Source organism: Vulpes lagopus, chromosome 11, assembly GCF_018345385.1.
Source record: "Vulpes lagopus strain Blue_001 chromosome 11, ASM1834538v1, whole genome shotgun sequence".
NCBI classification, from domain to species: domain Eukaryota; kingdom Metazoa; phylum Chordata; class Mammalia; order Carnivora; family Canidae; genus Vulpes; species Vulpes lagopus.
This window is the reverse complement of record NC_054834.1, coordinates 44141083-44213171: the sequence shown is the minus strand read 5'-3', so window position 1 is coordinate 44213171 and position 72089 is coordinate 44141083. Positions and strand designations below refer to the sequence as shown.

General features: G+C 35.8%; 1 long non-coding RNA gene and 1 pseudogene across 1 annotated transcript; both read right to left on the bottom strand.

Moving 5' to 3' along the window:
- Positions 1–11827: 11827 nt before the first annotated feature.
- Positions 11828–59731, bottom strand: LOC121501652. The gene is made up of 3 exons (XR_005990656.1): positions 59649–59731; positions 28966–29101; positions 11828–11941 (listed from the first exon to the last, which is right to left on the bottom strand). It is a non-coding gene; the product is annotated as an uncharacterized LOC121501652 (long non-coding RNA).
- Positions 59732–66947: 7216 nt separating this feature from the next.
- Positions 66948–70092, bottom strand: LOC121471996 (annotated as a pseudogene).
- Positions 70093–72089: the final 1997 nt, after the last annotated feature.

Sequence of the window (72089 nt, the reverse complement as noted above, 5' to 3'; positions counted from 1 at the left end):
CCATCACTGTTCTATCATATACATAACAGCTATCTTGTTAGTGGACATTATTTAAGTCTTATGTTTGATATTATAGTGCTACAAGAACACCTCTGCTCCTAAGATCTTGTTCAAAATTCTAGTCTTTGGTCTAAGATTGGTTCCTAGGAATAGAAATCATTGGATAAAGAACATGATTGATTTTATAACCCATGATATGTACCGCCAGATCATATTCTAGAATATTAGATTGATTTATGCTTCTTCTATGTTACATGAAATCACTTTTTATTTTACCTTTGCCAGAATGGTTTTTGTTATTTTTTTTTAATCTTTGAAAATATATGGTAGGTTAGGAGCTTTATTTCCAACTTGAGGGGCAATGGTGTGCTGTTTTATACATCTATATTAAGTGATGAGGATCTGAAAATAAAAATGCTTTATTAATATTTCGTGTAATACATTCTCAGGGGTGGGTACCATTATAGTCCTTTATTTCCTTATTCCTTAGTTAGGAAGAAATAAATCATGGGAATCTGCTCACTCTTTTCTTTTAAAATATTTATTTTTCCTAATTTTATGAATGGTCTTATTTGATATTGTATAACCTGTTATTGCTAGAAACGGGGAAATAATTAAGTTATGACATTGAAATTGTTGACAAAATGTCAGGAGTAGCCACATTTAGATGAAAAGTTTTCAGTATTGCTTGGATGGTGCTAAGTATCAAAAGCCAAGAATATCTGCAGCTTCTTCTGTTAAAAACACAGGAATCAACCTTTATTTTTCTCTTTCTCTCACCATTCTATCCTCATTAAATCCATCACCAACCCCGTCAACATGGCCATCACAACATACTCCAGGTCTGTCCACTTCTCTCCATTTCCTTCACCATCACTCCCACTCAAGTCACAGTCATCTCTTGCCAAGCCTGCTTATAACTGGGCTCACTGCTTTCTACTCAGTCTCTATCTATCTTTAAGCCCCTAATTTTTTTCACAGCTGCTGTGAAGGTAGTAAATTGTTAACCATTTTTAGCCTTATAGTCCCTACCTGTAAAGGAGTATAGATACTTCCTTGCCTCACTCTTTAGACTTTGCTATGTGCTTGCTTTGGCTATTCGAATGTGAGTAAAGGTGATGTGTATGTGTCACCTCTGAGAGGGAGCTTTAAAAGACATCATGTGGGGGTACCATTGCTATTTTTTTCCTTGGCAGCCAGAAAAATGATATCTGGGACAGAGCTTATTCCTTCAGTCTGGATCTCAGAGTAAAGAAGATGTCTTGTGCAGAACCTCAGTGGACACGTAGCAGCTACGTAACCTAAACAGATGTGACAGTAGAGCTGCAGCATCACCTGTTTCAAAATAGAAAATAAGTGATTCTCTTCTAACCCTGCAAAAGTTTATTACATTTAGAATCAACTGAAACTTCTTACATTGGCCTTTAAGACTGTATTGCATGGACCCTGTCTACTCTCTGATTTCATCTTACACATATCTGTCCTTGGGTTCCTGTATTCAAGCACAGTGACATTCATCACCATCCCAGAGCCAGTCTTATCCCTGGATTGTGGCCTTTACGGTTTTCTTCTCACCATTGCGTCCTTTCTATATGCTTCTCTCCCTCTTCATCCCGTCTTGATTTCCTCACCTCATTCTTTACTGTCCGAATGTATTTGCTAGTTGATTTTTTTTCTCCTTCCTCTAGAATTTAACTCCCTATAAATGTGTCTTGTTTTCCTCCTGCTTAGAAGAGGGCTTGCCCTGCAGTGGGCACCAAATAATCATTTGAAATGAGTAAGTGAATCTAATGTCCACAGACAGGTCAAATTTGATGCTAGTAAAAATACTCTTATTCCCCATCTCTCAGCTTCTTTTCCATGGTATTTTTTAATAGAGGTCTTTCAGCATGTCCTAAATTAGAAAATATTACCTAGTCTTTAAAAAAACTAAAGGGCTTCTGCAACACCATGACCACAACTTTATTTTAACACATTATTTATTCTTAAAGTTTCTCACTGGCGTATGTGCTCATGAACTTCCCAGTGTCAGGAATCCATACTGCTCAAGGTCAAGTCTTGGCTTTGCTATTTATCAGCTCTGTGTCCAATTTTCTCAATCTTTTGAGACTCAGTCCTCCCATCTGTGACACTTCATTTGAGTAGTGACAGCATGTCCCTTAAAAGTTACTATGAGGATTAAAATAGTTATAATTTTAAGCACTGTGTTTTCAAAAAATCTATCGTGTTTCCATTCACATGTCAGTGATCCACATTGTACCATAAGGGGGATTGAACTAGAGAGGTAGGAATTTGAATTTTATAGAATGTTTCAGAGGTAGAGCTGATATGATATGCTAATGAATAGAATATGGAATATGGGAGGGGAAAATGTCTGAATGTATTAAAGTATCACAGTATTATACTCTTTTATCCCAGGTATTTGGATGGGGATGACTTTTACTGAAAAGGGGATTTTGGGGGTTAGGGGCTAGCATGCTTGGAGGATGAGGAAAAAATATGATTCTCTTTTGAAAGCATCAACTGAGATATCTATCTGACTTCCATGTGGCCATGTGGAGCTAGTGAAGGCTTTTGTATACTATGTTGTGCATAGAGTCCTGGACTCAACAGAGAATTTAGAGCATTCAAATCCATGAAAAAAAAAAAAAGATGACATGATCCTGGAAAAGAGAATAAATTTAAAAGAGCTCTGAGTGAAGTGCTGTCAGCATTTAAAGGCCAAGTGGAGAAGGTATAAGACACTAAAGAATTGCCAGTGATGTTTGGAGAGTGGGTGTTAAACAATTATCTATGATTTTGCCATCACCTTCAAGGAGTTAACAGTCTAAAATGGAGCTCACCTCCAAATCATAAATATTTGAAGAATATATATCATCTATGCAAACAGCACTAACTTGTGAACTGAATTCTTTCCTTTTCCTCTCTCATTAGTATTCAACAATATAAGTTTTCCAAGTAGAGAAAGTTCTTAAAACTTATTTGCATGTATTTTAATTGGTGAAGCATTTTCAGATGTTTTGAAAGTTCTGCATCTTGGGTTAGTAGACAACACTGGTTTTCAGTGAGTTCAATCAAAGCAGTAATAATTATTTTCCATACCATAACAAAAAAAAAATCCCTATTTCTAGAAAAAATGCCATGGAAGCTGCAAGCTCCTGGCTTATTTTCCAGGCCATCACTTTCCATTTTTATAACCTTTAGCGCTCTCATTCTTAGCTAAAATTGTGTCATGTCTATCAAGTGTAATTTCCATATCTTTAACTTCCCACTTCTGTAATCAGTCTCCTGTGAATTTTTCAATTTCAATTAAGGTCATTGTGGTCCGGATCACATCCAATTTACTACAAATGTCTTCTGCATCCTTTCCATGTAAGTCTGACATGTTGAATGTGCCAGTTCCTTGCCCTTTTAGGAAAAAAGATTTTAAGTGTTGAAATGCCTTTAATTTTTCTTTTTGATTTACAAAAATCTCATGACAAATTCAAAATTATGAATGATTTGCTTTATTTTACTTATTTTTACTCATTTTACTTCTTCATAATAATGTCATAGACTCATAATAGAAAATTTTTGTATGTCTGTAGAGAAAACTAAATTTTACTTATTTAAAAACAACTATATTCCCTTAGATGTTGTGTACATGAGTCAATACGTATAATTAGGGATTATGATTAGTAGTCCTCATTCAACTCTGAACTACCCTTGCAAGCCTGGTGTAGTCTCAGAATTAATAGAAGCATTTTGTTAGTTTCCTAAAGAGCCAACTAAGGTATAAGATATTTAATATTTTTGGAATGCTTTTTTTGAAATTATGATCATAAAGGCAATTAAACCTGCCTAAATTAAGCAATCCTGTCTCTTTGCAAGGTTATTATGTCAAACAGGAAATCTCTTAAGTAAATTTGTTAAGGATTAGATGCCTGGAGGGAATATTTTAAACTGTCAAATTAGCTTTCTCCCAGGAGCTAGAGGAAAAGTCAAATGAGTGTCTTTTTATTTATAAATCAAAATCTCTAAGCAGGATTTCATTTTTTTTTCATTTTTTTGGTATATTTTTTTATTGGAGTTCGATTTGCCACCATATAGCATAACACCCAGTGTTCATCCTGTAAGTGCCCCCCTCAGTGCCCGTCACCCAGTCCCCCAACCCCTGGCCCACCTCCCCTTCCACTACCCCTTATTTGTTTCCCAGAGTTAGGAGTCTCTCATGTTCTGTCACCCTCACTGATATTTTCACTTCTTTCCCCTTTATTCCCTTTCACTACTTTTTATATTCCCTAAATGAATGAGACCACATAATGTTTGTCCTTCTACAATTGACTTGCTTCACTCAGCATAATACTCTCCAGTTCCAACCACGTTGAAGCAAATGGTGGGTATTTGTCGTTTCTAATGGCTGAATAATATTCCATTGTATACATAGACCACAGCTTCTTTATCCATTCATCTTTCAATGGACACTGAGGCTCCTTCCACAGTTTGGCTATTGTGGACATTGCTGCTATAAACATTGGGGTGCAGGTGTCCCCGTGTTTCACTATATCTGTATCTTTGGGGTTAATCCCCAGCAGTGCAATTGCTGGGTCCAAGGGCAGATCTATTTTTAACTCTTTGAGGAACCTCCACACAGATTTCCAGAGTGGTTGCACCAGTTCACATTCCCACCAACAGTGCAAGAGGGTTCCCTTTCTCCACATTCTCTCCAACATTTGTTGTTTCCTGTCTTATTGATTCTCCCCATTCTCACTGGTGTGTGGTTGTATCTCATTGTGGTTTTGATTTGTATTTCCCTGATGGCAAGTGATGGGGAGCATTTTCTCATGTGCTTGTTGGCCATGTCTATGTCTTCCTCTGTGAGATTTCTGTTCGTGTCTTTTTCCCACTTCATGATTGGATTGTTTGTTTCTTTGCTGTTGAGTTTAATAAGTTCTTTATAGATTTTGGATACTAGCCCTTTATCTGATACGTCATTTGCAAATATCTTCTCCCATTCTGTAGGTTGTCTTTTAGTTTTGCTGACTGTTTCTTTTGCTGTGCAGAAGCTTTTTATTTTGAATAAGTCCCAATAGTTCATTTTTGCTTTAGTTTCCCTTGCCTTTATACATGTATCTTGCAAGAACTTTCTGTGGCCAAGTTCAAAAAGGGTGTTGCCTGTGTTCTTCTCATCAAAATCTCAGGATTTGAATGGATTCTTGACTCGCATTTAGATCTTTCATCCATTTTGAGTTTATCTTTGTGGCTGGTGTAAGAGAATGGCCTAGTTTCATTCTTCTGCATGTGGCTGTCCAATTTTCCCAGCACTATTTATTGAAGAGACTGTGCTTTTTCCAGTGGATAGTCTTTCCTGCTTTTCGAATGTTAGTTGATCATACAGTTGAGGGCCCATTTCTGGGTTCTCTATTGTGTTCCATTGATCCATGCGTCGGTTTTTGTGCCAGTACCACACTGTCTTGATGACCACAGCTTTGTAGTAGAGCCTGAAATCTGGCATTGTGATGCCACCGGCTCTGGTTTTCTTTTTCAATATTCCCCTAGCTATTTGGGGTCTTTTCTGATTCCACACAAATCTTAAGAATTATTTGTTCCAACTCTCTGATGAAAGTCCATGGTATTTTGATAGGGATTGCTTTGAATGTGTAAATTGCCCTGGGTAGCATTGATATTTTCACAATATGAATTCTTCCAATCCATGAGCATGGAATACTTTTCCGTCTTTTCCTGTCCTCCTCAAGTTCTTTCAGAAGTGTTCTGTAGTTTTTAGGGTACAGATCCTATACCTCTTTGGTTAAGTTTATTCCTAGGTATCTTATGCTTTTCGATGCAATTGTAAATGGGATTGATTCTTTAATCTCTCTTTCTTCTGTTTCATTGTTAGTATATAGAAATGCCACTGATTTCTGGGCATTGATTTTGTATCCTGCCACACTGTCAAATTGCTATATGAGTTCTAGCAATCTTGGGGTGGAGTCTTTTGGGTTCTCTATGTACAGTATCATGTCATCTGCAAAGAGGGAGAGTTTGACATGTCTTTGCCAATTTGAATGCCTTTTATTTCTTTTTGTTGCCTGATTGTTGAGGCTAGGACTACTAGTACTATGTTGAATAGCAGTGGTGAGAGTGGACATCCCTGTCGTGTTCCTGATCTTAGGGGAAAGGTTCCCAGTGTTTCCCCATTGAGAATGATATCTGCTATGACCATTTGTAGATGGCTTTTAAGATTCTGAGGAATGTTCCTTTTATCCCTACACTCTGAAGAGTTTTGATCAGGAATGGAAGCTGTATTTTGTCAAATGCTTTCTCTGCATCTATTGAGAGGATAATATGGTTCTTGTTTTTTATCTTTTTGTTATGATCTATCATGTTGATTGCTTTATGAGTGTTGAATCAGCCCTTCATCCTGAGGATAAATCCCACTTGATCATGGTGAATACTCTTCTTAATATACTGTTGGATCCTACTGGATAGTATCTTATTGAGAATTTTTGCATCTGTTTTCATCAGGGATATTGGTCTATAACTATCCTCTTTGGTGAGGTCTTTGGTTTTGGAATTAAGTTGATGGTGGCCTCATAGAACGAGTTTGGAAGTATACCATCTCTTTCTATATTTTGGAACAGCTTTAGTAGAATAGGTATTGTTTCTTCTTTAAACATTTGATAGAATTCCCCTGCAAAGCCATCTGGCCCTGGACTTTTGTGTCTTAGGAGGTTCTGATGACTGCTCAATTTCCTCCCTGGTCATTGGCCTACTCAGGTTTTCTATTTCTTCCTGTTCAGTTTTGGCAGTTTGTGGTTTTCCAGAAATGCGTCCATTTATTCTAGATTGCCTAACTTATTGGCATATAGCTGCTCATAATAAGTTTTTAAAACCATTTGTATTTCCTTGGTATTGGTGGTGATCTCTCCTTTTCATTCATGATTTTATTAATTAGAGTCTTTTCTCTTTGTTTTTAATAAGGCTGGCTAATGGTTTATCTATCTTATTAATTCTTTCAAAGAACCAACTCCTGGTTTTGATGATCTGTTCCACAGTTCTTCTGGTCTCTATTTCATTGAGTTCTGCTCAAATCTTTATTAAGTCTCTTTTTTTTTAAATTTTTATTTATTCATGATAGTCACAGAGAGAGAGAGAGAGGCAGAGACACAGGCAGAGGGAGAAGAGGGCTCCATGCACCGGGAGCCCGATGTGGGATTCGATCCCGGGTCTCCAGGATCGCGCCCTGGGCCAAAGGCAGGCGCCAAACCGCTGCACCACCCAGGGATCCCCTATTAAGTCTCTTCTTCTGCTGGGTAGAGGTTTTATTTGCTGTTCTCTCTCCAGTTCCTTTAGGTACACGATTAGCTTGTGTATTTGAGTTCTTTCCAGTTTTTTGAGGGATGCTTATATTGCGATGTATTTCCCCTTTAAGATTGCTTTTGCTGTATCCCAAAGATTTTGAACTATTATATCTTCATTCTCATTAGTTTCCATGAATCTTTTTACTTCTTCTCTAATTTCCTGGTTGACCCTTTCATCTTTTAGCAGGAAGGTCTTTAACCTCCATGTGTTTGAATTTCTTCCAAATCTCTTCTTGTGATTTAGTTCTAGTTTCAAAGCATTATGGTCTGAAAATATGCAGGGCACCATCCCAATCTTTTGGTATTGGTTAAGACCTGATTTGTGACCCAGTATGTGGTCTATTCTGGAGAAATTTCCTTGTGCACTTAGAAGAATGTGTATTCATTTGTGTTTGGATATAAAGTTCTGTAAATATCTGTGAAATCCATCTGGTCCAGTGTATCCTTTAAAGCTCTTGTTTCTTTGGAGATGTTGTGCTTAGAATATCCATCATTTCCAGAAAACACCATGTTAAAGTCTCCCAGCATTAGTGTATTATTATCTAAGTATGTCTTTACTTTGGTTATTAATTGATTGATATACTTGGCAGCTCCCACACTAGGGGCATAAATATTCATGATTGTTAGGTCCTCTTGTTGGATAGATCCTTTAAGTATGATAGAGTGTCCTTCTTCATCTCTTACAACAGTCTTTGGAATAAACTTTAATTTATCTGATATGAGGATTGCTACCCCAGTTTTCTTTGAGGACCATTTGAAAGGTAAATGGTTCTCCAACCTTTTATTTTCAGGTTGTAGGTGTCCTTAGTTCTCAAATGAGTTTCTTGTAGACAGCAAATAGATGGGTCTTGCTTTTTTATCCAGTCTGAAGCCTTTTGTCTTTTGATGGGATCATTAAGCCCACTCATGTTCAGAGTTACTATTGAAAGATATGAATTTAGTGTTATCATAATACCTATTCAGTTCCTTTTTTTTGTGAATTGTTTCTTTGGACTTCCTCTTTCTTTTACAGAGTCCCCCTTAATATTTCTTGCAGAGCTGGTTTGGTGGTCACATAGTCTTTCAGTTTCTGCCTATCTTGGAAGCTTTTTATCTTTCTATCCTGAATGAGAGCCTTGCTGGATAAAGTATTCTTGGTTGCATGTTCTTCTCATTTAGGACCCTGAATATATCCTGCCAGCCCTTTCTTGCCTGCCAAGTCTCTGTGGAGAGGTCTGCTGTTAATCTAATATTTCTCCCCATATAAGTTAGGGATCTCTTGTCTCTTGCTGTTTTAAGGATATTCTCTTTGTCTTTGGAATTTGCAAGTTTCACTATTAAATGTCAGGCTGTTGAACAGTTTTGTTGATTTTAGTGGGGGTCCTCTCCATCCTGGATCTGAATGCCTTTTCCCTCCACAAGTTAAGGAAGTTCTCAGCTATGATTTGTTCAAATACACTTTCTTGTCCTCTGTCCCTTTTGGGGCCCTCTAGAATCCCAATTAAATGTAGATTTTTCCTTCTGAGGCTGTCATTTATTTCCCTTAACCTTTTCTTATGGTCTTTTAATTATTTTTCTCTTTTTTCCTCAGCTTCCTTCCTTGCTATAACTTGTCTTCCATGTCCCTCACTCTTTCTTCTACCTCATTAACCCTCATCGCTAGGACCTCCAGTTTGGATTGCATCTCATTTAATTGATTTTTAATTTCGGCCTGATTAGACCTAAATTCTGCAGTCATGAAGTCTCTAGAGTCCTTTGTGTTTTTTTCCAGAACCACTAGTGGCATTATATGTGCTTCTGAATTGACTTTCTGACATCGAATTGTAATCCAAATTCTGTAACTCTGTGGCAGAGAGTATTGTTTCTGAGTTTTTCTTTTTTGGTGAGTTCATTCTAGTCATTTTGCTCGGTGCGGATTGGATAAAAACAAGTTATATTCTCCTGTGTCCTCCTGGCTGCCACCCATCCCAAGGGCAGCTCCAGATCCTGGCCTGTGACCCCCGTCGTCCTGGGGTCCAGGGCCTGTGCCACTGGAATCCTGCTCTTGGGGGTCGAGCAGCCCCCTCTGTGCAGAGTCGCCACCTGAGCTGCCGCCTGAGCTGCTCCCAGGGCTGCTCCTTTTTAAATATCTTATGTCCTAACTTAAATGCTATTCAATCTTTAGAAACTTTTAATAAAGTAAATTCCCAGGTCTTATCTATAAAGCCAAAATACCTGGAAACAATGTTATGGCAAAGGAGTCCAGTTCCTTTTTACAGACATCTGAATGTCCTAAAACTTCACGCACTATGAGGCAAACTCAAAACCAGGTAAAAATGTAATTAAAAGTTTAGTTAGTTGTTTAGGTATATCATCAATGTGACCTGTATCATCACATTGCTATAACATTTAATCAATTAATAACAAATACTATTTTGTAATACTGAAAGCCAATTGTATAAATATTTTATTAAATGCAGTATTTTATTAATAGTGATATTAATTACTAATTAATAATATTGATGCTAATATTAAGTCAGTTACAACATTTCCTTTTCAAATTATGCTTAATTTATTTTAAGATTATAATGAGGTATGAGGTAGTACTTCATGATATTAAATTTTTAACCTTTATAATTGGTGGTAGCAAACATTCACTTAGTTCAACATTGTTCAACATTGTTCCAGAACCCCTACAAATAATAACTCTTTTAACCCTTATAAGCCTTATTGATGTTATTATTTTACAAATAAGGAAGGTACATAAAATAAATATTCTGCTCAACATCATGTAATTAGTATATGACCGAACAAAGATTCTAACTCAAGCAGTCTGACTCCAGAACTACACTCTTAATTATACTACCATATTTTTATACATGCTATTATTTTCTTGGTGTTTTATAGTGTTCAACTTTGGATCAAGCAGATTAATGTATATAAAAATATCTGCTACCTAGCAGGCATTAAGTCAAAAATACTTTTTTTTTTTTTCCTTTCCGTCCTGGGCTACATGTACGTCCACCTTCTCAGTAGGATTCAAATGTCCGTTTTCATCTTCAACGCTCTCTCTTATTACAAGCCACGTATGGTAGCTTTTCCATAAGTGGCTTCAGTCCAACACTTATCTCTAAGTAAGTATAACAGTAAAGTGCATTCATTTCTTGCTGGTAACTTGGCTCTGAATAAGTTTCCCTTCGTACAAAGAAGAATCACAGCAAAGATTTATAAGAAACCATCTTCATCGCCAATTAGTCAAACATAGGCATAATTTTTGCTTCCACTTTATAAATAGCAGATGTAAATTTAAGGAAAACCAGATCCCTTACCATTTTTTAAAAAATTAAAAATACTAAATTGATGCCAGATAGAAAACTTGATAACAACCCCAGGATTAAAACTGGGAGTCTCATTTTCAACAGAACAAGGTATCTGGTTCTTTGTGATATTTTAAAATTTACAGGACAGAGATGGAGAATGAATGACAAAATGGATAGTAGGATACTGGGGGTTATACACTGAGGTTATATAGTCCTCAGGATGTAGAACTGTACCAGGGATTGGAACTTTGGTAGGATGGCAAAGAATAACAGAATATGGTATCTCATGGGACATTTTCCCTGGTATGTGATAAGCAAATCACCAATAATGCTGAAAAATTTTCACTTTTAGTAACTGCTGATAATTTATTTACACAAAGGCAAATGTCCTTATTAAACATAAAATTTGAGATAGACTATAAAGATTTAGAAAGCATCTTTTCCAATACTTAAAACACTAATGATTTGCTAATTTATTAGCCCCCATTCTCTGTAATAGCCACCAGCTTTTCCAGGGCAATCAATTAGCTTTTCCATATTTATTTTTAATAAACTGACCATCCATGCTTGGAGATCCTTTCCAATAGACTGACCATCCATGCTTGGGGAACCTTTACAATATCAAATGATCTCTCTGGATCCTTCAGCATCTTAATCCCTTGATAGCCACCACTTTTTATTTTTAAACCTTCCTTTCAGCAATTCCACAGCACTAAAGTTAATGGCTTGCTAAACTCTTGAATACCATTAAAAGCAGGAGTCTGCACATTTGTCTTTTAACTTTGTGTCTGTTCTACTTTCCATTCTTTTTTAAACATTTGTTCTTCTATAAAGGCTCAGTAGGGAACTGTTCCCCACAGACTCAATCAAGTGTTCACTTTCACTGAGCTTTCTAGCAGCAGATTTAATAGATTTATTTGGACAAAATTAGGCCCTTGGAACACGTGATGAGCTCTCAATTTATCTGACAAAACAAAAATAAAACAAAAAGATAAAATAGATCCCTATATTACCAACCTTACAAATATGAAATCTGTCAGATATTTCTTAATAAGTTAGTTTTAAAGAAACAAATGTTACAACTATAAACAAACAGGAAACTGCAATATATCCCCCTTCATTTGAAAAATAAAATTGCCCTCTATTGTTTTTGTATCTCTGCCTTTTTTTTTGAAACTTAAATCATAAGAAGACAAATGTTCCGGGGGTGCCTGGTTGGCTCAGCCAGTTAAGCATCCAACTCTTGATCTTAGCTCAGGTCTTGATCTCATCTCAGGGTCATAGGTTTAAGCTCAGTGTTGTGCTCCACACTTGGCACAGAGCCTACTTTAAAAAAAAAAAGAAAAAAAGAAAGAAAAAAGAAAACAAATGTTCTGTATTAAAATATTTTAAAGTAATGAGCTCACTTAAACTTTTAATGATAGCTTATATCTAAAAGTCATTCAAAGTCAAGAAAAAGGTATATTTCCTACACCAGGTAAATATCCAGCTCATATAACTCAAAGCATTTTTCATAAAATATCAGCCTACTGATAACCAACCAACAATGGATTATTATATAGAAATCTCCCAAAATTTCAATTACCGATATTTTGTAAGCCATACCATATCCAATATATGTACAAGACTATATATGTAATTTCTCATATTATAAGAAGAAATATTGGAACATACAAGCAAACATATTGGAATCAAATATAAGAAATGAGTATACAACCATACAATATTAATTAGAAGACTAGAGAAAATAGTACACTGTAGTTTATGTAACTATAAATAGGATGTGGTTAGTGTCAATGAACCTTATGGTAATATAGTATTGTAGGGCCTTATAAAAGGTTTCAGCTGGACCCAATACTGAGTTAATAGGAATTTTTAAAACCAAGCATCATGTTATTTTCCTTGATATTTTCTCCTGAATGTTAGATGCATAATAATGAAATAATTCAAGCAGACAATGTGCAGTACTAAGAATGAACTGTAGGAAACTATTCATCTTATCAGTCTTGATATAAAATCACTTGGCTGAGGAAAAAAGCTAAATCAAGGTTGTTCTATTTGCACTATAAATGATTTGATTACTTTAAAAAAATGAGGAGGAGGTGGATGTGGATCAAGGGCAAAAGAGAACATATAATAAATCTCAAATGTCATTCATCAAAAGATTTTATTCCAGAGTTATTGCTTTATTAAACTTTGTCTTTCTCCATACTTCTAAATAGAAAACAAATATGAGATAATATCTGACCCTGAGATTCCATCATAAATCTCACTAAAAATGTCATCTAAGACTTTGGAACCTGAAGTAATTTCACTTATTACTTCCCATTTGGATTTCTTGCTTAAAATTTACTTTAACAGTATGGTGTCTTAGCAATATATTTCACCATCTAATAATTAAAATATGCTAATAATGGTATACGTAATTGTTCAAATCACAGAAATTAGCAATGAAAATTAAAACTACTACTGGTATTTATAAACAAAAGGTTGTAAGTGCATTATCACCACACTGTGCATGAGAATATGTTAATGACACAGTTGTAAATGATGAGATCTACAACTGTCAATTAGTCTGACCTAGCAAGGTGCTTCTAATTTGTCATAACTAAAAATGCTTAATAATAGAGATGGAATTTAGGTCTATAATGGTAATGAAATTCTTTGTTCATAGTCCCCAAATGCAGACATTTCCAAACAACCAAGTTGGCATCATATAAGAAATACCATGTACTTCTAAGTGTGTTGAATCCACTTAGTTGTATCACACTTTACACCAAGATGCATGATCCCCAACATACAATCTATGTGAATCAAATAAAGGTTGCAAGTCAGATCAGACATATGTTTTCAAAAGTATGTTTAAGTGCTACAATTAGTTGCAGGAGAAGCATTTGATTTAAAACAAACCAAAATGTATTATTTTCTTGACTATTAGGAACAACTAATACCCTGTCTAGAGTTCATGAAAAGCTACTAAAGTAAAGAAGGGTAAGGCCAAGCAGAGGATAACTTGGGTTCTCTTTTATCATCTATATGACATTTTTAAAAAGATTTTATTTATTTATTCATGAAAGACACTGAGAAAGGCAGACACAGACAGAGGGAGAAACAGGCTCCATGAAGGGAGCCTGATGTGGGACTCTATCTAAGGACCCTGGGATCATGACCTGAGGCAAAGGCAGACACTCAACCACTGAGTCATCCAGGTATCCCTGGATATTTTGAATAAGACTTGTTTAAGAGAGAAAAAACGTTTCTACCACTTTAATTAAATTTGAAATTTTCTGCGTTATGCCTTGACTTGGTACCATTGTCTTTGCAAAGACTTGAGGGAAGACAGAATAAAGCAAAGACTAGCCAACAGGAACAAGAATTTAACCTAAAGTACAGGGTTATATAAAAAGTTCAGGAGTATATAATGACTCCATTTCCTGAATAAATGGAAAATTTCAGTTATCATTTTCTCACTCTGTAATCTCAGACTTACTTCTACCATAATACACCTGTCTCATTAGAATATGAGATACAAACAGTTAAGACTCTACCTACCTACTAGGAAGTCATTTTGCTCCTACCAATGAGAAGACATTGGTACTCTAAATCTGTTAAATTCATCCTTAGCAATATCTGTTAAAATTGAATCAAGCAGAGCCCATTGGTGACATGAATCAACACTGGTATCTGTTAATATTTTATAGCTATCATCTTATAAAACCTTAACTAATTCTCCAACATTAAAATAACATTTTTTTTCAATTTAACAAATCTTTTCCCTTCCAAAATAAAATGACTGCATATCTAATTTCTATCATGAGCTATGTAGGAAGGAAGTGCCACTGTACTCTGTGTTCTACTGAATCACAGTATTGTATTCTAAGAACTGTCAACATTATTTTAATCTTCCTCACTGAAAAGCACTTGAAAATGTTCATACTCTTATACAACAGTTGGGCATCGATTCTAAAATATGCCATTAGCTTATGGTAAATATGACTCTTAAGCGATAAAGTTCTATTTTTCACCTGGAGTATTGCTTTTGAAACTAAAAACTGATACCATATGCCATATGCATTGGATTTCTGTAGCAAATGCTTTGTGGGAATGAAAATCATTTTCACCCTGAATGATTCTGAACTTCATACAGAACTGAATTAGCAAGTTTTAAAGAAAGCAAATTAAACACCTAACCAATAAGTTTACTACAGATCACAGAGATTTCTCAGGATTATAGGTATTAGTGCTGCCAGAATGGAGATATTCCAATTTGGGCAATGGTGTTCACCCCACCTAAATTCACCATGTGGTTTCATTTAACTATGCAGCCTTCTTTTGCTGTCCTAACTATTTTGTTGTGATTTTATACACTATAAGCAATTGCTAAACTTACTGATAGGAGAAGTAATCAGTGTATTGAATATTATTGAATCATTGCAAAGAAAAGAGGCTTTCAGCACACATTTAAAATAATTAAAGATATATCTCAAAGGAAGTTTTAGCTAAACTTATTTCAGATGTCAAAATTCCATATGAAAAGCATATGGAGCAACATATATTTTTTAAAATTTTCATCATTCATACCATGTATTCTCTCAAATATTACACAGATTCTGAATATTAAGGAGAAAATAAATTTAAATATATATATATATCAGTAAAATGTTCAAGAAAGCAAAATTACAAATAAAAGTATAATTTAACACCAGTAGATAAGACAAAGCTTATAAAATGATGACTTCTGTATAATTTTTGTATTTCTAAATTAAGAAACTAAATTAATTTTAATCATTTAAATTTAATTTAATCAGCCAACCTAATACAATACCTTGGAAAGTAAAAATGCATTAGCAGATTGAATTTAAAAAAATAATAAGGTCATTAAAGAATATTCTATCTCTTCACAATGTCTAACCCTTTCTCCTCAGTACACACATATACATTAACATCAACCAAAAATGACCAAAATTGGATATATTTAATACTATATAAGGTCAGACTTGGAAAAATAAAATATACCACATCCATTACTAACTACATTTTCCAATATTTTAGAAAATTATTAGAAGTTGTAATAAATTTTAATACCAAAATTTGATAAAACTGATGTAGATATAAAAACAAAACTCCCAACTAAATCTTTATAAGCACAAAACAATATCTTGAGTGTACCAATGAATTAAAAAAAAAAAACACGAAAAACATAAATAAATAAATACCTAGCCAATCAAAGAATAGAAAGAACATAACTTTGATTTCTCTCTCATTTCCCCATTTTTTTCTCTTTGTTTTAATCTTGGTCTTTCCTGTTAAAACTCTTCTCAGTCTAGGGATCCATGTATGTCTTCCCATATTTAAGGAAGTAGTGAAAATTGTACAGGAGAAGACCTAAGTTTCAGAGAAGGGAAGTTTTAATTTGTTGGAAGTGTAGGGAGCACTGGAGTTCCATTCCTCAACTAAAACAATGATTGATCAGACAAAAACTGAGAGAATTAACTTTTGCAGAACAATGTGAATCTAATAAGAATCTTAAAACAATCAGGCGAGTGCTTAATGATAAAAAGAATTTTGGTAAGAGCATGTTGTGGCCTTTTGGTTATCTGCCTACCATCCCCCATTATCTAGCTTAGAGATGGCCATAGGAATGACAGCTCCTTTCCTTTGTGAAGCTTCTTGGTTATCTTTGAATGTCAGAATAAGAATACAGACCTTATTCTCAAATAGTTATGATTATGCATTGGGCCCTATCTTGTCTTTCCCTAATGAATCTGCTCAGGGGCTTGCACTTATTTCACCTTCTTTGAAACTCTCTCAGGGCTGGAGTGATCTCTTTGTGGCATTTGCTGAAATCACTGAAAGGCATATAATACCTATTGCCACCTGGTGCAAGGTATATAGACAGGGCAAGCAGCAGACAGATCAGAAAGCCAAGGACAGAAGAATCGGTGGAAGGAGATACACTAGGAAATAAGGCTTTAAATAATTCTTACACCAGGAATGCCCGAAGGCCAAGCACACACTCAGAAAAGATCTGAAAAGACCACAGGTTTCCACCATTGGCTACACTTTAGTCTCTAGTTAAAAGCAAGAACTGAAGGCTAAGGCAGAATTGTAAATGGTCTGCCTAAGCATTGAAAGAGAGAGAAAAAAATGTGAAAAAAATAAAATTGGGGGAGGGACATAAATCTACATATCCAAGAAGCTCAAGGAACTCCAAGTGATATAAAGTAAAAAATATCCACACTAAGTCCTATAATCAAAATACTGAAAGACAAGGAAAGAGTTTTAAAAGCAGCAAGAAAAAATGACTCATTTTGTCCAAAGGATCCTCAATAAGATTAGTGGCCATTTTCTAATCAGAAACTGTAGAGGTCAAAAGGCAATGGACTACCATATTTAAAATGCTGAGAAAAAACTGTTGATAAGAATTCTGTATCCAGCAAAACTAACCTTCAAGAATGCAGAAATAAAGGCATTCACAAAAAGTAAAGCAGAGGAAAGTGTTGTCAGTAAACCTTTCCTATAAGAAGTATTAAAGGGATCCTTTAAACAAATAAAAGAACACTAGAGAGTGAACCGAAGCCATATGAAGAGATAAAGAACACCAGTAAAAGAAACTGTATAAGTAAATATAAAAATCCAGTATTAATGTACATTTGGTTTGCAATCACTTTGCTTCCTATATTTATTTAAAAATAAATGGATAAATAATAATTACAAACTATGTTAATGGGCACATAATGTATAAAGATGTAATTATAGCATTAAACACAGGAAAGGGATCCCTGGGTGGCTCAGCGGTTTGGCGCCACCCCAGGACTTGATCCTGGAGACCCGGGATCCAGTCCTGCATTGGGCTCCCTGCATGGAGCCTGCTTCTCCTTCTGCCTGTGTCTCTGCCTCACTCTCTCTCTCTGTGTGTGTGTGTCTCTCATGAATAAATAAATTAAATCTAAAAAAAAAAAAAAAAAAAACACAGGACAGAGGGAGAGCTGGAGCTGCATAAGAGCAGAGATACTGTGTACTGTCAAATTTAAGTAGGTACTAATTCAAACTAACTTCTTATAAGTATAGACTGTATTCCCATGTTAACCATTAAGAAAAAGACTTCAAAATACAGAAAAAGAAATGAGAAGAAAATAAAAATGGTGCCCTACAAAAAAAAAGTAATTAAACACAAAAGAAGGCAGTAATGGAGGAAAAAAGGACAGTAATTATATAAGATATGCAAGGGAAAAGTAGAAAAATGGCAGAAGTCCTTCCTTATCAGTAATTATTTTATATGTAAGTATCAATAAGTATATACATGTCATTGCTTTGTGGTTTAAACCCCCAATCAAAGGGCAGAGATTTGGCAGAATAGAATTTAAAAACAAACACATTAACCAACTATATGTTCTCTGCAAAAAACTTGCTTTAGATCCAAAGACACAAATAAATGTAATAAAAAATAAAAAATAAATTAAAAATGGACAGAAAGAAATTCAACAAAAAAGAGAGAAATTGAAAAACTCTGTAAACCAACTATACCCAACAGGCAAATACAGAATACTCCCACCCAACCTCAGCAAAACATGCATTCTTCTCAATACATATGGAACATTCTCCAAAATAGATCAAATGTCAAGGTATAGAACAAGTCTCAATAAAATTTAAAAGATTAAAATTATAGGCATTTTGCAATTTTATATGTAAGATACATTTTATAAAGATTTTATGATTACTAATTCTATTTACAAAAATTGAACTGATTTTATTTATTTATTTTTTTTTGAACTGATTTTAAATAAAATATTTAATAATTCCTCGATATTCATTGTTAGGTGGCAGTTTTAATAAGCAATGGAACTTATGAGGCATGTCTTTAGCAGCCATAATCTTTAAGGTTTATAAAGAGAACTTAATTGGGGTAAATCCAAATGGTCTCAACCACACATTGCTCTTCCAAAACTGCATCTTTGAAAATGGCTCCAGCTGTGGGAATGGTGGGCAGACCATACATTCTAAGAACAGGAGAGGATGAAGAGCCTTCAATCGCCCAGGTCCAGCTTACAGGTCAATCAGCAGTCATATCCTCTTCATGACCTCATCCAAAACCCAAAGAGAATTTATGTGACTTACCGAATATGTTAAGGTTTTTTATATTTTCCCTTATGTTTTATTTCTGCATTTGATAATTTTTAGTTGTTTTCTCTACATTAAATTCCTAGGTCTATAAGGAACAATTAATATCACCATGTTCCTCCACAAGTGTGCCATCAGTGAATAAGATACAATCACTATTCCCAAGCAACTCACCATCTTTAGAAGATGGACATATGGCTAATAGCATCACAATGTGTAGTAATCAATGTGGCAATGGAGAAACTTTTATAAGAAGGAGAATGAGAAATTTAACAAGAAATCACAGAAGGCTATTTTAAAATATTTGCTTTGAGAGCATGACAGGTGTTTTTTAACAGTCAAGATCAATAATGAGGTTTCAAAGAAGGTGTTTTCTGTGCAAAGACTGAGGCAGTTGTTTGAGGATCTACAAATACATATGATACAAATATACATTTACATATATATATAATACATATTTACATATAGTTGAAGCATAAAATGTAGAGGGGGTGAAGAAAGGATTCATTCAAAGAAATAGGTAGAATTGAATATGTATGGTGCAGAGTCAGAAACAGGCAAAAGGCTATAAAACCTCATAAGGAAAAGGGAAAAAATTCAATAAGGGAACTTAGAAGGACTGATCGGGAAGATGGGATAAAATTGGTATTTCTTAAATACAGTTCACAACAGGCATCTTAAAACAAATATACCCAAAGCAGAATTCAGGATAATCCACAACCCACCTATCACCTATTTCTCCCAAGTCTGCCCCATCTCAGAAAACAGAAATGCCATTTAGTTGCTATGATCAAAACCCCAAGTCATCACTGAAGATTCTCTTTTGGCCCCTACATCCAGTCCATTACAAATCTTATCAAATCTACTATCAATCATACCACCAATCTGTCCACTTCTCATCATCTCCATTCTATTCCTCTATTCAAACCACTTTCAATTATCACCTGATCTACTGCAAACAGCTTCCTATGTGATCCCCTTTCTTCCATTTTTGCATTCCCTTTTTGAAAAAGATTTATTTATTTGAGAGAGAGAGCAAAGTGGAGAGGGGCAGAGGGAGAAGCGGACTCCCTGCTGAGCATGAAGTTCCAACCCAGGGCTCCATCTCAGGACTCTGAGATCATGCCCAAGTAGACACTTAGCTGACTAAACCACCCAGGTGCCCCTCATGTTTGCCTTTCTTATATACATCTGCACAGTAAAAGAAGTGATCTTTTAAAAATAAAATCAATTATGTCATTCCTCTACTGAAAAATTCTAATTGTTTCATATTTCACATAGAATAAAATCCATCTTCTTATAAAAATAGGTAAGGACTTTGGGGTGCCTGGATGGCTCAGTCAGTTAAGCACTTGCCTTCAGCTCAGGTAATAATCTCAGGGTCCTGGGATTGAGCCCCACATGGGCTCCCTGCTCAGTAGGGAGCCTGCTTCTTCCTCCTAGTGCAGCTCCTCCTGCAGCTCTCTTTCTGTCATATAAATAAGTAAAATCTTAATAAAAATTTGTAAGGACTTTTATTACATGGTCCTATTAATTTCTTAAAGAAAATTAAGCAGGAAAGAAGACACATGATACAGGATGTATTGTGGTTATAACAGAAATAGAAGTAGGGGGTGATAGTGAAAGCATACTAAATCAGCACCATGCCAGAAGATAATATTTAACCTCACTAAATAATAAAGAAGTAATAGAATCATATTATTTAATAAAGAAATAATGGAATTATATTATTTAAGAATACAAAGGAATTTACTAAGAGAAACAAAAATATTTGAAAGTTTCAGCAAAAGACCACTGTCATTTATTATAAATTATTTATTTAATAAATGTAAGGTGATTAATAATATTTAATTACAAGTGGTAGGTAATTACTTGGGTATGAAAAATATATCACAGTATAAAGCAGATGCCTCCCACTGCATTTTGCAATACTGGCTTATACTTATTATTACAAACTAATAAGGGAAATAAAATCTCAATTTTATTTATAAAAGGATGATAAATTAAAAATGCATGATTAACAACAATAACAAAACACACAGCATTTAAAATAATAATGCAGGGACAAATTAGAACTTCTTTCACAAATGAAAAGATGATTCAATCATTAAAATTTCTATCAACAAAATTCCTCTTATTAAAATATTTAAGAATTAACTTTATGAAGAACCATTAGAAAGAACCTGATTTAGCAGCCATATCTACGCAATCTTTAGCATGTAAGAATAGAAAGTTCCAAGCCTTATTAGTATTGAGGAAGAAACCAAAAGTCAAAGTGTATTGTTTGTTTTTTTTTAAGATTTTATTTATTTATTTGAATGAGAGAGAGAGAGAGAGAGAGAGTATGAGAAGGGGGAGGGTCATAGGGAGAAGCAGACTCCATGCTGAGCAGGGTGCCTGATACAGGGGTCCATCCTGGGACTCTGGGTCATGACCTGAGCCAAAGGCAGGCAGCTTAACTGACTGAGCCACCCAGGCACCCCATCAAAGTGTACTTTTAATATACAATTATTAAGGGAAGTTTCATTAAAATCAGGAAACAGGAGGCACTATCACCATTTCTTCTGATACTGAACAGTGATGTGGAGTTTCTAATTAAATGCAATGAGAGAAGGCAATGAAGTTAAATTACAAAATCCTGGGCAAAAAGAGAGGGTGACATCTTTTTTTTTTTTTTTTTTTTTTAGAAAAAATGAGATTATATCATAAGAAACTTAAAGGGATTCAACTAAAAATATCAGAATAATTAGAATCCAACTATAAATAATTTTCTTTTGATATCATTAACCAAAAACATGGAAGTAGCAGGAATTAGCAAAATTGTAAAATGTCACAGAATTAAAAAAAAAAAAGAACACTCTGTGGGATCACTACCCAATTATGTTAAATGGCAAAAGGCAAAATAGGATCAAAATACTGGAGAAATGGGTCATCTTCCATTATATGAAGACCTAATGTTATTAAAATAACAGTTCTTCCCAAATTAATATATAAATTAAATTGTAATGGCTGCTTTAGTGTTTTCATATTCTTGGAAGTGGATGACAGGAACTTGACAAATTGACTTCTCAACCCCAAGACTCCATTTCTATGGATGGAGATCAGTTAAACAATGAGCTTATGAACCATTTCTGGTTAATCAGACATGAGAGAAAGTGTGTTTGGGCAAGACTTCTGGGAAAGTATCCATCATTCCTAAGACATAGGGGAGAATAGCCTCAGCCCCATCTTCCTAGGGATACTGCTATGTCCAGAAATGAAACCTGGAATTAGAATGAGTGTTACCACCTCGAAAACCTTCTGAGAAGGAAGTTAACAAATAGGATAACACAAAGACATGGGTACACTGCTGATGAGAGAGAATAAATTTCCTTGGAGTGGGGAAATGGAGTATTTGAGTGATGGGCACTAAGGGGAGCACTTGATATAATGAGCACTGGGTATTATATGGAACAGATGAATCTCTAAATTCTACCCTTAAAACTAATACTATACTATATATGAACTAACTTGAATTTAAATAAGATCTTGGGAAAAAAAGAATAAATTTCCTTATCATTTAAGCCAGTTTGAGTCAAGATTATTTGCTACTTGAAGCATCTCAAAAGACATAAGTGAATTGCAGATTTAAAAAGCAATACAAATAAATCTAAACAAGTAGACCTGAAACATGCTAAGAGGCTATCAGTCAAGAAGCTCTGTACTAGATAAAATAGATCATTATAAAGCCAGGAAATGTTGAGATATAATTTTGAAAGTAGCTAGCAACAATACAGTCTAATATGTCAATTCATATTCACCCATCATAAGAAGCATATTTCTATTTAAGCTGTATACTTTCATTGTTTTCTACTATTACATATTTCCTCTTTTTTTTTAATTTTTATTTATTTATGACAGTCACACAGAGAGAGAGAGAGAGGCAGAGACACAGGCAGAGGGAGAAGCAGGCTCCATGCACCGGGAGCCCGACGTGGGACTAGATCCCGGGTCTCCAGGATCGCGCCCTGGGCCAAAGGCAGGAGCCAAACCACTGCGCCCCCCAGGGTTCCCCATATTTCCTATTTTATAGATAAAGTCATTCAAGTGCATAATATTTGTGTACCAGGAGATACCAAAAGCCTACAGAAAATTTGTTCAACTAAAACATAGAAAATAAGTACAGTATCTCCAAATTGGGCTTGCTTTTCCTTTTTATCTCTTGATTTTAAAAACCCTGAAAATGCTTTAAAGGGATATATGTTAGGGATGGGTAAGGGGATGAATTGGTATAGTGTAAATCAGGGAATGTGTGAATATATGGATACTTTTAAGAAAGTTCATACATGGGATCTGAATTAAGAATTTGCATGGTTTCTCCCCAACATGTTCATCAGCATATCATGTAAAGGTAATTTCTGAAGAAACAATGAGTTAAAATAGTTTTTGTTTTCACAAGATTGATATAAAATTACTGTGACTTATGCTGTTTCTACTGTGATGGTAGAAGGATATTCCTTAAAGCAGCTACAGAAAACACTCGGTAGAAAAATTGTATTTCCAGAACAATTAAGACACTGTTGCCTTTAATCACTTGCATTGATGAATCTTTGTGAATGTGTGGCTCTGTTTCAGTGGAAATGCAAGCCTAGTTATAAATTCTCTGCCTGAGGATGATAGATTCTAGAAAATTAATTATTAGTTGATTCTATTTTTAAATGAAAATTCTATTTTTAAAATGAAAATTGATTAGGTATCCTTAGGAAAAGACACTATATATTTAGGCAAAATTAATTAGACTTATAATAAAAATTTCCCTCCAAGCTTAAATAGCATTATAAATTGTTAAGTATTCAAAAATATTAAGAATAAAGGCACATACAAAATAAAAGTATACAAGTAGCAAAATAACAGTGATCAAAGAACTCGAAGAGAGCTTCTGTATCATTATCTTTTATCTCTGTTTTTATAATAAATGATAAACAGTCATTTAAGATTTTAATTCCAAAAGAAATATCATCCCTTGAAATGACACAGTGCATATTTCATATAAGTATATTTGCCAAGTTTTAAATGACCTGGAAGTTTTACTGCTTTGTTTGTAAAATGATTGGAATAAAATTAGATTTAAACTGTGAGCTTAATTCCATTGTTTTTACTCAAGTATAGATTCTCATGACTACATTATTAGATTCAGTATGTTAAATGAGTATTAAAAGAATAACTGTAAAACAAACTAAAAATATGAAACTCTAAAGCAGAAGCTATTGTAACCTGGGGACAGAAATACACACAGCATAAATGTAGAAAATCTTTTCACTGCTCTGCTCCAGTGAAGCTTAAAATGCCAAGAAACAAGAACTAAGTTTTCTAAATATAAAGTTCCATTGATATTCTGAACTGCTATAGTCAGTTAATTAAATATAATTTTGTTTTAAGAAGTATGCTAATAAAAAATGGGTAAAACTTTATAAATATTCCACTCTTCTTATTGCCATAGAATTAATAGCCTATCCTGGAAAAGTTTTTAAATTAATGAACAATTCTTTGTAGTAGAATTTTCATTAATAAGCTAGTTTGGATAGGTTATCTCCCTTAGATCCAGTGAAAAGTGAAGTGTTTGGTTTGGGGTTAAATACCCTGTTTAGTCACAAAAGTCCATGATTCTGAAAGCTTTAACAAGTTAAACATTTGGCATCTCATACATACATCCATGGACCCATTTTGCAGTGCCCTGGGAATTACTAAAGTTACCAGTGAATGAAATGACTATGCTATCCTGAGGAATTAACTATTATTTTAAATGAAAAGTTAATCAAATATTTTATTTACTTCAGATTATGAAGAATAAAACAGCAAAGTTAAATATGATCTCAAGGTAGCTATTATTTGTTTGTAATCTGGAGTATCTTATAATGATAAACCTATAACAGCTCTTGTCATTTCACTAATCCAATCTCTTTAACTGTTGCCTTGGTGCTACCAAACAAACACTATAGATCACATCACTCCTTTACTACTTTAATTAATGATGCTTGGAAGTATGAGTGTTGGTTAAATTTTTTCAAAATGTCAAACCAAACAAACACATATGGTCATCTTTACCTGTATACAAGCAACATCTAGTAGTAAGTAGTAAAAGCAAATGTAGACGTATGTCAGAGATTCAATGAATTAATGTACTAAAACACATGTGCAACAGGATGTTTTCAGATCATGTCAGGGCAATCTACACAGGAAGTGATGCAACTTAACAGGAAAGTCACTATAAATATGTTGTTGATCTCAGTAAGACTTGATATCATCACATATCTAGTCCCCTCATTAGGAAAAAAAAAAAAATTCTCAAAGACCTTGCCTTAATATGAAGAAGGTCACTAGCAGCATTTTTGTAACAATAAACTTTTTAGCTAAAATTATGTATTATCTGTCAGCCTTGAGCTAAGCACTCTATATGTATTGCCTCATTTAATGCTCAAAGCAGTTTTCTGAACCTGTTCTGTTACCATCTTCATTTTACATATGAAGAAAATGAAATTGAGAGAAATTAAATAATTGCTCAAGGTCATACAGCTATGAGAATACAGAATAGAAATGTAAAATTGAAATGGAATGTCATTAAAAAATAATATGTCAAAAATATGATGCTATTAAATTTCAATAAAGCCTAAAGAGATCTCTTGAATCCAATCAAGCTTTGCAATTTTAAAGAGTAACCAGGAAACATTAAGAAACCTACCTCAATGGAAGGAAATATATATAAATATATTAATATATTAAATTCACCTGTTTACAGAGCAGTTATTAAGAAAATAAAAGAGTCATCATATACAGGTGAGGTAGGATCTTCCTGAAATCATTTGGTGTCCTGTGCCCTCATATAAAATTATAAAATCTATCCTCTGTACACAATCATATGCCAAGCCAGATCTTTAACCCCATCCTCCATTTAAGATAATAAAAGTAATCCTACTAGTTTAGTTAGCAACATTTCAACCTGGAAAGATAAAGACAAATATAAAAATTAAAAAGCATATCAAATTCATAATGCAGATATTTCCATGTGTTTATGCTCAGTGTGGACAAAATTAAAACAAAACTGGAATATTAGGGCATCTGAAAGATTAGTTTTGACTCTAATTTGAAGTACAGAAATGACTTTATACTTGTTATTTGATGTTGAAAGAGGTAAGACAGTATGTCTAATTTTGTAAATATCTTTAGAATACTTAGAATTTAGTGTCCTAAGTTTAATTTATTAAATTTAAAAGACTTGCCTAAATGTTTAGGTAAGGTTTCCTTGTAAGGACCTGTCTGGCATTTGAAATATTTAAAAAAGAATTTTGAAATCATTAAATGTGTAATGCAACTTTAAGTGTCAGAGGCAATTTAATTATTCAAGATTATGAATAAGACTACTTACTAAATCAGCTCCATTTTAATCAAACATTAATCAAGGATCAAAAAAAAGTGATTGTTCTACTATTTCTATAAAGATTACTAGATTTATAAACAATAAAAGTAATGATCAGGCAATCACTAAAAAACAAAGAGTAAAGTGGTATAGCTTAAAGCCATATATAAGTAAAATAAAACTCTATAAATATCCAAATAAATCAAAATAAGAAGGAAGAGGGACAGAGAAACACAAGAAAAGGGTACAAATAGAGAAAATAGTGAAATTATAGATTACAATCCAAACATATCAATAATTATCAATGGCATAAGTGCTCTAATCTAAAAGCAAAGATTGTGGAAATAGATACAGGGCCCAATTATATTCTGTTTATAGTAACTCAAACATAAAGAAACCAATAAGCTAAAAATACATAACATACAAGCAGTAAACATAAGAAGTGTGGAGTGCTTACACAAAACACAGATTAAATGTAAAGACATAAATATGTTAAAACTAAAATGATAGAAAAAGATATACTCTGCTAAAAAATAGTAAAATAAATACTGTAGTTGCCCAATGATAGCAGACATTGTAGATTTCAGGAACAAAATAATTAACAGGGGTTGAAAGGGGACATTTCATAATGACAAATTATGTCATTAAAAGGATATAATAATCCTATTTTTTTCCTACTAATAACAATTCAAAACACATGAAGCAAACAGTGATGGAAGTTCAAGGAAAATCACACAAATCCACCATTACAGTTGGATATTTCAATAACTGATACAAGTAGAATATAAGAAAGATATGGAAGTTGTGTACCACATTATGAACCAAATGGATTTAAATGACAAAAATAGACCATAACACCAAACAACAGCAATATATATATATTACTTTCAAGTGTCAGGGAACATTTGACAAAGTAGTCCATATTTGGAGGTGCTAAAAAAAAGTCTCAAAAATTTACACAGATTTGGGACGCCTGGGTGGCTCAGCGGTTGAACATCTGCCTTCAGCTCAGGGTGTGATGCCGTGCTCCCACGATCGAGTTCCACACTGGACTTTCGGCATGGAGGCTGCTTCTCCCTCTGCCTCTCTCTCTCTCTCTCTCTCTCTCTCTCTGTGTGTGTGTGTGTGTGTGTGTGTCTCATGAATAAATAAATAAAATATTTCTTAAAAATTTACACAGATTCAAGCCAGAGAAAGTTTATTTTCTCAACATAATGCAATTAAATTAAAAGTAAATAGTAGAATGCTATCTGGAAGATCTCCAGATATTGGAAACTAAATTACACACTACTAAATAACGCTGCATCAGAGAGAAATTGCAAGGAAAATTGTAAAGTATTTTGACTGAATGAAAATGAAAATACAACATAGCAAAATTTGTTAGTTGCATGTAAAGTAGCATTTACAGAAGATTTTATAAACTAAAATTCTCATATTAAAAAAAAACACAAATCTCAAATCAATAATCGTAGCTTTCACCTTAAGAAGCTTGAAAGAAACTTATTTCCAAAGTCAGCAAAGGAAATGAAATGAGACTAAAGTAGAAAAGAAGGAGACAGACAAAAACACACAACAGAAAAAGAGAAAAATCAATAAACCAAAATCTGGTTCTTTGAGAAGATCAACAAAATTGATGATCATCTAGTCACACTGATCAGGAAGAAAAGAAAGAAACAAATTACTAATATCAAGAGTAACAGAACTGACATCACTATAGATTGCAATTCCACAGAAATTATAAGGACTACAAGGAAAAACATGAACATGTTTTTCCGAAACATTCAACAACTTAAATAAAATGGACAAACTCCTGGAAAAGCACAAACTACCAAGGATAATTTAAGAAAAAGAATAGATAACATGAATATCTCTACTTATGTATGTGTGTGTTGTTAAATCTCACAAATAAAACCCAAGACCCGTTTAGATTTGCTAGTGAATTCCAAAAAACTTTTAAAGAAGAAATAATACCAATTTTATAAAGACTCTTATAGAAATCTGAAGAGGGGTAAATATTTGCTAAATCATTCTTTGAGGATATCATAACCCCAACACCAAATCCAGAGGATGGCATTGTAAAAAAAACAATAGTGCAAAGCTACAGCTCAATGTTTAATAGGATATGGCAAACAAATATCCAACAATAAAAGAAAATGATAATGTCATGGCCAACCAGTGTTTACATCAAGAATGAAGGTTTGTTTTAACATTAAAAAAATAAATTGAGGGACACCTGGGTGGATCAGTGTTAAGCGTCTGCCTTTGGTTCAGGTCGTGATCCCAGGGTCCTGGGATGGAGTCTCTATAAGGCTCCCCCTTATCTTGACTCCACTCACCATTTCTGTTCACCATCATACTGGAGGTACTGTCTCTCATGAAAAATAAATTTAAAAATATTAAAAAAAAAGGTTTTATCTATTTATTGGAGAGAGAGAGAGTGTAGGGAGTAGGAGGAGCAGAGGGAGAGGGACAAGCCGACTCCCTGCCGAGTATGGAGTCTAACATGGGACTTGATCCCATGATCCTGATCATGACCTGAGCAGAAACCAGGGGAGCCTGCTTCTCCCTCTGCCTATGTCTATGTCTGTCTCTGTGTCTCTCATGAATAAATAAATAAATAAACAAAACCTTTAAAAAATAATCAATTGATAGATTCAGAAAAAAGTGTCTAACAGTCAATAATCCATGTTCAATAAAACTCTCAGCAAATTAAGAAAAGAAGGGAATGACTTCAATACAGATAAATGATGTCTGCCATAAATCTACAACTTATATTACACTTAATGATGAGAGATGGTTTTCGCCCTGTGATTGGGAACTTGACTCCACTCACCATTTCTGTTCACCATCATACTGGAGGCACTAGCCAGTGCAAAAAGGCAAGTAAAAGAAATAAGAGGCATCCACACAGGAAAGAAGTAAAATAATTTGCAGATGACTTGATCATACAGGCAAAAGTTCAGTGAAACCTGCAAAGATGTGAATAAAATTAGTGTTTGTTTAGCAAGGTTACATAATTCAAGATGAACATGCAAAAGTTAATTTTATGTGTATATACCAAAAGGAAACAAGTGAAACTGAGATTTAAAAAGTACCATTTGCTGTATCATAGGGTAACCCTATATTTAACTTTATGAGGAAATTCAATACTGTTTTTCCAGAGTGGCAGTATTTTTTCCATTCTCATCAACAGTACAAGAGGGCCTTTCTCCACATCTTCACCAACACCTGGTTGTTTCTTATGTTGTTCATTTTAGTCATTCTGATAGGTGTGAGGTAGTATCTAATTGTAGTTTTCATTTGTGCTTCTATGATGATCAGTGATGTTGAGCATCTTTCCGAGTATCAGCCATTTAAATGTCTTCATTAGAAAAAGGTTTATTCATGTCTTCTGTCCATTTTTTAATTGAATCTATTTTTTGGGGGGGTGAGTTTATAAGTTCTTTACATATTCTGGATATGAATCCTTTATCATATATGTCATTTGCAAATATCTTCTTCCATCCCATAGGCTCCTTTTTAGTTTTGTTGGTTGCTTTCTTCACTATTCAAAAGCAATAACACTATGATGTATTTATCCAAAGAATATAAAAATATTAATTCAAAGGTATACTTGTACACAATATTTATAGAAGCATCATCTACAATAGATGGCTACCTACAATAGCCAAATTATGGAAACAGCCCAAGTGGTCATCAACTGATGAATGGATAAGGAAGATGTGGTATATATATACAATAGAATAATAATCATAAAAAGAGTGAGGTCTTCCTATTTGTATGGCATGAATGGAGCTAGACAATATTATGCTATGTGAAATAAGTTATTTAGGGATCCCGGGTGGCTTAGTGGTTTAACACCTGCCTTTGGTCCGGGGCGTGATCCTGGAGTTCCGGAATCGAGTCGCACATCGGGTTCCCTTCATGGAGCCTGCTTCTCCTTCTACCTGTGTCTCTGCCTCTCTCTCTCTGTGTCTCTCATTAATAAATAAATAAATAAAATCTTTAAAAAAAGGAAAGAAGTTATTCAGAAAAAGACAAATACCATATGATTTCACTCATATGTGAAATTTAAGAAACAAATAAGCAAAAGGTAAAAAAAGAGAGGGGGAAGCAAATAAAGAAACAGACTCTTAACTATATAGAATAAAATGATGGTTACCAGAGGGGAGATGGGGAAGGGTGGGGGGATGATTTAAATAAGTGAAGGGGATTAAGAAGTGTACTTGTTCTTTTTTTTTTTTTTAAGTTATTATCTATTTAGGGACACCTGGGTAGCTCAGTGGCAGAATGTCTGCCTTTGGCTCAAGGTGTGAACCCCACAGTCCCAGGATCGAGTCCCACATTGCGCTTCCTGCATGAAGCCTGCTTTTCCCTCTGCCTGTGTCTTTGCCTCTCTCAATCTCTGTGTCTCTCATGAATAAATAAATTAAAAAATCCTTAAAAAAAAGATTTTATCTTTTTTATTTGAGAGAGAGTAGGGAGTGGAAGGAGAGGGCCAAGCAGACTCCCTGCTGAGTAGGGAGCCTAACATGGGGCTTGATCCCATGATCTGAGATCATGACCTGAGCAGAAACCAAGAGTTGGATGCTTAACCAACTTAGCCATCCAGGTGCTCTTGCTCCTCTTTCTTTCTCTTTCTTTCTTTCTTTCTTTCTTTCTTTCTTTCTTTCTTTCTTCCTTTCTTCCTTTCTTTCTTTTTCTTCTTCTTTCTTCTTCTTCTTCTTCTTCTTCTTTTTCTTCTTCTTCTTCTTCTTCTTCTTCTTCTTCTTCTTCTTCTTCTTCTTCTACTTCTTCTTCCTCAGAGTTATTTATTTAAGAGAAAGAGAAAAAGAGGGGCTAGGGGTAGAGGAAGAGAATCTTCAAACAGATGCCCCACTGAATGTGGAGCCCCATGTGGATCTCAATCTCATGACCAATGAGATCATGACCTAAGCTAAAACCGAGTCAGAGAATCAACTGAGCCATCCAGACACCCCAAGGGGTGAACTTGTAATGAGCATCACATGATATATGGAAGTCTATCACTATATTGTACACCTCAAACTGATATTACACTGTAAGTTAACTAACTGGAATTTATTGTAAAACTTAAAGGACACTGGATGGCTCAGTGGTTGAGCATTTGCCTTTGGCTCAGGGTATGATCCCAGGTTCCTGAGAGCAAGTCCCACATCGGGCTCTCTGCAGGGAGCCTGCTTCTCCCTCTGCCTATGTCTCTACCTCTCTCTGTCTTTCATGAATAAATAAAATCTTTTAAAAATTAATTAATTAATTAATTAAAACTTTAAAAATAAAATAAACATAGGGGTACACATAAAAATAGTATCAATTGCATAGCATCAAAAATATGGAATCCATGGGAATAAATCTCAAAAAAGATGTATGAAACCCACACATTGACAACTAAAAAATATTACTGAGAGAAACTAAAGAATGCTTAAGACAGAGATATACTTTTGTTGTGGGTCAGAAGACTCAATACTGATTTGGTGTCAATTTTTCCTTTATTGATCCTTTACTCAATGTAATCTCAACCCAAATCCCAGCAGATTGTTTTTTGTAGAAATGGAAAACTGGAACTAAAATTGATAGAAAATAAATAAATAAATGCAACATACCCAGAATAGCTGAAGAATAGCCAAAAATAAATTATTTTTAAAAAGCAAACACAAATTTGTGCTTGCATACAAATAGACAAATAGATCAACAAACTCACATACAAATAAACACCTGATTTTTGACAAAATTTAAAAAGAAATCAAAGAATTGTTTCTTTTTTTCAAAAAAAGCTGCTAGAACTGGATTTCCATTGTCAAAAGGAAAAAAAAAAAGAATTTTAATCCATACTTCATACCAAATACAAAAATTAGTTGAAAATGAATTTCATACCTAAATATAAAATTAAAACTCTAAAACTTCTAGAAGAAAACATGGTATATATATATTAGGTATGTTTATTTCAATTAGGCAAAATTTCTTGATATGATACCACAACATAATCCATAAAATAACAAATTTATAAATTAGACTTCATAAAAGACTTCTGCTCTTCAGAAGACACTAAAAATATGAAAGACATGTGAAGACAGTGATAAAATATTTGTAAGGGACATATGTGATAAAGTGTTAGAATATATAAGAAGTCTGAAAATTCAGGAATAAGAAAAACAAACCTAAAGGGGGAGGAGAGGAATAGACAAAAGATGTGGACAGACACTACATGAAAGAAGATATGCTTAAGAGAAATAACAAAATAGAAAAGATCCTCAACATCAGAAGACACTGGAGAAATACAAATTAATACCAGAATAAAGTACTACTGTGCATCTATCAGGATGTTTAAAAGTAAAAATACTGATGATCTGAAATATTGGTGAAATTATGGAGGAACGGAAACTCTTATACACTGCTGGAAGAAATATAAAATTGTATAAACATTTTGAAAAAGAGCTTCACAGTTTCCTTAAAGTTAAGCCATACATCTACCATACAATCTATACATTACACTCTAAGAGAGTGTCAATATCCTAAACTGAAAAAAAAAAAAAACATGTGTTCATCAACCAGTAAATGGAAAAACAAATTTCAGCATACCCATACAATGAAATACTATTTGGCAGTAGAAAGGAATAAACTGTTCATATATACAACAACATAGATGAATTTTAAAATAAGTATGCTGAGTGAAAGGAGCCATATACACATACAAATACATAGCATATAATTTTATTTACTTAAAATTCTAAAGAAAGCAAATTAAGCAACTGTGACAGAAAGCAGATTTTGGTTAACTAGGTAGGGTAGGAAGGGAGAGTATGGAATGGGAGGGAAGGATTACAAAAGAGTATAAAGAAAGTTTTTAGGGTGACAGATATATTCACTATTGTGAATGTATCAATGATTTCATGAATGTACACCATGTTAAAGCTCACCAAATTGTATATATTTATATATAAATATATAAAGTCTATTTTTTTTATATTTCAGTAAGAGGAGAGTCAATACAGAGATCAAATTATCTAATGAAAAAAAGGAATTGGATCCAATTTTCTTCTAATTTATTTGTAAAAAAAAAAATAAAGAAGATTGTAATCTAGAACTTGAATATAGAATTAACAGAAAATAATTTAAATTGAATAAGCAATAATATTATTAAAAGCTACAGGCACATATATTTTCCTTATTTTTTCCCTTCATAAACTATACATCATGAATATTAATTCGTTTTCTGTAAGTATATGTTGCATCTATTTCCCATGTTATGTTTTCTTTTAACTCTATGATTTCATTTTTAAAATTTTATTAAACTATTCACCAAGGAGAAATAAACATTTAAAAAAACTATAAAAATACAGAAAACATGGAAAGATATAGCGTAATTTGGAATAAAGAAAGCTTTTTATATCTACACAAACATCCCAACATTTTAAAAGAAAAATTTAACCTACACAAACATCCCAACATTTTAAAAGAAAAATTTAACCAAATAAATTAAAATAAAAATTAAAAGGTCAGAAGTAGACCTCTTAGGCATTTATTTTTACATAGTATGAAATAAGAATCTAAAATCGTTTTCTACAATTCTAATTGTCATCTAATAAATTTTCATACATGCTTGGCTCTATTTCCATACTTTCCATTCTGTTCTACCAGATTTGTTTATATCTACAACTGTATCGAATGTTTTATTAATATGTTTCTATAAAATTTCATAGTAATTAAATCAGTTTCCAGTCATTGTTCTCCTTTTTTCAAAAAATTACTTGGCAATTTATCCACCCAGATAAAATAGTGTTATATAATTTTCAAGCTAAAAAAAAAGGACTACTTTGAATTTTATTAACTTTAATTAATTAACTAATTAAAAAGGATTGGTGTATTTAACATGTTTTGTTTTCCTAACCTAGAGCATCAATTATTGGGGTTGTTTCCCATGCACTCAGTGAAGTAAAAGCAGTTTCTTCATATTGTCATCATTTCACATATAATGACAAATAGTATTATCAAATGTGCTTGCATGTCATATTTAGTAAAATTGGAAAGAATTATTTTGGAAATTTACCAAAATTAAACCCAACAGCAACAAGAAAAAGAAGGATGAGTTATTTTTAGAGAACAATTATATGATTCCTATGAAAAGCTCAATTCCAAAAAGTTTCTAAAATGCTATTTTAAAAATAATATTATTGGAATTATCTACACTAAATTCTCCATAGCAAATTACTTTATAGATGAAATTTCTTTTATGTAATCATACATGTTATAAAGAAAAACAAAATTAGCCTCTTTACTGCTGCACTTTATAAATCTTTGGCTTTCCCAAGGCCTTGGGAAGTAATATAATCTAACCAAAAAATACACAGAAAATTTTGTGATTTTTTTTCTGTTTTAAAATATATAGCCCTCTGCCACACAGACTGAGAATGTTAGCACAATCTTCTCCCTCTAAACTGTCTCCTAAGAAAGCAAATTAACTACTAACTATAGCTATAACAGTTGCAAAAACAAAATGTGTAACTCTGAAAGGCCCCATTGCAGTAAATGTCCTCTAAACAGAAAAATAATTGCTGAGTGACTGATCAGGTATAGTGTAAGAAAATACTTCACTTCTTAAATGCTAAGTTATGAAGTTTAAATCTTGTTCCATATTTTTCCCAGTGACTCCAATAATGTGGTTTCATCTGTAGTAGAAAGGAGGCCAACTTTTTCCCATCTAACCTATACTATCTTTAGCTATTGTGTACAGTGTCATTTTGCTGTTATTCAATACACAGAAGCATATGTCCCTTTGTTCCCATATCCCACTTTCCATTGTCCTTGCTGAGAATTTTTCGATGATTCTTTTTATGGGCTCAAGACAATTTCATTCTATCAGCCTTTCCTTTTCATGAGCATTCAGGGACTACAATAAGACAGGGCATGGTGCAAGAAGACAGAAAGTAAGGCATTATATTCTGAGATGTGAAGTCAACAGGTTGAGTAAGAGTCAGGTAGAGCTTAGGGAAACATTTATTCTGGTGCTCCCAAGAAAAGTACATTGACAGTTGATACATATTATTTAGGAAAACTTTTTTCTTATAGAATAAAAAGACAAGCAAGAATTGTGAACAGAATCACTAGAGGTTGGCACCATTTTCCATCCAATTCTACTTCTCCTTATTCCATAGCAATAGGGCCTTCACCGATCAGATAGTTATCTAGCTACAGACAACATTATCTAGCTTCTCTTTCAGCTGCTGGTGAGAATGTAATAAAGTTCTTAACAATGGTATGTGAGTGGAGATGATGTTTATAACTTGAGGAACTTGCTTAAAAGAAAGTTACATGGCATGCCTGGGTGACTCAGGCAGTTAAGCATCAGACTCTTGACTTCAGCTCAGGTCATGATCTCACCATCCTAAGACTGAGTTCCATGTCGCACTCTGTGCTCAACGGGTAGTCCGCTTGAATTCTCTCTCCTTCTCCCTCTGCACCTCACCCTGCCTGTGCTTGCTCATTCTCTGATACAGATAAAATCTAGAAAGAAAGACAGACAGAAAGAAACCACCTGACCTTCCCTTCCTCACCTACCCTTTCTCTCAGACTGAAACATGGTGTGGTAGTTGTCCAGCTCTGACTTGACAGATAAAGAAAACATTCTTTGAGATGAACAGATAGAAGGAACCTGGGTTCCTGAATGGTCATGTCAGGTTGAGCCCCCATCAATCTAACTTTTGGACTGTTATGGAAGAAGAATCAAATTTCTATCTTACTTAAGCAACTGTATTTGGGGGTCCTTGTTTCATCAGCATAGGCTTAACCCTAACTGAAATGGGGGTTTATATATAAATCTGACACCTACTCTAAAACGTGAAAAAATATTGTTAATGTTCAAATTGACTGTGAGGATAAAATCAAGGGTGACCAAACAGAAAACAAAAGGGGGAATATGAAAAAAATTGGGGCAATCTTATATATATGAGAAAATAATAAATTTAAAAAGATTTAATATCAAAAACTAAAGAAAAAAATCCAAGTCATTTGTATATGCCATCAGAAAAAAATATAAAATAAAAAAAGTGCACTATAAGACACAGAAGACAAAATGCGAAATGCAAAATGCACTGGTACATAAACTGAGATGAAAGCAGAGCTGACAGAAGTGAGTTGGGACTACAAAAAAACTAAAATTTTAAATTAGATATCAATTTGCCTATTGGAAGTTTTAAAGAATCAGAATCTCATCACAGAAAATACAGTTACGCAGAATAAAATGGATAATGAGATTAAAATTGATGGAACAAAATAAGCACATTAAAATTAGGAAAGTCAACAAAACTTACTCTAAATACATAAAAGAAAATCTCACTATACTGAAAGAAAAACACGATGGTAATTTTTTTTTTTGAGTTGCATGTTTAAAGAATAAATTTTGATAGAGGTCAAAAAAAGATAAAAAAAAATGAGCTATTTACAAAGGAATGAAAATTAGGCCTTATGTATCTACTCCTACATCCAAATGAGTAAAACAACAATCAAATGATCTTAACAGGGACAGAAAAGAGTATGGAAAAAAAATACATTCAGTGTAGCTCTCATTTTTCTACAAAAGTACTGGAATTATACTCACTGATATGTAAAGGCTCAGAAAATATGCTATGTAGCAACTCTATGAAAACTACCTACAGACACACTCTCTAGGTAATAGAGTCTGTTATTTGAAATGAATCAAATAGATTTTAAAAGACTAATCATCTATACCATTTAAGTAATTTTTTTAGTTAGGGAAAGAAAGAAAAAGAAATAAAAGAAATGAGATGAGGATGTGGACTTTTAGAACAAAATGTCAGTGACAACAGATAGAAGAAATCAAAGATAACTTGAGAAAATACCTGAACCCCAAAGTCCTAAAGGAGTCAGAATGCTCAAACTCAATACAGGGGACATCCAAAGACATGTTGCTATCCATGCCATTTCCTCACAAAAGAAATCTATAATTGTGCATGGTCACAGAAGGAACCCCACATATGTACCACTCTGGGAATGTTTTTTGTGTGTGGATTGGACCTGGGTGCACACTGTTTGCAGGGTGCTCCAGAAAGACTTAGGTAGTACTTAAGTAGCCCACATGGTTTGGCATAGATAAGTGATGAATAACAACTTAAAATCTTGCAAAATGTAATACATTCTATACTTTTGCAAGAATTGCCAGGGGCTGACAAACCAGAGGATATTATTAACTCTTAAACTAAAATACAAGTATCTCTAAATAGACATTATGAATGTTTTCTTTTTTAAATCAAAAGATTAAAAAGGGGTTTTTTTCGTTTGGTTTTGTTTTTTAAAGATTTTATTTATTTATTCATGAGAGACACAGAGAAAGAGAGAGAGAGAGGCAGACACAGGCAGAGGGAGAAGCAGGCTCCAAGCAGGGAGCCGGACGTGGGTCTCGATCCCGGGACTCCAGGATCATGCCCTGGGCCAAAGGCAGGGGCTAAACCGCTGAGCCACCCAGGGATCCCAAAAGGGCTTTTGTTTTGTTTTGTTTTGTTTTGTTTTGTTGTTGTTATTGTTTTAAAGAACAAAAAACAATGTTTAAATGTACCTATTAATCTATATAATTGACAAGTTTTACAAAAAGGAAGTTTAGGAATGATTCAGTTTCAAACTTTTCATAAAGGACAGCCAAAAAGTTATTGATGTATTCTTGGATGGAATGTGAATAAATAGTCCCCTACCAGGCAAAGATTGTTAAACTGATCTGAAAGTCTTACACCTTCTGTTATTATATTTAAAATTCTAGACTACATCCCTTCTTAAAGTACCCTTTCCTCCGGTATCCTGCTATTTTACACCCTCTTGTCTTTCCTTTCTCTTTACCAGGTCTTTTCTATTTTCTTGACCAATGGCTAGTAACTATGGCCTGTTTTTATAAACAACAAACAAAAAAAGTTTCATTTAAAAAAATGAACAGCACTGCATTCACGTTGCAATGGCAGAACTGAGTAGTTACAACAAAGACCATGTGGCCGGCAGATTTTCAAAATATTTACTGTCTAGCCCCATGCAGAAAAAAATTACTGGTCCTGCTCTTCATGATTATCATTCCTCAGTTTTGTCTTCAGCCTTCCTCTCTTCTTCCCCCTCATCATTTAATATACTCTAATGATTTCATTACTTCCAATTTACAAGTCTGTACCTGCAGGCCAGACATCTCCCCTTACCTTCAGACTCCCATGTCCAAAGCTCTTTTGGACATATCCATTTAGATGTTTCCCAATTCTCTTGTTCTCTGTGCATCCAAAACTAAACTCATCATCCTTTTCCCACCAATTCCTGACATTCTTGTTTCTTAGCAAATGTAATCACAGCTCACCTGTTTTTTAAATAATAGGAGAACCTTTGATGACTCCTCCTTCTCCCCCAGATCATACAGTCACACAGATCATATACTATGTTTCCTTATCACCTCAAATCCTCCTAATTTTCTTCCATATACCACTCTAGCCCCAAAATACCACCGTGTCTTCTCTGGATACCTGCAATACTCTTTAACTGATGTGCATATGGTCTTTCTTCTCTCTAATTCCGTCTTTACATTAGACCAATATCATTAGACATAAAGACCAAATCAATACTTGTGTTTCTACCATAATCCCTGATACCTAATAAGTGATCAGTATTTTTGCATAAATACATAAATGAGTAATGGTAACCACAATAAGTTAAAAGGAATAGAAGAAATAATAAATAGATCTAGATCTACATGCTCACTATCAGGGGACAAGGCAGGGTGGTATAATTTAAAACCTCTTCTTTCATATTAAAAAATACTATTTAAAATGATCTAGCAGAGATTTCAAGCAGATCGACAAATCCACTTATTCTTCTTTTTGGGCACATATCTAGATTACATTTCCCATTTTTGTTTTTGTTCTTAATTTTTCAGTTATATTTGGTTATGCAAAATATTTCTGTCAATAGAATGTGGGGTGGAGTGAAAACTGTCACTGAGAGGCCTCATCTCTTAACACTTCCCATTTGTGAGCTTCCATGCTCTTTCCCCTTTCTATTTGATCCAAGAAAAAATGTCAACATTAGGATATTCATGTTTAAAATAGCAGAGGCACTCTCTCTGTTGTGTCTATCATGAATAAATAAATAAAATCTTAAAATAAATAAATAAATAAATAAATAAATAAATAAATAAATAAATAAAATAGCAGAGGCAGAAAAAGACCCCCTGAGTTTCTGAATCACCACTTAAAGGGAAAATACCTCTTATCAAGAACACTGTGGTAGGCTGAAAAATGATTCCCCACCCCCCAATATGTCAGACACTAATTTCATTAACCTGTGAATGTTAGCTTATATTGTGAGAGGGACTTTCCAGATAAGATAGGTTAAGGATCTTGAAATGCAAAATTAGCCCAGGTTATCTGGGTGGGCCTAAAATGGTAATCACAATGATTCTAAGTGAAAAACAAAAGGACACAGAATCAGGGCAAAAGGCATTGTGATGGTAGAATGAGAGGAAGAAAAAAGAAAGTGATGTGGAACCATGGTCAAAGAATGAGATGTGAAACACTAGGAGTGGATTCTACCCTAGGGCCTCTAAAGAGAACCAGAACTACCAACACTTTGATTTGGGTCCTCTCAGATCCATGTTGGATTTCTGATCTTTAGAATTGTAAGAGAATGAATTTATGTCATTCTAGTCACTAAGTTTGTGTTAATTTAGTGATTTTGGCAACATGGGATCCTTGTTGACTACCAATGGAAGATCAGAAAAGGATTTTGAGATGGAGTTAGAGGACATAGGGTGTAAGGCAATTTGAGCAAGTGCAAATAAAGTTCTCATAAAAAAGTGAGGACTGGATGAAAAAAATGAATTTATATTAGTGGATGGATACTAGAGCATATATGGACTCTGGGGATCACCATTCATTTGAGAGGGAGAAACATGATGCAAGGCAGAGTAGAAATGACTGGAAGAGAAAAGTCCTTGAAAAAGGAGAAAGTGGATCTGGCTAGAACTGAGTGAGAATATTCTGGCCTTTGATAAGAAGAGGGACACTTGCTCTTCTTCAAGACTATAGGAGAAGATTCATGTACGTGCTTGCAGATAAATAATCTGATAACAAGGTGAGAGTCTTTACAAATGAGAGGTTCTATTTTCCCCACGAAGGAAAAAGCATCAGCTGAAATTACACAAAGAGTAAGAAGTTACATAAGTCATTAAAGAATAAGATTTTCATGAGCTTACAGAGAAATTTAGTCTTGTTTCAAAATTGACAATTATGCATTTATAAGGACATCAACATGGCTGTGTGTGTGTGTGTGTTGTTTTGTTTTCTCCAACAATATTTAGTAGTATAGGTACAAGCATAGAGAAGGCACAAGTTTGGGCTCTGGACGGCTGCTGATTGAAGAGAAGAAAAAGGAAAGACATTTCAGAAAATTCACAAAGGAGTAAAAAGTAGCAATAATCATCACAAATCACAGGATTTCAAATTAGAAAAGAGGAGCAAACAGGAGGAGGTGCAAATAGAATAAAAATGGTATCGAAATTCAAGGTGTCCATAGGATTGCTCAAACAAATGATCTTCATTGTCGGGTATCTACAAAGAGGGTCTGAGTTCCCGCCGAAGATGCAGGAAAAACAAACAAAAAGCCAAAACATGGCAACTGATAGGATGTGTTTAGAAATTACATATTCCCAGTGGGAATTTCTCTCAATAATGTGGGGTGAAGGACTTTGAAAGGGAATTTTGTCCCAGGTTAGAACCTACAAGGAGCCATAGAAATACAGTACTATTTGACCTCATCTTAACTTTCTCTAAAAATTAGGAATACCTATGCATGAACTCATACACCCATGTTGAGATGATTACGATATAATAAATGACCCATCTGGCTTCTCACACTAGCACTCAAGACCTTGATAAACTTGCCTTGTTACAATATCTGTTCCTAAACTTGTATACAAGAAACCTTACTTCTTTTTTTTTTCACCACCCCCATCCACCCCCATTCACGCCCATCCACCCCCATCCACCCCCAGGGCGCCGGTCCGCTGGGGGCGGGGGGCCGAAACCTTACTTCTTAACATACCCAGAGAAGATCAATTTACCAAGTTTAGACAAGTAAATATACAATCAGAATGAAAATATAAAGTTAAAAGTATTAGAATATTAATGATCAAAGCATTCCTTCCCTGAAGGAACACTGACATTGGATAAGAAAAAAAAAAAAAAAAAAAAAAAAGATTTTATAATCATACAATTAGGACAAGTACAAACAGGCAAAAGAACTATTTAAGAGTCCCTTATTTTTTTTTAATATGGAGATGGATACAACAGCTGCTAAACAGCAGGCTGAAGGAACACTGACATTGGATAAGAAAAAAAAAAAAAGATTTTATAATCATACAATTAGGACAAGTACAAACAGGGAAAAGAACTATTTAAGAGTCCCTTATTTTTTTTTAATATGGAGATGGATACAACAGGTGCTAAACAGCAGGCATTTCATCCATCTCATGATAAGGATGTTCTTGACAAAAGAATTTTTAAATTAAATAATTCACTGATTTCAACTCTCTCATCCTACATAAGTATCTGATCTTCAGGTAACCACACATCTCCACAAGTTATTTTTTGTGTATCAATTCAGCAACCAAATAATGACGATAATTTCTGTCCATTTTATTTGTAGGAAAGTAAATGCAGATTATGGAACACTATAATAACTGGAAGTTCTTCCTGCAACTCTACTAAGGAAACAACAACCAAGATAGAGTTACAAACAGGGATGAATAAGGACAAGGGGAAAGGGCAGAAGAGGAGCTCTTATTTAAAATACACGAGTCACTACAATATTCTACTTCAGAAACATAAGTGCTATAGATGAACTGGGAAAAATAATCTACAGTCTTGGGTCATTGAAAAAACGGAAATATGTTAACTTATGATGTTTCCATGAAATAGAGTTTTGTTTGTTGTTATTCTGTCCCATTAATTCTAAGCTTTTACTTAAATTTTACCATCAGAAATAAATCAAAAATAGTTTACTAAGTTAAATACCATTTATCTGATACTCGAGAACATAAAGTAAAGAAAGCAGAGGAAATATGCAAGGAAACACAAAAGGAAATGGTTATCAGAAAAGGTAAATGTACGTCATCTGAATGCCTCTTACATCATGGTAGAAGCAAAGTGGATAGAGACAGCTGACAATTCAAATATATTGATACTAGAGAAGTTCTTTCTTCCCCTCCATTTCTAGTAAAAAACTTATGTCCATGCATTATTTGAAGTTTTCCATTTAACTCATAATACTTAATGGAGTGTTGAATTTGTTTATATCCAGAAATAAATGGAACTTGTGTCAACATGCATCTCTATAGTGATACATCTGATCAAGGTGATGATCCCAAGATCTTTGAGATGCATCCTCCATCTGCCATCGTCACTGGGTTTTATTCCTTCTTTTCTCCTAACTATCCTTGGCCTATTGGCTATATAACTCATCCTATCCCTCCTGCTCACCAAGAAACTGGTATAGCTGTGAATATTCATGCTATCTAACATATCAGTCAGTTTCCTAGGTCTGCCATCACTCTAGCTGGCCCTTGTTCAGGTAACTCCCTGAACCATGCTTTAAAAATCCACCTATGGGTGCCTTGGTGACTCAGATGGTTAAGTATCTGCCTTCGGCTCAGGTCATGATTTCTGAGTCCTAGGACAGAGCTCCGCGTTAGGCTCCCTACTCAGTGGGGAGTCTGCTTCTCCCTCTCTCTCCCTCTCCCCACTTCTCCTCCACTCATTCTCTCTCTCAAATGAATAAATAAAATCTTTTTAAAAATAAAAATTAAATTTATTTTAATTCTTTTTAGCTAAATTTAGCTAAATAAAGAGAACTCTAAAAAAATCACATTTAAATGAAACATCAATAGCATGGATTATTTAATAAAATTCTTGAAGAATTTTGAAAATGTATCAGAACTGATGAATGTGTTTCAATTTTAACCACGTAAACAAAACGAGGAAAATGATATGAATCTTGAAAAATGATGTGTAGATGAATATGCAAACCAAAAAATCACCCATTAAAATGGATTATTTCAAGAAAAAATATGCATTATGTGTAAAATTAAGTTCTAGAAAGAAGAAATATAATAAAATAAGTGAAATAATACAATTGTATCTTATCTTTATGCAACACTACTTATCAAAGTCTGGAATTAATAAAATAATAGCAATGTGCTAAATGAAAGTCACTTACAAATCGGTTTTATACTAGCATTTGAAAAAAGGTCCTAAGATTGTATTTAAAGCAATGATTAGAAACATAAGTTTTAATTGATCAAAGTAACATCTTCTATGTCATTCTCTTTGCAGAACAATTAAGGATTCTGTTAGTAACCATTTGCTAGGTTTTAAAATGAAATTAAAAAGAACAGGACATACCATCTCATGACTGTATTTAAGTCATGATATGCAGCATTTTTTACATCAGAATGACATTTTTTTTTTCCATAGAGTCCTACTAAAAGAATCTTTCAAGAGTTGATAAATTATATGATGTGCTCAGGAAAAGTAATGGAGTCAACCAGAAAATCTCTAATTAGGAGAACTCTTACGAGTTTGATAGTTGTGAGGTTATGAGAGTTGTGAATAAGATGAGTGTCAATTAAAATGTCCAAAAAGCTAGAACTAAGAGTTTGTCTTTTACAGCAGTACATTATACAAGAGTTTTCTCTCTCTTTGATTTTCAACAAAATTGGAAAAAATTAAGGGTTAAGTATTTAAGCTTTAAAAACTAGGCTTATCCTGTCATAATTAGAAAAAGCACTAGGTAGGAGAAGACTGTTCATGATTTTGGAAAGCAATCTTTTTCTTTTTTTTCAGTGACAACTTTTATGGAATTTTCTGTGAAAACTGCTTCTTGCTTTAATCAAAATATTTTAAACTAATAATATACTATATGCCTCGGGGGATAAAAGAAAGAAGAAACTAATGGGAAAATAAGTCCATCATTTGCATTTTATTAATAGAGTGTTCAGAGAAACATTTAAATATCCAGAAAAGGAAAGAAAAGAACCCTTTAAACTAAGCATATTAACCACATTTGGTCAAGTAACCAAAGTGGTTTTTTTTTCTTTTTTTTTTTTTTAATCCTCTATTCTCTTGACATCTGTACTTTGAAATCAGGGGCCGCTGTATGTTACGTGTCACTCTATTCCATAGACCCTCATGAAGGGTCTTCAGAACTCTGAATGTGGAGAGTTTATAAAGAAGCAAGGCACCTTTAAAATTATTTCTTTGAAGATGTCTCTCTATTCCAATTCTGAAGGTAAATGCCTGGAGTAAAAATTGAATTGTAAATTCTAGTTTAATTGGCAGATGGCAGTTGAGAAAGAATACAATTTTTTTTTTCATTTTTTTAATGCACAATGTCTCTGCTGGCTCAGTCTCTGTTCAGAAAACTTGGAATTATAAAATTTAAGATCCAGAAGACGTCTTAGTGAATTTCCAGCCCACATCTCCATCACAAAGATTAAGTGTAGCAGAGTATAAAAGAGCCTGAGCCTGATTCCTGCCCCCAAAACCAGATTCTGAGCAGCCCTGAAAAACTAAGAGACCCACAAATGCCATCAGCCCTTTTGCCAGGCAATTAAGATTCATCAGAAAAGGAACATTTACTCTCCTAGGGAAATGGAAAGGTACCTTATAGCTGGCTACCTTCTCTCTCTCTGGAAAGCAAAAACAGGGAAGGCTGAGGATCCCATTTCAACCTATTTAAAATAAATTATTTGAGAGAGAGCAAGAGACCATGAGTATAGAGAGAGGCTAAGGGGAGAGAAACAAGGAGACTCCCCATTGAGCAGGGTGTTCAACACAGGGGTCAATCCCAGGACCCCAAGATCATGATCTGAGCCGAAGTCAGATGCTTACCTGACTGAGCCTCCCAAGTTATCTCTATTTTATTCTTCTTTTTTTTTTAAAATCTCTATTTTCACTGCTGGTTTCACTCCTGCCTTCTTCTACAACAGCAGCCCACCTAGCTGTGTTAACTTGCTTGTGTGCTCCCTGCTTGCTGACCTATGTCCCATGATCTGCAGCAGAACTTACTTTGAGAACTGTAGACCATGACCTTAAGGAGTCAAGGACCAAACTCTCCCAGAAGATAGGACCTGACTACATGTGCAAACGGCTGATGCAGATGCCAGCACATCTGTACAGGGTCACACCACATCTGACTCGCTGCCCTGGCACCTGCTCCCCCTGCACATAGCACCCCCTCCGCTCCCCTTTTTCCCATGCCTTCCCTTTAAAACTTTCCAGCTTTGCCTGGATGAGGAAGACAGTCTTTGAAACATTAGTTCTCTATCTTCCTAGGCTGTTGGCTTCCTGAATAAAGCAAACTTTCCTTTCCCAGCATCACTCGTCTCTGAATGATTGATTTTCAAGGGGTGAGTAGCACCGAACCTGAGTTTAGAGCTGGGGCTCTGTCTGGTAACACTACCATGTTCAGTGCCCATAAACTGAGACTATCTCTGCTCCAATTTCTCCAAGGAATAAAGCTCCTCTCATCTCCTGGGGAATGGGAGAGGGTAGTCACTTGGCCGTATGGACAAGGAAGAGCAGTAGAAATCTAAGGTTTCTGTTGTCAGACTTTCAAGTAGTCACCCGTCTTCACTGCTGTTCTTCCCTTGTGCCTTCCACACTACTTGTTACCTCTAAGCACAAAATCCTTCAGGAACTCTGTAGGAACATTATCCCACCCAGCCCCCATAGAGTCCATGTGCCCAGCCTCTGACACAGACATCACACATGTTTTTACTTTTTTCAAATACCAGTCCTCCATATTTTTGGAAAATATTGAGATTTAAACTCTTTTGCTATTGGGGGAGCTTGGGTGGCTCAATCAGTTAAGCATCTGACTTCGGCTCAGGTCATGATCTCTGGGTCCTGGGATTGAGCCCCACCTTGGGCTCCCCACTCAGCAAGGAGTCTGCTTCTCCCTCTGCCCTTTCCCCATCGCTGCTTATGCTCTCTCTCACTCTTAAATAAATAACATCTTTAAAAAAGTAAATATACTCCTTCGTTGTCTTTCGTATTGTTTTTAACTATTTCTTAATACCATTCTTATTTCCTTATCATTTTCACTACGTGACATTTTTATAAGGCACAAAACATAAAAAAGTTTTATGAAAATTTTGTCTGTTTTGACCTCCACTGCTTCCTCGTCATCTAGAACAGGGCTTAATCAACAATTACTTTTGCATGAATGCACATACACACATATTTATGAAATATAATTTCTTTGTGAAGTATTTTCCATGGGAATTCTAGATCATGTTTTTATTGATTTTAACTCAAGTTGCCATTAAAACATACCTTCACAGTATTTCATGGCATGGGACTTTTACAGATACAAACTCACAGTTTGCTCAAGGCAAACCTACATTCTATAGAAAGAATGAGAATTAGAAATAACTGAGAAAGTATATGAGTGTATGTGTGTATATGCATCTAGACAGATAGATATAGATATATGGTTATAGCATCTGATTTACATTAACAACAGCTTCTTCTTATGTTTATCCTTAGCAGTTTAGCTCAAGCATCTCTGAGCTATATATAAAATCAGTCCCAGAGGCAGAAAACTTGCACAATGCTTGTGGTTTGACATAAAAAGTGGACCTTATCTTGAGTCATACAGTACATCATTACTCTGTGACACATAACCACCATATATAATTTAGAAAGGTCCTTCATACACGTTGACTGCATGCATTCTGGTCTATTACATAAAATACACCCAAGGTCAAGTTCAACAGGGAAGAATTAGAAAATATGCCTCTTTCCCTCTTTTGAGTAACTCAGCATCTTTCATCTTTGTTTTAAAAGTTTAAAAATCCTCAAAACATTGCATTTATTTTCATTTTCAAATTTTTAAGTTACTGGAGATACACAGTATACTGTACAAACCGAAGATGAGGTCTCCCTTTTTGGTATTCTTTTAATCTAATTTTTAACTTTTCTTTTATTCTTGTTCATCCTTCTGGATTCCTTTCTACCCTGGCTTTTAAAATTCTTTTTCCTTTTTCTTTCCCTTCCATCCTTTTTCTATGTCTTCTTCCATTATCTTACAGTGATGTAAGTCTTTTGAGAAAATAACTAGGCAAGCTTGAGACTCATGCTCCAAAAATCATATCCTTTTTGTGTTTTGTACATCCCTGATTTACTGAAGATTTATTACTTTGAGATGGAAAGTAGCACTATTCAAATAATGTTTGGTAATCTAAGTACCCTGAGAGAATGGGGGTGGGGATGAGCAGGCATTTAGAGAGGTAGAATTGTGTTTGAAATTGAGAGAAATCTGTAACAGAATATATGAGATTAATCTTAATGCCATTCATATTGCACTATATAGTTATCTACTATAAGAGACAAACAATTAAATGGAAAACTTCATCTGTTCTCTTTCACCCTCCACACATCATCACGCATGTGAAGCTTTTCTCTGTATTTTTCTACCTGTGTGTGTAACAGAGTGGTGAAGATCATGGACTTCTCTCTGCTTTTCTCTCTGTCTATTCCTATGTGTGTAGCAGAGTGGGGAAGATCATGGACTGTTTAGTCATAAAGATACAATTTGGATCTTTATGCTGCTGTTGTGAAACTTGAGCAAGTTACTGATTACTCTAAGCCTTAGACACCCTTACACAATGAGGACATAAATACTTAATTCTCAGGTTGTTGTCACAGTATTTAAATAATATCATATATCCAGTTGCTGACTTGGCACAGAGCCTGGAAAACACTGCATTGTGGTGAAAACTGCCAGTTATTCACCAAAATCTATGTTCTCTCTTCCCTTAGACTGAAGCAAGACCACAACTGCTAGCTGCCTTTCTTTTTTTTTTTTTTTTTTTTTTTTTAAGATCTTATTTATTTATTGATGAGAGACACAGAGAGAGATAGAGAGGCAGAGACACAGGGAGAGGGAGAAGCAGGCTCCATGCAGGGAGCCCGATATGGGACTCTCCTGGGACCCCACGATCACACCCCAGGCCAACGCAGGCACTTAACCGCTGAGCCACCCAGATGTCCCTACTAGCTGCCTTTGAAGACAAAAGAGGCACATGGTGGAACGATCAGGGTAGACCATGAGCAAAAGTGGTATGTTCCATTCTGGCCAATAAATACCTTGCATGACATGTATCATTCTCTCTGCTTTTTCTCCCTTAGCTGATGATGAAGCTTGACCTTGGAAGCTGTGTTAATTCTTTTCCTGGCCCCCTTCGAAATGTATATAAATCTTCTCCCAGACTCTTTCCAGTTTAAGGACTCAGAAAATATCCTTCTTAAAGACTAAGAATCCTACCTTTGAAATGTAATGATGGAAGAAGATAACACCCCTACAAATCAATTACTTTGGGAGGTAGTTAGTAACAGCTAGAATGTTATGTTTAATTTACTCCTAGCTCTTTATATTCACATAATATAATAAAAAGGTGAACTCAGGAAAGAGTTCCTGGTTTGAGAGCAGAGGTGCAAGTGAACAGAGTCCTGAATTTCAGGATCTTTATTTTTTTAAAATATTTTATTTATTTATTCATGAGAGACAGAAAGAGAGAGAGGCAGAGACACAAGCAGAGGGGGAGGCAGGCTCCATGCAGGGAACCCGACATCGGACTCGATCCCAGGTCTCCAAGATCAGGCCCTGGTCTGAAAGCAGGCATTAAACTGCTGAGCCACGCAGGCTGCCCCTGAATTTCAGGATCTTTAAAGCTTGAAAAAGTAAATTGTAACCTAGAAATAGGAAATAAGACTGAAAAAGCATCTGAATTAAAAAAAAAATCCTTTTGATTTAAAGTTTATCAGAGGAATGCACACATGAGGCAGAGCCTATTCGAATGGCCTCAACTACCATTTAGTTGAGAAAAAAAAAAAAAAAACTAAGAAGGAAGGAAGGAATTTTTCTATTGTGCCAAAGCCACCATATATTCTTAGAGTCCAGATAGCAGAAATTCTACAGCAACATGCACAAATTATACAGGCATGCTCATAAGAACCACAGGAAACATTTTCATATTCCTCAATCCAGTATAATACTAAGGAAGAGTCTTGGGATTTTCATCTAAATTCCTTGCCTGGGTCTGTGCTGTATCCTTCAGTAATTCACTTAATTGTCTTTGTTTCAATATCTACACTTCTAATGAATGTTCAAGTTGATCATTTAATCTGTTTTACATGATTTTTGTACTTCCAAACACAGTCTGATTATGACCACAAAAATATAACTAAACTTCTAGATAGGAACTCAAATCTTACGGTCAATTATTTTAATCCAGTTCACTTGAAATTTAAAGGACCTCTGCTCCCTAGCAGGCCACTTCCGTCAGCTGAGAAAATGTTCTGACTTGTGGCATGTTGAGCTCCTCATGGAGGAAAGGGATTAAGAAACACACAGATATGCAGGCTTTAAACAGGCATATTCTATACTATTAAAAGAAACCTTTAGAACATTCTTAAAGCTGAATAGTGTAGCAAATATTGTCCTTTGTAAAGAAACTAGTAAAAACAAATAATATTTCTTTGTTCATTATAGCATGATATTTGTATACAGACTTTTGCAATTGATTAGAGTAGTGCTAAATTTCAAAGAACAGCAATCTAGTTTTTATATAGTTGAGTGGCCTAGATATTAATAAGGATATACATACTAATGATGATGAACCAGCTGTCCATGGAAAAGCTGATTTAGAGCATATCCCGTTTTATCATTCTGACAGCTCGCATGGGAAAACATACCATATTCATTCCCCTTCCTTGTGCTAGAGTCAAATTAGAATTTCATTTAAAGATAAGGAGCCAATATCATACCATTTTACATTCTCATCTTTATGACCTACTTATTTTTCATACTTGCTGTTAAGAGATGGGCATTCTTCAATGTCAGATGGGAGTGGTTTTACTTCTCTCTATATTTTCTGTTTTAGTGATCTTCTGAAAAAGAAAAAAAAAAAACAACTCTTCCCTCTCTTTCAAACACCCTTTAATGTGTCTGAGATTTTATTGATTTTTTTTTTTTACCTTTTTTTGGTTGGTTTATTTCTTATTTAGTATGACTTCATAATATGTAATCCCTTATTTAATAGTGTGTCATTCATTTGTAATTAGTGGCAGACAATTTCTAATTTGAAATAGATAACAGTAATATATGCCTCTGTGTGTGATATTTCAAATGACTAGAACAATTTGAACAGAAGAACTAATTATTAATGCAACTTTTTAATGCTCTTTTTGATGAAAACTGAATTAAAGGAGATAGAATGAACAAACTGCATCAGGACAGAGAGATCAGAGAAAAAAAGAGAAACTCATCAATTTTCCTTGGAAATGCTATTGCACTAATCTTGTAACAAGGGCCAGTAGAACTGTAAAATTCATGCTGAGTTAATCATCATCATTTCTTTTAGTCCTTTCCACTGTCCACTCTTTTTCCACAGGTTACGACGCTTTTGAGAAACCCAAGACTTTATATTTTTTCCTTAATGAACCCAACCTGTTCTGCAAGGCGTATATGGATCCATACTACTAATGCCATGTGGTACAGGTATAGGGTTAACTCCCAAAGCAGAGAAAGAATGGGACGTGAGTGGTCCCCTAACGTCTCATTATCTTACAGTTTAGACTGGGCACAGATGGTCTGAAATCATCATGGCCAACAGTCCTATAGAGAGAGGTCCCAAACTTGCAATGGTCTATATATTTACTGGAACAGAGGTAGGGGGTGGTGATGAGGTGGGAGACAGGAAACAGTTTTACTACAGAATAACAACAGGAAATAGTCTTATTCAAGAGGTAGAATCATGGAACCCAATAGCTGGAATTAGCCTAGGTTTGGTTTTGTTTGTTTGTTTGAGCTAACACCCTGCTGAGCCAGCTTTTGGCTAACCTAGCAAAGTGAGGAGGAAATAGCCTCTAGAGCAATCCAAATTGGTCTTCTCATGCCCTTATGAAAATATTCCTACTTTGTCTCCTATTTCTCGGGCCACTTTTGTCTGCTAGAGAAGTACAAGTCAATGATTGCTGTTGCATTAAAACGCTGTGAGGAAAAAAAAAATACTGTGAGGCTGTTACTTTAGGCAGGTAATGTAATCATTGTAGTCATAATCATAATCATAATCCTGATAATAAAATAACCAGTGTTTACTGAACTTTTACTGTGCACCAAACACTATGCTAAGTACTTTATAGGCATTAAGTTATTCAATTTAATCCTTATAAGAATCCCATGAGATAAATATTATTATTAACCACAAAATATTTAGATATTAAAAGGGTGCATTAGTAAATTATGCCTTCACCCAAATAACTAAATTTAAGATGAAGAATTTAAACATTATCACATTTTGGATGGGAAAGACATATGAGTAGGAAATACACCTTCCACTTTTACCCAACTCATAACCAATTCTGATTGCTTTTCACTCCTCTGAAGAGGCACAGATCAGCTGGCTTACCAGAAATATCCTAAACTATCAGGAAATAAAGGTGTGAAGAACAAATGTCTGTGCCCTGGATATTAAACAGAGATGGCCTCCCTCATAAATTAACCACAGCCAATTTACGCAGATACCTTCTGTAGGAAAAGCACAAAACAATACAAAGTAAGTGTTCTCTTCTTCAATTTCTAGCAGCTCTGTCTTCTGAAAATACATAATTCATGCAGCTATCAGGTCACTTTCTTGTCAGCATCACAAAGGAAAGTGGGGAGGAAGGGCCATTTTCATACTAATCAGTCAGAGAATATTTACATGGCAGCCAACTGCTCTCCCTTCAGTGTGCAGGTTTGCTGCAAAAACCTCAATGTCTTATGAGTTATTAAAGCATCCAGACTAAATTGGAACATTGGCATTTTTAAAAGTGGACTATAAAAAATTACCATTCAATTCCCTTTACCGTTTCCTCCCTACCATTAGTTTCCTGTTTAACAACCTGAGGTCTCTCTAATAGGCTGTTTACTCCTGTACTCTTCTGACACTCTTGCAGGAACCACTTTGGAATCCTGAAGCCGAGACCAGTCACCCTTACTTATTCTTCTTTTACCCAGCAACACATTGCTACTTAGTCCCCACCTATTTTTTTTTCTCATTGAATTTTTTTTTTGTATATTTTTGTGTTGGCGTTCGATTTGCCAACAGATAGTATAACACCCAGTGCTCATTCCATCAAATGCCCCCTCAGTACCCATCACCCCAACCTCCCCAACTACCTCCCCTTACATTACCCCTTGTTTGTTTCCCAGTTAGGAGTCTCTCATGTTTTGTCACCCTCTCTGATTTTCCCCACTCATTTTCTCTCCTTTCCTCTATAATCCTTCCACTATTTTTTATATTCCCCATATGAGTGAAACAATATAATGATTGTCCTTCTCCAATTGACTTACTTCACTCAGCATAATACCCTCCAGTTCCATCCACGTCAAAGCAAATGAATCCCCACCTATTTTTAAAAGGAGTTCACGAAGATGTTTCAGATGGAAGAAAAGAATACTAAACACTCTAATTGCCTGGAAAGCAATTAGAAGTTATTTCCTCTGCCAGTTTTCACCTTAGGAAGGAGGGAAACACCTCAAAGCCTTGTACAGAGATGGGGATGGCTTTATGGATGGCCCATGGGCTAAGGTTGTGGTTTTGTAGGTACCCAAATAGCAAGGTCCCATGCAGCAAAGATCAACATGAAATAACAAAAATTCTGGTGCCTTATTCTCCTAAGTCCCAATTCAAAGAAACAGAATCAGTGATTCAGACCTATTCAAGCTCCTACAGTATCTCTCTTTCTCTCTCTCTCTTTTTTGACACTATGAGGTGTTCTTTTGGCAGCCTGATTTCATTTATTCTGTGTGCCTCAGGGAACAGGACTCCTCCCAATTGCTTTGGAAAACGATGTCATAGTTTAATAGATGTCACTAGCACAGAGGAACTTTCATGATGTTGTGACTAAATTTTTCTTTTCTTAATTGCATACCATTATTTCTAATTATGTTTACTGGTATGGTGCTAAGTAATTATGCTCTTTTCTTCCTGTTAACACCCTTCAGATATTAGAAGCAGTTACGTCCCTCATTAATTTTAGCTGAGAAGGCTATGTATATTTAATTTTGTATTATTTCCCAGATTTATGTCAAATTTTCCTCTTCTTCCAAGATGTTATGCTCCCCTACACACAAAGTGCTTCTCTGTCTTTTAGCGTAGGTAATTTTCATACTTCTGATCTCTTTGGCCACCAATCTTAATAGGGATTGATGGTTCACTTTTCACTGTCACCTAATCTCTAGCAAAATCCTATCTTTGTGTTCACGGTCTTTTCTATAATTTATCCTTGCCTCTTCTCACCTGCAACTGGGTTGTTTTAACAATCTCTCTTAGTCAGTTGGGCCTTCTATAACAAATCCCATAGACCGGGTGGCTTATATACAACAGATATTTATGTTTCACAGTTCTGGAGGCTAGAAGTCCAGAATGAAGATATCTAGCAGATTCGGTGTCTGGTTGAGAGACTACTTCCTGGTTCCTAGTCATCTCACGGTGTTCTAAATGGCAGACAAGCTAAAAAGCTATGAGGGGTCTCTTATGTAAGGGCACCAATCTAATTCAAGACTTAATCACCTCCTGAAGACCCCACCTCCTAATACCATCATATTGAGATTTGGTTACAACATATGAATTTTGGGGAGATATAGATATTCAGTCTATAGCACATCTTTTTCAGAAACTTATCCTCCTGGAATTTCTGGGTGGCTCAGTGGTTGAGCATCTGCCTTTGGCTCAGGTTGTGATCCCAGGGTCCTGGGATGGAGTTCTACATCAGGCTGCCTGCAGGGAGCCTGCTTCTCCCTCTGCCTATGTCTCTGCCTCTCTCTGTGTCTCTCATGAATACATAAATAAAATATATATAAAAAACAACAACAACAACAACAAAAAAGCCTTATCCTCCTACACTCTCTACCTCTCCATCTACAGGCATATTGTTATGTTCTGGGTCCTCTTAGGTCTTCAGTCCCAACCAAAGATTGCAGAGGGGGCAATCTCTTCTGGAAGGGCTTCTGACTACTTTTATGCAAGGACAGCCTAAGAGTCCCTGATCTCATGCCCCAACTTCTCATCTTTTGCCTCCAGTCCTGAGGTTTCTTTGCTGGTGCCTAAGTTCAGAAATCACAGGATTCCCAGTACTCATATGTGATGTGCCAATGAAAGGGGTAAGTGAGTTTGTGCAAAGTGAGAGGCAAAATCTAGACCAGTGAGGCAAGAGCTGGCAAATAAATCTACCATTCCTTACTCCCCACCAGCCCCCTGCCTCTTGGACTGAAAAGGAGGTTGTCTCATGTAGTGAAGCCCATCTCAGTAATACCCCTTCACTGAGCTCCTTTGTCACTCATCCCTACTTTCCTGACTGAACCCCTTAAGAGAGTACCACCAAACATAAGCCTTTGCTTCAGGCTTGTCTTTCTGGTGAGCCCAGGCTAAGATAAATAATTTGCCATCCTTTATAAAATTGCTTCAGGAAAAAGTAATAATGTATTCAATTTCACCACTCTCTACTTGTGTTTTATATTGTTCTTCAGTGGGTTCGTTCAAAAATATTGAAAGATGTGAAATGTAAGTGAGAAACATTAAAAGAAAAATGGCAAAGAGAATACTATAAGGAGAAAGGAGAAAGGAAGAGAGATGAAACACACCACACAACTTCATACAATGTGTAGACCATCTGTTATCTCATTTAATTTTCATGATAATTTTATGAAATGGGTGTGGACATTGGCCTCTTAGCCATTTGCCTAGTTAGAAGTCTAAAAACTGTACAAGTAGTAGACTCACTCCATTCTCTTCATGAAAATGGAAGATTTCTAATACAAACTACTTATAATCTGTATTATCTTTGCTACATAACAAATAATCCCGAAACTTAGTGGTTTAAAATACATTATTTATTATTGCACAGTTTTTATGGGTCAGGAATTTGAGCACAGCTTGGCTGGATCTTCTGCTGTAGGATCTCTCAATCAAGGGATCACCTAAAAGCTCAACTAGAGAAGGATTTGATTCCAAGTTCACATGGTCATTGGAAAGATTCAATTCCCAATGGGCTGCTGAATTGAGGCTGGTCTCAGTTCTCTCCTGACTTTTGGCCAGAAACTGCTGTGAAGTTTTTGCCAACTCGGTTTCTTTAGCACATCACCTTGCTTTATTTCGTATACAAGCTGAGAAGGCAATAGAGAGTCTACAAGGTAGACACCACAATCTTTCTTCTGTTTTCTAACCTAATCATGAAAGTGGCATTCATCACTATTACTGCATTCCATAGGCTAGAAGCAAGTCATTTAAGGGTTGGGGATTACACAAAGTCATGAATGTCTAGGCAGGCAGACACCATTGGGACCATCTTAGAAGCTTCCCTACCATGCATTTCAATTTAGTAAATAAGACATAACAGCAAAACTACAAAATAAAAAAGGAAAGATATGACACAGTTCTCAGGTACAGATTATAAATTATAGGCTATAATGTTTAACATGACTCCTAATTTACAGTCAGTTTTTCTGAGCCCATAGTTCCTTTTCTTCCTGCCAAACCATATCACATTTCTAGAAGCAAAGCATTCTTACTGTTGAGACTTATGAGAGAAGGCTAGGTAGGAGTGTAGAGGTCCTTGGCACCAGGTTGGAGAGTTTAGATTTGATTCAATTTAGGCATTTGACAGTCTCTGACTTCTTTACTATAAAATTGGTATATTCTCAAGAGATCTACATGGCAAATTGCTTGCAAAAATGTCCCCAATTCTCTATCCCTTTGTTATAACTATAGTCTTTACAATGTGACTTGAATATGGGCTAGCCTTTTGACTTGTTGTTGCCAGTAAAATACAAAGGAATTGTGCTTATTCTGAGATCAACCTTAAACAACTTTCCATACTTTCAGTGTTTCTCTTGAACCCAGACACCTCCATAAGAATAAAGTTTGCCTACTGAAGAATGGGAGGCCACAGTGAGCAGAGCTAAGTCACTCCAGTTTCCAGGTAAGACACCTCACAGTTGATGGAGCCCAGCACAGATCAACAGAGCTACCAAGCTGACCCTAAACTAACCAAAAACACAAGAGTGAGTCACTCTCACACCAGCCCCAGTTGCCTGAGCAACCTCGCCAATTGGTAGACTCCTGAGAAAAAGTCATTGTTATTTTAAGTCACCAATTTTTCGGGTGATTTATTCTGTAGTAATAGTTAAATGGCTATCAGTAGGCCCATCATAAAGGAGGTCAATTAAGGAAGGCACAACTGAAGTCAAGCCATTACCAGAAAACTAAAAGTGTGAGTGGGAGTAGGAGCAGTTAGGAGGATATCCAGCATTCAAGGGGCTGGGTTTCAATAATCATCTCCAAAAATAAGTTCAGGTGCCACTGAGTATACCAGGGACAAGAGCCTTAAAACTGAACAGAAAATTTCCCTGAGAAAATTCACAGAGATTATCTTATCCTAGTGTCACTTTATATTTTGAAATTGATAATTATAAGTGCTAAAAGCAACTATATCCTAGAGAATACATAGAAGCAATTTTAAAGTAAAATCATAAAGTAGACACATTTCTCTGTAGGGAGCCTCCATGATTCGTAAAAAGGACACCCTCACTAGGTATGGGACTGGTTTGCCATGTTTTCGTACAGTAAGATTCGTAATTGAAAGTGGATACTATCCAACATGCATTTGAAAACCGGGAGGCTCCTAGGATTGGGCTCAAACATAGAATGAACCTGAAGAATCATTTCACCAGATAGGTTGTGTTGAACGGATTCTCTAGATGGCTCTCCTCAGCGAATGTCAGACTCCTGCTAGCCTCATCTGATTTGGGCTCTAAATATTAGTTCTTTCTTATATTTAACAAAACACATTTCCTCATAACTCCCATTCATTGATTATTGCTCTGCCCTCCAGAGCAACAGTACAATGAATGTCACCCCTCTTCTCTGTACCAACTTTTTTGCAAATATCTGAAAGCAGCTAGTACGGGCTTCCAGAGTCTGCCCCTTCCTTCCTTCTCTCCCACTTGACCAGTTTTAAGTCTCCTCAAATATACTAGTGGATTGCCCATAAGTAAACTCAAATTAAAAGAAAAATTAAAAATTCAAATTAAAAATACTAAGGAAAATAAAAAAATTTAATGCAGTGTATAAAACTCAAGACAGTAGTCCAGTTCCTACTGAATTCGAGTAACTAAAACTCCAGGTCTTTTTTCTGTGCAGCCCCATAATACCTTTCTTTCTCTTGTCCAACTTTTGTCTGTGCAACTTGTACTAGGGAACTAGATGCACTGAGGAAGAGAGTGTGTGTCACAGAGAGAGAGAGAGAGATCCACTCTATGGATGTACTAGATTTGTGAATATACGTATACACACACACACACACACATATAATTTCTTTCTGTAAAATTAGACCACAAATGCCAACTGTTGGACCCTTATTTTCAACCTCTCCTTGACTCTAGGTAATCACAAACTTTCATTTGGGATGGGCAAGTCACTGAATAAATGCTAACGAGTACAAAGGAAGACTTACCTAAAGTCTCTACCACTCTCCACCCAGGCTAGCACTGATTGATCAATAATACTTTGGGTACAATTTATCACCTATTATGAAACTGCCTAACTGTGCTTTGGTCTCCCCATTTGTGCCAATCTCCTACTCAGTGATGTTAAGTGGCATTGATATATACCTTGCCTGTAACACTTCTATAACTGACCATTCCTTGTCCAATATAAGAAAACATCAGAATGACAGGTCTTGATCGTGTTCTTCACCCATACTATAAAAGCCTAAAATTCTACTTTCTGTTAAAACAACTGTGAAATTTTGAATATAATATTTATTTTCTAATCACAAAACTTTCAAAATTTCTGTTGTATCTTTTTTTGCTCATCTATTTTTTCAAGTGAATTTTCATTCTATTACTAAGCATATGACCTCATGACTAACACGTTCCCTCTTTCCCTTGTTACAAGACCCAACTATACTGAGGAACTTCACTACTGTTAATGTTCCAACCCTGTGTTCAATGGGGTTATTCTCTTCAGAAATCATGCCATTTGTAGATGGGATGGGATAGATTCAAGGAGAAAGAACTCCTTGAGGGACCAGACTAATCAGCCACAATCTTTAAGTAAATTAAAATAAAAAGCAATGATGGGGAGGTAGTGAAAAATGATCACAACTTTGACTAAGTTTTAGTAAAATGAGAACCCACTAAAATCAGTAGATATTTACTAAATGCCTGCATTTCAAGGCTGTGAGCTAGGAACTGCAGAAAATATAAAATATATAAGTGCTGCCTTGTGAGAAAAGAAAACACATAACCATGTGAAGAAGAAAAGAAAAAATATTTAAATAACAGCACCAGACAGTTATAAAAGAGATGTCACAAGGCAGAACATGATTCATTGCCAGATGAATTATTCAGACAATAATTTTACGAGAGTTCAGAAGAGGGAGGGATCACTTCAGACTGGGGTGGTCAGGTCCATGAAGATAGATGCAAGCTACAACTAAAGCCCGATAAATGGACAAACTTCAGACAGGGAGTGGGCAGGGGGGAAGGTGCTGTGGGAATTGGGCATAGCTTCAGTAAAAGTCTTTGCTGGAACGAATCGAGTGTTAGTTGAACTTTTTTGGAAAGGTTTTTAGAAACTGTCAGAAAGAAAGAGGAGTAGTCAGTAAGTTCTTGGAGGAGCTGGTGACATATTTTTGGAAAGAAGATTGAGAAAGCTATTTGGAGAGAGGTGATGATTTGTGAAAGGGTTTCGGATGGGGGGAGGCCGGGAACATGAGCTGTGGCAAGGAGGTAGCCTTGTCAGCAGTACAGTGTGGAGTAGCAGGAAGTGAGAGAATAGAAGAAAAAAGGGAGGCAAAAAATGCATCTGGGTTAGCACTAAAAAAATGGTCAAAGATTCTTCTCTGATTCATCCTTTATTCACTCAATAAATACTGAATGGGAAATGCATAATTCCTGATTCATTGGGTTATTTATAGTTATAGACATGTGAGACTATCACTTGTGTGTCTGATATTACGGATTCCCCATCCATAGAACCAGTGAGTGAAATATCTGTGAGCCCAGGGCCAGCAAGATTTCCTCTTCCCTAGACCATGCAGGAGGCAGACGTAAGTCAGATAAGGATTTAAAATCACTCACCGATAGTGGCAAGGGCCAGAATAAAACCCGAAACCCAGAGCAAAGAGCTAAGCTAAAGACAGGAGAGCTGGAGAAACCATTTAACAACAAAGCACATAAGTGTTCCAAAGAAAAATTTGGAATAGGTACTGTGATCCAAAGCTGGCTTTTATGTTGCCACACGATGCTGTAAAGAACCATGAACAGGAGGACAGTGTCTAGCATAGCAACCGAATCTTCTGACATTTGAAATCAGATGATACTGTACTCAACCACAGTGTGCCCACAGCTCACCTCTGTGATCTATGCAAACTTCTTGCTCTGGTCACACAGCTTCACTCATGCTGCCTGAGGCCATCCCGGCACTGTCACCCGAGCATTTACTCTGAGACCCCATGTTGCTTCTTCCTCTAATTCTCATGTGCTATGAATCCTTTCAGACCTAATCCGACCTCCCTCCTGCTTTACCCTAGGGTGAACTCTGCTTTCTCAAAGCTTCTTGCACAATTTGTGTCCATACCACAAACTTGGCATGTATCCTAGGCAATTCTTATTAACCATTTAGTTGCATGTATATTATTTAGTTTTTAAATTTCTTACATGCATAGTTTTATCTCTTTACATAGTTTTACATAGCACCTAACAAAGCGTCTTTTCTTATACATATATATGCATAGTATGTAATGCATATATCTATGCCTTATATATACACATAAACATGGGTGCGGGCACGCACACACACCTATTGCTTTTAATGTGCAGTCACTGCAAAAATCTCTGAAATGCCCTGTGTAGCAGAAAATATTTTAAAGCAAATATGTATATTCAGGATTTTCTTCCTTCCCCTCATTTCAGTAGTTCAGTCATAAATAATTATTTATATAGTGAAGCAGGTAGTCCACAATTAAGTGTTCATGAAATTACTTCCTTTACCAAGTGTTTTCTGAAATGGCACTCCTGTTGGTCTTTCCCTAAGATACCCCACAAACACATTTTAGTTACTAGATTCCAGCTAAGAAAATAAGCAGGTTTTCAATCAAGATTTTTAGAAGAATGTCTCCCACTGATGAATAAATTACTGGAGAGGACAATAACAATTAAATTCCCCACAGTGTACAGAAGTTACTAGAAGAATGATTTCAAATTACTGGTAAAAGATTTTGTACCAAAAGCTCCATAAACACAAAGCAAAGATGATCTAAACAACGTATTTTTAATAATGAGGTCTGTATTATTTATTTTTCATAATATATGTATATATACATTTTCCCAGTATGCTAATTATTCTAAATCAAGCAAAAACAAATGTAAAAATTCAAACAAATGAAAGCCTTTGTGTTGAAGTAGATAGGACTAAAGGGACATAGGAATGTGCTGGCATAGAGCAGACTTGAGACTGTCCTATCATTTTTCATGTAGAATAAATGAAATTTGACCACAATGCCAGGGAACCTGCCACCTATCTTTGAAATGAATATGTTTCTACATCCACAAAACACTAAAAGAAGCTTATTATTTAAATGATAGAACTAATACAATCATTATGTAGATATCACATGTAATTATCTAGATTATAACCAAACAGCTAAAATTCAAATCACCTTTTTTTCAATATTTGAGAAAAACTGAAGCAATGTAGTACATGGAGAAATCCTAAGTGTGATGGTAATACACATCAACGTCTCTTACACAAAACTTATTTTACAATAATAAGCTTATGATACATATAACATTTTTAAATTATTTAAAAATTGCATTTTCAGGTATAAAAGATAATTTTAACCACAAGTTGGACTACCTTTCATTATATGTAGCACATAAAAGGCGATTACTGTGACTGTTCAAAAATACCCTTCTATAAAGATATTAAACCAAAGGAATGTAAATTCACATCATTCTAACAGAAGAATGGTCCAAAATTGATCTCCATCTTCCCTATTTATAAACTTATGGTAAAATGTTTGCTTTTTCTTACTGTTGGGATTTTTCTAAGAGTCATATGAAATAATTTAGGAAGACTGTCTGAATATATGTAATATATTTCCTTTCATCATTGACAATTTGAATACATCTCAGTCAATTTGTTGACCAAATGACAGAGCAAAACTATCCCCCAATCCCTGGTCTTGCTCTCTTTCTTTTCCCTGAGTAATAATTTTGTTTTCTTTTGGGGATCACTATCTTGGGCTCAAGGATAAGACAGGAAATACATAGGCCCTGCTTTGAAGACCTCTCAGACTGTTAGGCAAGTCACGGGCACCTAGGCTTTCCTTTCTGGAGTGGGGCACAGTCCCCCGAGGAATCTGTCTACTGGTGAACCACATTCCCCAGCCCTGCTTGGCAAACTCTAAGAAGGAGGCAAAATTTAAGGATGCCCTTATTCTCAGGGTCCCATGGGCGACCCTGCTCTTACACAAACCTGAGACTGTGTGCAGCCTTAGAGTCACACCTTATGCGTGAATGGTTCTCACCAATAGAATGTGAACACAAGTGATACATGTTACTCTTGACAGGAGTCTTTAAAAAGGAGGTGTGCCTTTTCCACTGTCTTTATGGCAAGATGTGTTTAACTTTTAAGACACTGACAAGCTATTCTCCATGATGGCTGTACCAGTTCACATCCCCATCAGCAGCGTAGTTATTTCCAGTGTCTCCACATCTCTATATTCACACTTGGTAGGGTCTCCTTAACTTTGCCTTTCATGTGATATCTCGTGGTTTTACTTTGTAGTTCCCTGATGACTGATGATACTTACGCTCCTTTCACATGATTTCTCAAGGCCACTAATTAGGACCTCAACAATGACTTCTTTGTTGTTACTGGTTTGACAGTTATACTTGCTACTTCCGGGGGACTTTCAGTGTGTTTTCTTTTTTCGTTCCTTTTGTTTAGGTTTGACTCCACCATCCCTTGCAGTAGGACTGCTTTGCTAAGGGTGTCCTCTCTCTTGAATATTCTGTTTCTTCCTCTAAATGCTGGTCTCCTTCAGGTATACAGTGATGTTATTTTGTCTGAGCGTCAGGTTTTAGGTCTAGCTTCCAGAGCACTCTAGGCAGCAATAGTCTGGTGTGAAGGGTTTACTGTGGGCTCTGTCCTAGTGGGCAGCAGGTACAGGAGTAGGCAAAATGCTGCTCTCCAAGCAAAGCACCAAGAGGAAACCATTTTTGTTTATGTGTCTCTTTAAATTTCTCTAAGCTCTCTGGCTGAGAGTCAGCTCACCTATTTAGTGCCTTCTCACATTCTTAAGCAAGGGAGAGCAGACACACTGTCCTATTTATACCATCTGTGACTCCACCTTTTCTTTCATGACTAATAGACTACATTTTTCACTTCCCCTTTACTCTGGGTCATGATTTCAATGATTTTCCCATTTCTTCAGTTAAAAAATTAACAGGTCTTTGTTTTATTTAGCAAATTTGCAATTTTTTTGCCTCGTTTTTATTTCAAATTTCATATGGCGGTCCTTTGAGGATTTGTCATCAAATGTATTCTTTGTAAAAATTCTCAAACTGCATTTCTAAATTGCCATACATTTGCTTTTCTTGAGTTGAGGAATATAACAATTTCTCCTTGCAATTCTGTCAAGTTCGAGAATGATATTCCAGTTTCCGATGTTGCCGAAGAAAAGCTCACAGCTGATAGGATTCTATTTTTGATTGTAATATGTTCCTGTGTTCTTACAATGTTCTTAGAATTCAGAAAATATACAAGAATTATATCTGTTTATTCATTAATCCCGCTATCTCAACTAATAGGAACTTTTATTCTGATAGGTTATTTCAAACATTTTCCTCTGTAATTCTTTGATTAATGAACTCTTCCCAATCATTTTCTTGCCTTATTATTTAGTTTAATTTTTCATGGTGTATCCTCCAGAATCTATCTTTTCAATTAATAATGAAAGGTTTAAATATTATCTATGTATTTATTTTCATGTGACAGCAAGGCAATATTTTGAAGTTAACTTTAGTTTGCTCTCATTTTTTAAAGAGAATTTACAGGTTTAGTTCATCGTTCTCCTTTGTTCATGACACACTGTAACCTCTGGCTGTATTAGAGAGACCCTCATTGAATTTATTTCACATTTTATCCTAATTCCCCATGTTTATTCCTTCACCCCTTATTGCACTAGTCTAAAGCACATGCTTTTCCTTATTATTCTGCGTCCTTATAAAGCATTAGTTTTATGTCTATTGCTTTTGTATATATTCAACTTGCATAAATGGTATGTGCCTCAGACCTTTCTTTTTTCCAAAAGCATTGTTTTTAAGATATAAAATTGTTATTTTGTGTGCTTTTAGTTTACTGCTTCCAAAGTGTGCATCTACAACATTGTATATATCACCAGCACAGAGATAGACACCAGGGTTGCCTACAACTTCCTGCTCTAAGGACAAGGCTGTGATGAAAATCCTTTCATGAATTACTTATATGGACCTGTATGAGAATTTCCCTTGACTATATACCCAGGAGCTTGACTGTTGATCTCAGAGTACGCACACACCTAATTTATTACAGTAAGTTCTGGCAGGCAATTCTCCAGAATGTCTTTTCTAGTCTATCTCCCCAGTAGGATACCTGAGGATTGCTACAGTCCAACATCTCTTCCAACATTTAGTGTTGCTCTGCTTCATAATGTTTGCCAGTCTGATAGATGGAAAGTAATAGGCCAGTCATTTTAATTTGCAATTTTTTTAAATGAGTATAAATTTGAGCATTCTTCCACCATTGTTAGTCACTTGCATTTCCATTCTGTGAACTGCCCATTTGTATCATTTGTTCGTTTTCTTTTGTTTCTTCATTTTTTTTGGTTGATACAAAATTTCAAGAAAAAATATATGAAAACAAAAACCAACATGAACTAAAAAGTACACCTAAGATGCATCTATATACAAGATGAAAGATTTAAGAGAGCATTGTACAACACCTCATGGCAACACTCCCAAGAGAGGGCAGGTGGGGGAGGATGTGATATTTAGGAAGAAAAAAAGCTTCGTTTAAAAAGTGAAACTGCAAGTCAGAAAGAAATTTCAATATTTAGGCATGTGAGTATTAGTTCCACTTTCTGCTTTCTAGATAAATGACCTCAGATCACCACAAAATTATTTGCTAGAGGGAAAGAAATCAAATCAAAATGGGAAATTTGCATATGGCACCTCAGGTTATGGCATACAATATTCTACTGGCTATTTGTGCCTTTTAGTTTAAATTTCCTTCTAACCAAAAATCTAACAACTGAATTTTATCTGGCATATTGGAACATTGTTGATACAATCCTCTCCCAAAACTAAAAAAAAAAAAAAAAATGAAATTTAACAGAATCAATGTCAACTAAACAAAGAGCAGCCCGTCTGAGTTCTTGCACTTTTTGCACTTTCCCATTTCCTTTTGGTTTTATTTTGTGCTTCTTTTTTAGGAGAAATTATTTTTTTAAAGCATCTGAATGATCTTGCTTTTTCTTTTTAACTAAGGAACTTCCTTCTAAATAAATATTCAAATATGATGAAAGAAGTATTTGGGCTAAATGTAACATATTGTATCTATTTAACATTTATAAATTGACACGCACTTGGGACAGTCCAAGTTTCACTAAATATGGGGTATTTGCATATTACTTAACTATCCTAAATCAGTTTCTTCATTTATGAAATTGGATTAAAAATAAAATATTTATCTCACTATGTTATTTTGGTATGAAGATGATAAATGCAAAGTATACTTCATATTACCTCTCTGCTCAAATTTTTGAATCCTCACTTTTCTCCTTATTTTCAACAACTGGCCTCATATTCTACAGATATGATATATCATCAGACACTAAAGCAAAAAGATATACATACTTCCATGTTCATTGCAGTAATATTTACAATAATCAAAATATGGCCATAACCTGAGTGTCCAGCAATGGATAAATAAAATGTGGTATATCAACACGATGAAATATTAGTTGTTCATAAAAAAGGACATCCTGCCATTTTCAGCAACATAGATGCTAAGTCAAATAGAAAAAGACAAACCATGCTATAATTTGTATATTTTTTTCTCCTCTTTATGTCACAGTTCTTTTTCTCATGCTGCCTCAAGATTTTTGTCTTTCTTATGAGTTTGAATATTATATGTTCAGGGTGTGTTGTTTGTTCATGTTTTTGTATGTGTTCAATTTGGTGTTTTCTGAGTTTTTTGAATCAGTTTTGTGACTATCAATAATTTTGGAAACTTACTGGCCATCACTTTTTCAAATATTGCTCCTGCCCAGTTTATTTTCTTTCTGGAAATATATATGTATATATATATTAGGTTAATTTTTATAAAATTAAAAAACGAAAACAAGCCTGTTAATTTTTTTTCCCTTCTCCTCTGGCAACTGTGTGGTGAATCCTTTCTTGCATGATCAGGTTGTGGATAGACTTGTAAGGGTGTTTGCTGCATACAGTGTAAGCATTGTGACCGCCAATAAACTTCAATGGTTTCTACTGAAAAAAAAAATTATAAAAATGTATATTAACCACCCCTCCACTGTAGTAACTTCCTCCAGTTCATACATTCACAAGAGCAGGGTATATATATATAAATATCCACACACACACACACACATCCACACACACTGCCTCAAGGGCTGGGGAAGACTCAAAGTTATTGGCCACACAACTGGACCTCTGATGGACTCATCCAAATGGTTCACCAAGAGAGCAACTGGCTCAATTCCTTCTCTCCGGTCTCTCCCTTTACAGAGACCAAGCACCCGAAGTCATAGAGTTACATCCGACTTGTAAAAGCAAGAGGCATTTGTCTGAGGATGAGGATGAGCAAAGTGGGAAAAAGGATGAAGCTAAGAACACCACTTTTAGCTGGAGTTGTCTGTCACTGCAAGAAGTCAAGGGACCTAGGGCAGCATCTACGGTTGAAGGGGAAGGATGGTGCTCTGCATGGCTTAGAGTTCCTAATAACAAGGGTAATAAAGTAATAGGAAGTGATAATTTGTGGGGCAAAGGAAGGGCAATAAGAAAAAATATACATTTGGAATTTTTACCTTTTTTTTTCCCTCTCTACACTAAATATATCTCTGCACATTCACACATCCTCGTCCAGTAAAGCTTCAGGTCACCAGAATACACATTTTTCCTCACTCGCATACATAACCCCTCATATCAGCATTGGTGCACTAGACTCTGTAAAAATTTTTCAGTCACGCTTTTTGTTTTTACACTTGAGTCAATATAAACCTTGTTTAAAATGTTATGAAAAAATGTACATATTTATAGAAGGCAGGTTGTTGCAGGACACCGGAAGTTCCCTGCTCCCCCTGCCCCCTGGGGTGGCCCCAGGAGGAGGGGCTGGAGTCTCACACATTTGTGTCTCTATCTTCTCCCACCACCCTTCCCACCCAACCCCCCAGGAACCAGCAGCGCCCTGCCCCCTAGTGTGCATTCACACCCCTATTCCATGGGGAAGTAGCCACTTGACTTTGCCAGTTTCCCCACACCCCTGGAGGAGGGAGCTAGGGTCAGCCAGGCCCTCTCCCTTGTAATTGTTTGCCCCTCTGGGCCAGACCAAAGGGACGTTGCTCTGTACAGGTAGAGTCCAAGGAGGTGTCAGCTCATCATATCATTGCTATTCACACCATAAGTGGAATTCTTCATTGAGCCATTGACCTCTCGATGGAATGCCGACAGGTTCTGGGTGAACCTGTCTCTGTCTCTGTTTTTTGTAAGAAGATTTCACTCGATGCCTTCCATCGGGTTTTCAAAACACAGATGTATAGTCTGCTGCTTCTCTGGTGGCTGGCTGTTCATGATACTGTTTCTTAGATCAGAAAAATACTTTTCATTAAGTAGTATCGAGCCAAGTAGGAGCCGAGACATAGACCACTGGTTCCTACAGTCTTCAAAGATGATGATGTTCAGCACCATTGACAGCATCTGCTGGATCATCTCTGGATGCTGCTGCATGATATGCAGAAAATGGCCACTCTCCTGGTTTAGGGGTGTTGTCCTCTTCTTGGTGCTCCATGACAGTTGCTTAAAGAGGTATGTCACAATGTGGTCCAGGCAGGAGCAGCAGCCTGTGCATACGATGGTATCAAGTGCAGTAAGTCCTTCAGAAATGGAAGAGAGAATATACATGATGACAAGAAGTTCCAGACTTGCAATAAAGTTCATGTGGTCCTGGGTCAGGACTTCCAGTAGTGAATAGTAAGACTGGATGAGCTTGGGGTAGCCCAGGAGGTCACTGTGGGGAATAGAGAGGAGCAGCTCAATGAAGGTCTGTAGAGCATTGTCCAGCACATCATCTCCATAGAGACAGAAGACTCCAAAATTGACATAACTCCCACTGAGGGCAGCCTTCAGCATGGAGAAACAGATGGAGATGCCCTTGAGCTTCAGTGCAATAGACCTGATCCTTTGGGACCTCTCCTAGTGTCAGGATGCGATTGCCATACATTGTTATCATCTTGCTGTTTTCTCCGAAGTGTAAGATGCCATTGGGGGAAGAGACATCAAATTGGAGTCACTGGGATCTGTTATGAACTAATTCAGCCATCAGCTTAAGCACAAGTGTAGTACACGCTAGATCATGGTACCATAGCTCAATTGTCCACTGAAGAATTGGCATGTAGGATGGATATATCCACTCAAACAGTATCATGAAGCTGGTCTTGGCATTGAAGGAGAAAGCTATCCTTCTCAGGCCTCTTATGAGGCCACTAGAGTTCGCTTTGCCTCTTGCTTGTTGAAACTATTAGTGCTAAACATCTGGGTCACAGCCTCAAATGCTGCTGTGATTGTTAATACCCAGAAATGAAAAGTGCGTGTGATTGTTCAGCATGTGTGACTGTTCAGCATGAACTGTATTGCACTAAGCTTCACTAGTTTTCTTACACTACCGTATTCAATGGAGAGGTCATTGAAAAGCTATAGTGTCTTGGAGGTGATTGGTTCACAGCAGTCCCACTACTTCAGGTTGGTGATGATTTTTTCCTATGAAGATGCTTAGGACCATAGTTTCATCATTCAAGCCCAGAACTTCTGAAAGTTGGCAGTACGGCTTAGAGGATTTTTGCACCTGGTCCCCAATATAGATCTTACAAAACTGTTCAAAAAAGCTCAGCATGGCCAATTCTAGCTTCTCATTACCGCTAGAGCCAAGTGAGAATCTGTTAGGTTCATCAGCTGGAGCACCCAACAGACAAGCTCACCATCCATAGCATCTTGCTCATCAGTGCTGGCAAAAAACTCTTGACCACCGATCACTGCGTCAATGATGTAATCCAGCCATGTCAGTCTTCCTTCCTGCACAGCAGCTCCTGATAGCACTGGGCAGACTGGTCAAACAACTGCACGGAAGAGTGTGCATGTCTTCTCGTACTCACAATGCTCAATGGTAGACAGCTGGTCCAGCTCCTGTTGCACCAGGCCTGTATCCTCCAGAGGGTCTTCCAGGCCATCCCTCAGGGCGATGTGCACAGATTCCAAACGGGATGTGATAATAGACTTTGGTGACCTCAGGAGTATAAGTTTCCAACATGTGGGGCTCTGTGGCTTTCACGTATGGCCCAGAGGCTGCCAGCCTCTGGCCACAGGCTCAGGAGGCTCAGGAGATAGTGCACACTTTAGGGCAAATTCCCAGTGCTGTAGGCTGGTCACTGTGAAGTTAACTATCAATCGGATGATCTCAGATAGTTTTCCCCCTTTACTAATTCTCCCAGTTGATAGCTACTCTTCAATCAGGCCAGTAGTCTGCAAAACTCATGGTAATTGTTTGGGTCTGATAAACTCTGTGGGTTTTCCAGTATTTGTTTAACACCATCAACAAGATGTGAGAAAAACTTGGCCCTCTATGCATTGTTAAGCAGGGATCTTCTGACTGAGGCAATCTATACTAAGCAGGATAATACCAGAGGTGAAAATGAAGGAGGGATGCAACGATACAGGTCAAAAAACAGCTGCAGAGTTGAAGAATCTAAGAATGCTGATTTCCAGCTGGTGGGAATCTGTACCATGCACAGGTCATCTGAGGACTCATCAGTAGAAGTGCCGATGAAATCAAAGTTTAGGCAGTTATGAGTGAGTTTGAGCAGTTGCATGAGCAAACCATGCTGACTTTCATCATTCAAGTTTAGATTCTTTCCTGAAGCCTGTTTTAGTAAATTGCAGGAAAGAGTAAAGATATCAAATAACGATGAATCTTGGAAAGAAGAGGCTATTTTTCTGTGCTTGGTTAAAGGATGGGTGGTGTCGGCTTGATTAATTTCATTGGTTAGCTGAGATAAAATTGTGACGCCAATGATGCAGTATTCACCACTATCCTATAAGAACCCTGTGACGTCTGTGATTGCATTTCTGAAGACGTAGTCATCCTTCTGACAATCAAACCAGCCCAGTTTTGTGATTTTGGCATATAACTGAGTAAGTGCTTGTGGCACAAAAGTAGCCAACTTTGGCCGAGTGGCAAGGTAATTGAACACACAGTTTAGTTCCGAGTATCTATGTGTTGCTCCAATGGTAGAGGGTTGTTTGTGCATGATACAAGATATTGTAAGGCATGTAGCTGCCAGTAACTGGGAGTAAGAGGAACTTCTCTTTCGAGGAGTAGCTGGCACTTGCTCAGGCAATCAGGGCTGTTGGTGAATTCATCCAAGGCTTTCTCTGCCTGGAGTCAAATGGTTGTGTCTATTGTCTCATAAAGCCATTTGCACAGATTCCCTAGTTGGGCCAGGCTCTGCACATGATCTGCCATTTTGCTACATTCATGCTCCTCTCCCAAAATATATTTTAAAATCATACACAGGAAAGCCCTTAAAATGGTACCTAATATAAATTTGCAGTAGATTTTACTGCCACTATTACTAGCTATTTTCATTATTACATGTAAGAGATAACTTGTCAGAGTACGGATATCACGTGTATTACAATATGAATATTCTCTGCAAAGCATGAGAAACTACTTTTAAATTATTTGTGACCATACTTGTCCTTCTAAACTCTTCCCTAGAAAACAATCCAATGTGTATTATCGAAGGCACACTGCCTTCTCAGGTGGAGATAAACAGGCAAAGACAATTTTATTCAAGACTATTGCAATAGGAGAGATACTGAACAACTCTGTTGAAATAAAAGGCAGGAAAGTTTCTGAGTGTTGGGTGAGCTAGTGGAAAAGTACTGAAGAGTATTAGTGGGGAAGTTGTTCAACGTGACCCAGCCACGTGTGTTTGCTAGTTGGCATTAGACCCCTATCTTTTCACAGAGACTGGGAGATGGGGCCCTATCTCTCCTGATGATTATATTTAAGAAGGATGGCCACCCTGTCTCTGGGGAAGATGTCCCTAGATTGTAGTACTTTGGCAAAGGGGCAGGGAAAGCATTTATAATAGAAAGTTTTATAAAGTCAATGCTCTAAGAACAGGGAAGTCAGGGACCTATAGTTAGGAAGAAACCTGCTTGAAGTTAAGTCAAGCTGAGGAGAACATTAAGGTCATCTTTGCCAGTATTAAATCCAGGTGTCTATCCCAAATACTCCGTTATTCAAAGTAGTATGTTTTTGCTTAAGTTACATTTAGGCTCCTGAGATGGGAGCCATAAAAAGTCTATTACTATGTAACTTACCACCCCCAAACTCATTACCTTAAAACAACAACTTATTCTTGCTCATGAATTAGTTGCTTTAGACTGGATTGAAGCTGAGTTTCCCTGAATGTTGGGTCCAGGCTGAAGAGGCAGCAGCTACCTAGAAGGTCTTCCACATATCACTGATAGAAGTACTGAGATTAGCTCATTGTGCTGCACAAATCACATTTCTGCTTATGCTAATGTCTCCCTAAATCCCCTTTAAACAAAGCAAGTAATGTGACTGATCTCAAAGTCAAGGATCCCAGTATTTGCTATATAGTAATCCAAAGTAGCAAAAGAAGTTCCTTTTCTAAGTTTCTCAGAGATCGCCGGCTAGATTCTTTCAGAATATATAGTTATGATGGTTTCCCATATTTCCATATTCGTGGTTTGATCCTCTTGCTTTTATTCCTAAAGATTATTAATATCTCAGCATGTGACAAGTACTGTTTTAGAGCCTGACCATATAATGGTAAGCAAAACCAGACGTGGCCTGTGCCCATATAAAGAACACAACTTAGTGGATGCTACAGACTGAATGTTTCTGTCCCCTAAAATTTGTATTTTGAAAATCTCCAATGTGAGGGTATTTGGAGATGGGGCCTATGGGAGGTGATTCCGTCATGAGGGCAGAGTCTTCATTAATGAGATGAGATCAGTGCCCTTGGGACCTCAGAGAGATCCCTTTTGGTATCTATCACATGAGGACACAGCAGAAAGACAGCTATGGGCCCTCACCAGACACTGAATTTGTGGAAATTTCATCTTGGACTTCTCAGCCTCTAGAACTGTGAAAATTAAATCTCTGTTGTTTATAAACCACCTGATAAAATCACCTATAAATAGAAAGGTATTCCCATTGCAACAGCCTGAATAGACTAAGATAGTGGGCAAAACACAAAAAAATACAGAAATTCCTAAAATTTTGACCATGATCAATGCCATGACAAAGAAATGTTTGGTGCCATGAGAGGTCATAATGCAAGAATTTAACTTATCAGAGACATAAAAAATTTTTTCTAAGTGATAATTTAAATGAGATCTTAAGAATTTATAGGGCAATATAGGGTGAATAGATCAATGCAAAGACATGAAGAAAAATAAGTGCTCTAGATAGAAGAAATAATA